Raw genomic sequence first — 68,868 nt, forward strand, 5'->3', positions numbered from 1 at the left:
TGTTGAGTCGTTTCCAAAGCGGAAAAAACAGCTGAATACATGTCAGGAACAAATTTAGTGAAGACCAGCAGATGGATATGTGAACCATAGACATATACACACGTATATATGTCTATGACGTGAACGAATGTAAAGTTTCCAGCCAAGTTACTCATAAACTTGAATCGCCAAAAAAAAAAAAAAACTTGAATCGCTGCATCTGCTTCTTCATTTCCGGGGAGTCAACGAGCGGAAATACAGACAGCGCCAATCTTGTATTGAAACCCACACTTTGGTCGGAGGTGGAATTACATCCGAGGCTCACATTGCCCTATATTGGCACTCTCAAACAGGCGGGTCTAACGTCCTCTTATCCCGCCCCTTGCTCTGCTCCTGTCCTCTCTGCTCCTGAACGCTGATGTGTTACTAACTTCAGCCATCAAGTCTGCAAAAATGTACAATTTCGGATCAAAATTGCTGCTGCTGTTCCTCCTGGCCTTCCCCTGCGGATTAATATCCATCGGTAAGTCATGTTGGTTCTGTTTGACTCGGTTTATGTTTCCGCCTGTGTAAAGTTAAAAAGTTTGAACACAGCCTAACATATTGACGTGGCATAGCCAGAGAAGTATAATTACTTAGTCTGCCGTCTGTCTTCACGGCTGCTTTGCTAACATGAATGTATAAACGTTTTCTACATTATTTATCTAGAATTATGAGGCAGACTCGATATTCTGAAGTGAATGAAAATGACCGAGTCCTTCCAGCTGCTGCCGCTTGAAAAAATAACGCAAGTTAAAGTTAACTTGAGTCAAAGAGTCTCACTTTTCTGAGGATCAGAGGGGATTTCAGGCCAAAACAAAAGTTATACATTTTGGACAAAACAGTAAGCGGCTCCCTCTGGCTGGGACACGTCACCATAGATAAGATGGTAACCCGTGTTTCACATCTGTAGGGGGGCTTCATTGTTCTGCTGACTGATTACAGTAAATGTTAATCAATAGTTACCATTAGTTTGAAAATAGGCTTTTTTTAATCTAATCATTTATTTAAAACTGAATTTGAATGGTTGTGACGAGTACTACCAGTTAAATCCAAGCATAATTATGCTTGTCTGTGCTTTTTGCATTAGTTATCTTTTAAATGATAAGTTCTGACTGACAGCAAAGAAGATTCACATCTTTACTGCTACACAACAAAAGGCTTTCTCCACAAATAACCACCTAGGGCAGGCTGATATTAATCAAATCAATACATATATTTGATTAAATGGTAAAGGTTAAGTGTAAAAATTTAAGACCAGAAAAACATATTTCATCAGCATCGTGATGTTCACAAACCTTAATTTAATCGTATAACATAATACCATTTTGAAGCTTTCAACCTCCCCCTGTTGTCTCCTCGCAGGCCATGTCTCTGCAGAACCAGACTCTGCTGAGGACACTGAACCAGATGTTGCAGTAGATGAAGAGGAGGATGAAGAAGAGGTGCTTGTTGAGGAGGATCAGATACAAAACACGGTATGTATATTTTATCATACAGCAGCACACAAAGCAAAACCGTAGATTTTATATGCAGACAGTTAAGTTACTAAGTCACGTTGTATTGATCTTCAGGAAGGAGACGACGACGACTCTGAAGCTGCTGATAAACTGATGACTTCTCACCCTGATGCCGACACAACCATCATCTTCATGACAGGAGAAGGTTGGTCTGGCTCTCTTTTGCTTTGGTTTATCAATTGTTGAGATTTTACAGCATTAACACTCATAACATTTGTTGTCAATAATTGAAGCATAAAATTGAGTGAAAGATCCTTCGACTATATTTAATATGTATTAACATCTATTATAAATTTAGAGTTCCCTGCCAATGAAATTGTGAGGTTCCTGGTGGGTTTCACCAACAAGGGGAATCTGGATTTCACCGTTCAGTCGTTGGAGGCGTCCTTCCGTTACCCCCAGGACTTCCAGTTTTACATCCAGAATGTAAGTGGGATCTAAAATAAAATCACCATCAAACATCTCTTTTCATCTGTAGCTGAATGCGTAGCAAAGTAATTTAGAAGTGCAATCATTTGTTGAATGTGTTTTGATTTTGAGATTATCAAACATTTTTCTGCACCCTGTCTCAAAATTAAGGATGTGGTCATAGAATATTATTTTTTAATGTCTTTCTGAATGATGTAGAGGCTTATAAAATGCTGATTTGTAAACTCAAACAATTGAGGCCAAATAATCCAAGGGTTTGTTACAATTTCATGTAATCTCTTGGATTTCTATCATTTTTTAAAATAGGAGCTAGGTTTGCTGTCTGTCCTGCCACCTAGCAGAATAAATACTACTGGAAAACATGAACCATGTCCTAGTTTAAAAAGTCTTATTTTTTGACAATGTATGTGTTTGTGTAGTTCACAGCTTTGCCCCTGAGCACCGTTATTCAGCCTCAGGCTCAGGCCTCCTTCGAATACTCTTTCATCCCAGCGCAGCCCATGGCTGGTCGTCCATTTGGTCTTGTTATCCTCCTGAACTATCTTGACACTGAGGTAAGAACGTTTTTCATCATTTTTGGTTGGTGCTAGTTGTCTGTTCAGGCTGACTTTTTAGAGGCAAAAACATAGTGTGATGATGTTAGACTGTGACTGTCAGGATGCACCACAGGAAGGTTTTTTGGATGATTTATGCAAATTTATACCTGCAGAGACAATTTCCTCCATGTAAGCCTTCACAGCTGTATTTTTTTCCATTTTTGTGTAATTGAGACCACTGCTGGCATCTTGCGGTCATTCAGCCTGCTGAGCTTTGACTGTTGTTTTCATGCTGTTAATGAAGGACGCGAAGACTGCTGAGTCATCTGAGCAAAGAAAGTTCTTGAAAGTTTAAGGAACTCATTTATTTAAGGTAATTACTTACTGGTTGTTTTAATGTTTTCTTTAGGGCAACGTGTTCCAGACTGCCGTTTACAACCAGACTGTCACCATCATTGAGAAAGATGAAGGACTGGACGGAGAAACGTAAGGCTTTCTACTGCTGGGTTCATGTTTTATGCTATCATGTAAATACCTGATAATAAGAATGTACTTTCAGATGGTCAGTTGCTATTTATATTACATTACTGCAGTTTTATACAGGGAAGAGTACATGTGAAAGCACCAAAATGACTAAGTCTGAACACTAACTGTGGGCAGTGGGTGGAAAGCGCGTTTAATTACACGGGTCAAAAAGTAAACCTATTTCTGCATCCGAGCTTTATTTAAATAATGTTTAAATCTCAGTATTTTCCCACATAATACCATCAGAATCCAACTTTCTCACTATGCCAGCTTCCTCAAACTACCAAGCCTGTAAACGGAGGTGTGAAATTGGCACAAAGAGATTAGTTGTCAGAATTGTGCAGCTGGTGCGAGACACAGGAACTGTCACCAGCAAATTAGTCAAGCAAGAGAAAATGTTTTCCACCCAGAAATCTCAAATCGAGGCCCAGCTTGTTTCATTAGTCTTCACGCTCAAAGTTCTTGCTAAAAATGTGCAGTTGATGAAGGGAGCTATTTGCTTGAATAGTATTTGGTGTATGATGGTTTGTTTGTGCTCCAAAATCAATCATTTGCATGCATTATTTAGTCAATTAGCTGCAGAAGAGAGGTCATAGAAGTGTTTTTATACCACTCTCCTCAACTAGTCCAGTGATGAAAACTGTTCTTTGTTGCTAGAGATGTTTAAATAAAAAGCAAATCAAAAATCAAGAAACTGTGGAACTCTTTTATTGATTTCTATCCACTGATTAAAGAATTCACTTTGATTTATCTGCAGGATGTTCATGTACGTCTTCCTGGTTGGACTGGTAGCCCTGATGCTGTTTGGAATATACCAGGTCTTGGATTCAAGGACGGTACGTGTTTATCTTCAATCGGATGTATTTGTAATCATTTAGTTTTGTTATTACCAATGCATATGTAATGGGGTATATTTTACATGTAAAATCAATAGCTTTAAACAGGATAGACTGAGATTGAGGCAGGATATTCAATTAGATAGATTAAACATGTGATTTGTTTAACTTGTGTTTTTCAGAAAAAGAGACTCTCAGTGAAAATAGAGAAAGGCACCGTCGGGATGAACGATGTGGACATCAGCTGGATCCCTCAGGAGACTCTCAATGTCATGAGTATGTTCATTTTTATCCCCGACTGTCACAAGTAATAACACAGAGAATCCTTTTCACCTCTTTGCCTCAACATCCATTTCTCTTCCGTTACATCAAAGGTGATCTTTTGCTCATATTACTGTTACACTCTGCATATAAACAACTGATCTGTACATCCTGTCTTACAGACAAGGCTTCCCCTAAAACATCTCCACGTAAACGGACCAAGAGGACAGCCGGAGTAGATCAATAAAACTGTCGGTTTCCATCCATCATCATACTGTACGTCAGGCTTTCAAAGCCCATTTCCTAACCACAGTATCCCAGTTCCCATTCACAACGGACCAACATTTCTGGAGTCTTATTTCCAGCCTGAGCAAAGTGTTTAAGATGTTTGTATGGATTTCAGCCTGCTGCTCTCTTATCACGACCACAGAGCATCCTGGACACTGCTGCTCCGATCAGAATGACCATTTAGACACTAAAACAACTGAACCGTTGTTCATTTATAAAGGGATTTTTTTGACAGTATGTTTGTGTGAAAGTTAATTAAAGATAAACCAAAGTTATTGAAATCAATATGTCGTGTAAAAACATGGGAATGTGGTACAAACTGACCTCAAAAAGGTGAGAGAGGTGAATACATCAGTTCTGCCTATATGAATGCTGTGAAGTCATAATAATTGCATTGGAGATTAAACACTTTATTTGTTATCTGCCATATTAGGATAAAATTGATTTTATGACTTAAAAGCATTCATTCTCCTCCTCCTCTGTCATGTTAATGATCCGTACCGTATGTGAGGGGCCATGCAAACACCTCCTGTTAACAAAAAATAGATGCAATCCATTAAAACGTTTCCCACTGATGACCGTATGTTTGTACCATTCAGTGACATATGGTGTGAGGTAAAGTTTTGGTTTCATTACAGTGGGGCAATGGCAGCTGCAATCATTAAATAAACATTAAAACAGTGTTCTCTGGAGGTTTCTGCAGGCTAATCCACCTGTTTTTCACCAAAGAGTCTCAGTGGAGCATTTCAGACTCTTTAATGACTGCAAATGGTGCCGTCATTTGGATTGTTTGTGATTAAAAAAAAAACACCTTTTGGGGGGAAAAAAATAAAAGGGTGAACAAAATGTGTGTATTTTGTTTGTTTTCTTGGAAATTTCATCAAATGTGCTTCATGCAGTGATGTTGTGATCTGAAATATATGACAATGAATGATGCCTCTTCAGGAAATAAGGAGAAAAACTATGATTTGAGGTTTTTCAGAGCTTTTGGTATTACTTTATTCTACAGGTATGTAAATCTCAAATCATTTTTAAAATAAAAATATAACGTATTTAACAGAAATACAGCTAATTAAAAGAGACTGTTGTAATTGGTACACCAATTAATTGATTCCAAATAAATGCTAAGCTAGTGTAACCTAGAGAGCTTTTCAGCCAGTGTACAGCAGGTCAGAATGCAAACATGTGCATTTCGACTAAGGGCAAGCATACTATGCAACATAAATGATGAATAAATGTTCACGTAGGCTTAAATGGAGCAGTTATTTGAAGAATATTCCTCTGGAAATCCACAACTGCTTTTGTGTGGAGCCCCAAAGCTGTTAAAAGGTAGTAAACACATATCAGATGAGTCAAATATAAATACCTGAAAACATCAATAAATAATGCAGTTAGTTGATGATTTAAAAAATGTGTAAAGAGAAATATAAATCTGTACACCTTTCCAATTAACCGACAGCCAGTAGTTTTCTTCTATTTATATTTCAGTTCCTTCTTTTTTTAGCAGCATTTTATTGTATGTATTTGTGTCTTGAAACACATTTAATCATTATGTTACTTTTTCCCCCATGCAATTTTTCTAGCAATTGTCCTTATGTTCATAAAAGTAACATAACTTAAAAGTCACTTCCAAAAACGTTTTGTAAATAGAAATAAGTCAGCTTGTGATTGTTCAAAGTTTTGTAACCTTTGCTTTGTGGTGTGGACAGCACTGCATCAACCTCATGAATGAGCAGGATTATGATCTATTGAGATAGAATGATGGATTAAGACACATCAAGTGCGATAAAATGACTTCCTGGGAGTGCTTCGTGTGTTGTATGAAGGTTGCAGCAGGGTTGCGTGGTGGTTCCTCCTCGGGGAGGTGAGAGCTGTCCGGTGCTGAGAGGGGGAGATGAGCTCAGCGCGCGCCGGGGGGCAGGTAACGTCAGCAGTCGGCCAGAGCAGGGAAAAAACTGAACATACACCCACCAAGTGTGTGTATGTTTCTTTCTTTTTTTAAATCGCTGCTTAATCACTGATACACACCGGCACACATTAATAATGGGCAGCTAATCAGCCCCGCGTGAGTCAGCACCGCCTTTTATTCCGCTTTACCTCGGTTGCATGATCCCGTGCGCTCCACTTGGCTTGAAATGGGATGATATGGGATTTTTCATGTCGACGAAGATCGGAGGGATTCTTGCGTTTGCCTTGGGTAAGACATCTCTCGGTCCTCCGTGCTTTGGTTTCAGGCTGCGGACCACCTGGGATGCTTTATTAACCTTTACATCGTGTTATCTACCTGCATCAGAGATGTTACAGCTATGATTGCATCTTTATTTATTCCCATCATGGTTGTTGGTGATGTTGCATGGTTAAGAGACCTGTACAGCTTGGAGTACACACATCGACGAGAGACACTGGGTGCTACAGTAAGGGGATGGAGTGCAAAGCTTTTTGACATGCAACAGAATGTACAGAATTCTGTTTAATAAACAAGTTTTACCATTGAAATTGCAAACATCTTAAACAGAGCCACTGTCGATATATATATGTAAGGGCTGCAGTGGTCAGAGCACTGTTCTCAGCTTTCCACCCACTGACATCTGGTTTAAGTGAAGTTCAGGTGGCAGGACTACAAAATCTTTATTTAGGCTTAAGACGGGTTTAGGAAATGACAGACAAATCAGAAATCGAATGCAATATAATAAGGATTGTGCAAAAGTTGCACGAGCAAAAGCAGTGTTTAAAGCTCTAAGTGTGGAGATGAAGGAAAAGAGGAGCCAGATTGCAACTACCAGATGGCCTGTAATCCTAAACAGGACTGATTCACCTTTTTTAAAACTGAAAAACCACAAAGGCATCTGATATCTTTCAAACTAACATTTGAAAGAAGCAGTTTAAAGGCCAAACATCACACACTTGTAAAGCCTGATAAAAATAAATAAATAAATATGCTGTCACCTCACCTGTGTCTTCTTGTTTATTTCAGTGTTCCTGTCCCTTACTGTGTCAGGAGACTCAGCAGATGTGAAGTGTGAGAATATTTATAAGGACTTTTCTGATTGTGTCCTGGAGCTGGGAGACAGCATGGACAACTATCAGGAGAACGTGACCAGTGAGAGGGGAGTTGCGGCCGTGTGCAGGTGATAATACCTTTATCTGTAAGAGAAAGTGTGTGAACAGCATGCAGCATCCATTGATTGTGCACACTGGACTTCTGCGTTAATACTAACATATTTTCATGAGTGGGATTTTATTTGAAAAAAATAAGAAAAAGACTACTGATTAGTTCACTTTCATCCAGAGAGTGTAAGAACTGCACACTTCAAACCTTCACTGATCTACAGCACTGTGCATGAAATCATGTTATTTGTATGAAATAGTGCATGATTGAGTAGAATAATGCAGACATATGAAGTATGAGATATGCATCAAGACAAAATACTGGAGAGGAAAAGAGCATCTGCCATAATCTCAGAGGGAGAATACAGAAATGAATGGTGCTGAGACACTGAGCTATTGTACTAAATAATTTATGACTTTGCTGCAGCAGTAATGAAATTCCGGGGACGGTTTTTGTCATTGTTACTGCACACAGTCTACAACCCCAGCACACTGTATTGAAGACAAAGATTTACACATAAGGCTTCTGTTGAAAATTGCCCATTTGCAATATCATCTGTGATATTGTTTCACTCTGATACAGTTTCCATGGTAATCAAAGCTCAGTTTGACTTACTTGAAGCCACCGTAGCCATCTGAGTGATAGATTATTGGCAGGCAAATTAATCCACGACAGCCAACGAGCACGTCGGCATACTGTAGCAGGGATGAACTCTTGAGTGAAATGGCAGAAAGGCATGTGTTGATCTGATGATCTTTTTGTTTGCCACAGCCACTGGGAAGCTTTCCACACATGTGCCCTGACGGCGCTGTCCGACTGTCAGGAGGAAGTCAGCTCCATCTGGGAGACGCTGAGGCAGGACTCCAGGAAGATGCGCTTCCAGGGAAGTCTGTTCGACCTGTGCAGCCCCAGCTCTTCTCCCAGCATAAGTTCACCTCTTGCTGCACTTAGCCTGCCACTGATAGGAATGTTGATCACGACTGGGCCCTGTTGGTCCTTAGTATAGGTGGGGACTGAAGGGGAGTGGGGGGTGTGTGAGGAGATGGGTATGGTGAGGATGGCCTCAAATTCCCCCCTGGGGTTCAGTCCTCCTGAGCACAGCTGAAACCTAAAGCCACGGATTTAAGAGGGACGAATAATTTAATAAGGATTATTTTGACACAGAGCCACAGATGTCTGTGGCAAGTCAATCAATATTTGCTGTGATGAATAATGTTTGAAAACCTCTCAAATTACTTCAGCTTGATCTTCCCTTATGTCTAGAAGCTGGCAGAGTTGGTGAGAAAATTACATTTATGCCAATTTATCAGTCCACACAGGCTAAAGCAAACAAGTATCCTAGGGATTTCAGATATAATGCGAGCATAGTCTGATCAGCAGAGTCTACAGTCAGAAAGACACCTGTGGCTCTGAGTTGCCTAGTATATAAATATACAAGGGGTGGACACAATATCACGAAACCTGTAAAATCCGCCCTGCAATAAATACTATATTTGTGAAGATTATCATGGTCTGTTTTTGTGGATGTGATTTTTAAAGCATCATTTGTGGAGTTGTTGTAGCTGCTGGTTTCATATTGAAGACAGTGAGGTGTTCCTGGTATTGTGTCCACTTTCTGCTCTAAATTAAAGAAATAGTTCAACATCTTGGGAGTTAGACAAGAAGATTGATATCACCCTCCTTCATATTTAGCGTACAGTGATGGCAAATAAGTGTCTCTCAAAATGTCAAACTATTCCTTTAATTAAGAGCTACAGTTTATGTTAGCGCCAGACAAATTTTAATCTTCAGTGAGTTTATATCAATACAGCCAAGCCATCACAATGTAATAAGCACACACATTGCAAGAAAACTTTCAAAGATGCACTTAAGAGCAATATCTCAGCAAATCTCAGTCATTAGAAAACTATTTTGTTAAATTTGAGTTATTAGGTGTCACTTATGTTAAAGTTCAAACCAGACATTAATCTGAGAGAATTAACTACACCAAAGGTTGAACCTAACCAATGTTGGCATATACAAAAAGGTGAGAAGCCCCCTTGGTTCAAAGTGTAGTAAATGTTTGTGTAAGTGACAATCAAGCCACTTGTATACAACTTTTGACCCCTTTTCCCCAAAACACTTCAGCCCACTGAGGCTGATGTTGCACGGCTGCTACAAAGACACCAAAAACAGACATCAGACATTACTCGTTTTCACTTTTCCAGCTCCACTCTCGCTCTGTCAGAGGCTCACCCCATGCTTTGGTTAACTCTCACGCTCTCGTAAAACCTCTGACCTGTTGATGTTTGTGTAAAAGAGAATCTCAAGTGTGACTTTTCATTATTGTTACGCAAATGTCAGTTACACTAATGTCAGTATTTATCACTTTAACCGCAATGGGAAATTAAACTAAGTCCAATAATATGCAGTAGAGAAAGTAACAGCTGTTGTTTGTTTAATGAAACAGCATATTTTTGAGAATACAATGGCTTTTGTATCAATTATCCTTCAATTAAAGATCTATCCCTTAATGCGTTGCATAATTATGGTGCTTAAAATACTTATTTCTTGCATTTAATTGGTTTAATTTCGGGAACCGTAGACTTGATTTTACACAAAAATCACATTGAGCAGAGAGAAGAGTGAGCCTATATTCATCTACATCAGCTCAGGAGTGCTACAGTTATTATGGTATCACCACAACTCATCTGACATGTTTAGCCAATAAATCATGTGAGATATCACTAATCGTAATAGTATTTTAAGTATAGTAATTAGGTTAAATTTAATGTAAGAATATTTGATTTTGTCAGTTACTCCAATATTCAAAATTCAAAACAAATTAAGAATTAATAAGCAATAGAGTCAATCAGATTTGCATATTTCCTTCAACACTGACTATCCTTATCCTAACAGGCATTGTCGAAACGTTGATGACTCCTGACTGCAGTCCTGAGTATTTTCAGACATCTCTTTTATCAGAAATGCATGATAAATTTTTGTGACAGTGCTAGAGAAAACAATGGCCAGTCTGTTGATTTTACCTTGCACAAAGTGTACAGTGGTATTGATCTGTGCATGAAGTTATCGGCTATTTTCCCCCGGTGTATCAGCATCCTTTCTTGCGCAGTTTCATTACCCACCCACCCTCATCCGCCTTACCCCCATTAGCATGTTTGTTGTAGTTGTTTCTATTTATTTCATGTTTCACAAGTGGTAGCATAACGTCATCCATTGTGTGTCTGGTGGTGAGAATACCAAACGTCCTCAAAGCATGAGCAATATGTATGGTCACTTCTTAAGAGAGGACTCTTATTCCTTCATATGCTGTTGAAGAAAGCATGAAAATGATTGTGTTATCATGAGCATTATACCACAAGAAATAACCACAATGACAGTTTAAACATGGAAAGAACTTCTGAATGTAAAATCAAGTTCAGTGTCCATGTGGGGTTTTTTCAGCTGACTGATAGAAAAGCACACTATTTACAAGACTGTATAAAGCAATATATGGCAAAGTAATGTGTTTGTAATAATAAAGCACCATGTTTAAAACATACAGCTCTTGTATTCATCACCTTTAGCAAAATAATAAAAAGCACAGATCTAGAAAATGAGAAGAGGTGGAACAGTGGAGCATTTAATTTAATCAATGATCCAGAAATGGTTCAGAGAAAGCAGCGAGTCCACTGCTGTACGACTCATTTGCGACCGAGTTTCTGTTTTTAGTCTTCCCTCAAGAAAAGTGTTGGTAATGAGACTCACAACTAGTGTTTTTCAACTCGTTAGTGTGCTCCCATCTGCTTCTTTCCACCTGGACACTTCCAGCAGAGGCGGGATTGGGAGAAAATGAGGGATCAAGGCCCGGGGTGGAAAACCTTCAGAGAACCGAAGACTCGTTTGTGCTGTGCCACTCATTAGAAGACCTATCTTTAACATCTGAAGCATAATGGCTAATTATTTTTTTCAACTACAATTTCCTGACTGAGATTTACATTTCAATCAATATGCACTGGAGGTGTTTTATTAAACAGCATTTGCAAGACAGTACTTATATTGTACATTAAGTCTTTCAAGCTGGTGCAAACACCCTACATTTAAATTTTCAGAGTGGAAAAAAAATACATACACCTCATGTGCAATGTTTCAGCACCAGAAACAGGTCCAAGAATTTATTCACATGAATAGGTCCAATCCCTCCATTTGTTTTTAAATCAATTTCTTATGTTATGTTACAAAGGTGACATTACATGTGAAAACCTGCAGAACAGCCACTGCTAGAAAAAGATCAAATATTAGCTCACCCTGCCTTAGGAAGAGTAGTCATGAATTTGGACATAACTTAAAGGAATAGTTTGACACTTATTTACTTCCTTCCTGAGGATTAGATGGGAAAGTTGATACCACTCTCATGTCTTTACAGTAAATATGAAGCTAAAGTCAACCGCTGGTTAGCTTAGATTAGAATAAAGACTGGAAAAAGATAACCTGGCTCTGTTCAAAGGCATAAAAAAAACACCTACCAGTACCTCTAAAACTCATTAAATAACATGTTATATCTTGTTTGTTTTGGTGGGGCGCAGTGACTTCATAGAGTCTTCATCATCAGCATGAGACAAACATAACTTATTGTTTTTACAAGTTGTTCATTCTGTACAAAAAACCCCAACAAAACCAAGATATAAGATGGTAATTACTGAGAGGTGCTGTAGTCTTTATGTTATGCTGAGCTAACCTGCTTTATTTAGTAGACAAACATAAAGTCAAGCTTCTCTTCTTACTCTCGGCAAGACAGTGAACAAGCTTATTCCCTAAAATGTCAACTATTCCTTTAAATCCCCTGTAGCAGAATGATGTACATTTTAGAAACTGAATTTTGAAACAAGACACTGCATAGTCCGCACCATCACAGCTTCAAAGGCTTAATCTGACAGTTGCTCCACAGAATGTGAAGCTGAGCAACTGTAATACTAATAATAAGAAGCTGTTATTTTAGACACGGTTTTAAAATCCATCAGGAAGCTAAAAATGTTCCAGAAACCATCAGTGCTGCACATTTTGTGACTGTTGACGTCACATCCCCACAAACAGTGATAGTGTTTTCGGGAACACAGACACACAGCCTGCTGTCAGAACACAGCTGGTGTCTGACAAACGGTCCCCAAACTGGCCACCTTGTCTGCATAATACATCATGACACAAAGAGATGGAAACGAACAGCACTAGTGGCGCAAAACGCTGTGCAAGCTTGACAGGGAAGGCTCCAGAAATGTAAAAATGACTTACTTCTGACTGATTATGTAGGATATTAGGAAACTATAATATCCCAGTTGGAACACTGAGATGCAGTCATAAGAAAAATGATTAAAAGCTTAAATAGGTAAACTTGCACACTGGTATCTCTAATTTGCAGTGACGTGTAAGTGGAAGATTTTTTACTTAACAGCTCATAATTATACCAACACAAAGACAGGCAGCAATGTCTGATGTTGGAATTTGCTCGTCCATATTTGCTCTGAAGATCTCCTTTTGGTGTAAAAAAGAACAAATATCATCCATTTTAAAATGTCTTTAAATTAAGGAAATAGGATGTTCATGCTAATGCACTTAATTTTCACACACAAAAAATGAATTACTAAAAAAAAAAAACTCATAGCTCATCAGGTTGGGAGAAGGGTGTAAACTGACATCTCCTTTGATAAGCCTTAAAATCTGTATCTTAATATGCTACACAGTTAAAACTGTCCAACATTTAAGTTATGAATAAATAGGTCGGTTCATCTGGTGTATCACTTGACATTCAATCCAACATATATATACATACATATATAAATATATATATATATGTGAATGTTGATGGCAATTCATGTTGGATTTCTTTTGCCAGCAGTGAAAAAAAACAAAACGCTTTTGAGCAAGTTCCTCAAGGCTTAAATGTCCATTGATTTTCAGTGTAGCATCAAGAAAAATTCAAAGGTTAGACTTGGGTCCACTGTTGACGGGAATGGCCCTGAGCTCAGTCCGCATGCACAGGTACTCTCCAATAACAGCCATCAACGCCATGCAGGCCACATTGACGAGCCACCAGGACAGAGCAGCTGGAAGATGAGCGTTATAGATCCAGCAGCCGATCATATGGAAGAAGTGCACGGTGACTGTGAAGTCCAAGCACTGTTTCCCTCGACGGATGAAGAACCACAGACCAAGTGCGCTGCAGGAAACATAAAAACTATGTTATCAACCATGCTGTACTCTGCTTTCAGATAAGATTCCTGTAGAAACAAAGATGCACCTTCAGAGTTGTTAAAGTTCAAGTCTTGCTACAAATCACAGCTATAGAAATTATGATAAATGATTGCAAGTTTTTTTTTAAACTTCATTTAAATAAACAACATCTAGCAGTGGAACTCTTTCACTTTTGCAGGAGTGAATAAATGTTTAAACCCATTTAAAAGTGTTGTCTAATGAGATACTTAAACATCAGTCACAGTTTCATCACTTAGGTTTGCAGAGAAAAGATTGAAGATTTCTCTTACCAGGTAAGTGAATTCAATATGAAAGCCATCATTGAGAGCCTGCCCTGTATTGTTGCAAACCCAAGGGCCTGCCAAAGCACAGCAAAGGTTTAAATAACATTTCAGGAGCACACAGATTTGGCACAAAAAACCCCCCAAAAAAAGGTTACACAGACAAAATGGATCCCATGACTTACTTCATAGTTAAAGATCTGGTCCAGTGACCGATTTGTTTGCACCAGACTGTCCACTCCTGCCAACCACAGGCCCAGGAAGCTGTAGTAGATGCACTGCATCAGCACAATCTGACTCACAATGAGGACTGGATCCCAAATGTAGCTACGGAAGTTACTGGCCATCGTGAACTGATACAACATGCAGAGGCCAAAATGATGTTAACAGCTGGCCCCTACTGTTACCAGCTGACCCATCCAGAGTGTGAGCTCAAAATCTAAAAGAAAAATAAAATAATGTTAAAATTAATGAAAGGCATTTCCATATTTTATTTCCTGGGTATAAAACCTTGGTCCTCCAGATTTATCACAGAAATATGACAAAAACTGTCAAAGCAGCTTTTTTGAAACTTGCTGTAAATAAATAAAAAACAAGATGTCCTTCAAGTAGGGGTCCAAAATTTTGGTGTATGCTGAGGTAGTAAAATATAATAACCTCTGTTAGCTCCTAATGACAGTGTGACACTTTAATATGAATGTATTTTGTTTTTTAAGTATTTTGTGAGTGAAAGACATGTGATTAGTTTAGCAGTGCAAACAGTCCTGATTTAACCCAACCCCCCACAGAGAGTAAATACAAGTCATTATCAATAGGCCAGGAATTAAATCAATACACTGTATGTTGTCCTGTTTCATATTACAGATATCAAACTAGAGCATTGAATACAGCTACAGACAGACCGTTTCAGCCATCTGGATTTTTTTTTTTAACCAGTCAGGCTGAAGATACAGAAGATTGTTAACTAAACATGATTTCTCATGATTCAACAGGTGAACAACTTTTTATCCAGATGGTTAGAAGAGTCTTTGGGTATTGTGGCAACACTTTCAGAATAGGACTGGACAATATATCAAGATGATATCATGATATGAAACAAGATATCACCATATGAAACTAGATATCATCTTAGCTTTTGTATAATATTGAGATATGATGCAAGTGTCTTTTCCTGGTTTTAAAGGATGTCCTGGACGTTTTATTGCCATGTGTCTTTACCCTCTCAAGTCAATTATGTCCACGTTATTGATGATTAGTTATCAAAAATATCATTGTGTAAATATTTTGTGAAAGTACCCAAAGACATCCTTAGATTACCATTGCAATATCGATAGAGGTATTTGGTTACAAATATCGTGATATTTGAGTTTGTCCATATTGTCCAACCATAGTTCAAAACAGATACATGACCAGCACAAACTAGGGTTAGATGAGCTGTAGCGTTAGATAAATATTGAGTCAGTTAAGTATCGGTGGGTGGCATGACGTTAAAGGGAAGGAAAGTGTCCTAAATGTGGCGCATATCTGACCCTGGTTTAACTATGTGACTTTTTTATTTACCATGAGCAGCAGGCTAATAACCGCAGCTAGTTCACTGTCCACCAACACACACTCAACGATGAACGCTGACTATATTAAACAAAACCTGCCATGACAGTCAGTAAAAGGACTAATACAAGCCAGGAAGTCTCAGACATTTAACCTAACTAATCTGCTGACAGTAACAATGAAGTATCTTGTAACGTTACCGTCTAACGGGACAACAACACAGGGTTGGTTACATCATGTTAGCTCCAACATGGCGGCTTTCTTTAGGAGTAGGACTTTCAAAAACAGACACAGACCTGAACCATGAAGTGAGGAGCCGCTCCAACAATATAATCGTCGTTTTCTTTCTGTGTTCACAACATCTACTAAACCGGGCCTTGTGTTCGACTAGCCAAACCCTGGTTAAAAACACGGAAGTCACAGCGGTGAACCCGGAGATAAATGTAACAGACAAAGGATTATTTTCAATATAAAATACCTCAGAACTGCTGATGAATTAGTTCTCATGGAGAAAATGTCTATTGCGCTATTGCATAATGTCTATATTCGTGGGATTCACGTTAAATTAAAAAATTTTCTCGTCATGAACCAAATGTGCTGGAGGTTTTTTCTTTCTAAGCGAGATCGACACTTATTTTGAAGTTGTTTATTCGTTTCCGGCGGGTGCAATAATAATCTCCTTTTCAAAATAAACTTTAATGACTTAATTAATTAAATGACAATCAAACAAACGGAAGAAGACAATATAGATGATAGTGACACAATCTTTTCACACACATTCATTGTTCTTGTACTACTAATGGCAGTCTTATGCTGTGAGAGGGTATAGCGTGTGTGAGAGACCTATTTCTAAGTCAGTTTTATTTGTATAACACTTTTCATGTAATGGCAGTTCAAGGTGCATAAAATCTGCATAAAAGCTATATATCAACATGATAAAAATCCGTTTAACCTGTTAAGCAACTGTATTCCACCCGTGGGACATTTTAGCCTTGATGGCATTATTTTCAAGATCACTTATTCTCTGTTATAACTTGTAAAATATAAATATTTACCTTTTAAATGAGACCAAAGTGATGACTGTAATGGAAAAGGGTTAAAGAACAATAATTATTTTATTCTGGGTACATTATTATAGACACTGTGCACAAAAATTGTGTGCCTGTGTCTTACTGTGTGACATGGCTATACATGTATAATCAAATAATAAAACATTGGAGCAGTTATCAGGTTATTTCCTTCCAGTTATACGTAAAAAGAAGAAGAAAGAAACAGTTTAAACAGTTTAGTAAATGAATGAATGAATCTGTCCTAACATCTCTCACACATCATCGCTGGGAGGAGCTGGGACATGAGTAAAAGAAGAGGAAAGACGCGACCCCATAATGAAAAGCAATCTTGGATTCAGCCTGACGTTTCTGTCATCCGGAATAACTTGCACTGCCAGATAGGTGTGCTGTGTGTGGTAAGTTAAACTACTTGAATGTAACTGGAACACTGTGTATTTATCAGGCGAACACAGATCTGTATACTGTAGCCTAAGCCAATTCTCTGAACCGCATGTATACTCAGACAAGCGATCCGGTTTTATGCATGTCTTTATCTGATACGATCAGAAATTCGAATTTTTTGCTGCATGTAAACGTACTGAGTTATTCTGGTCAGCCTCGTTGACGGAAAGTTTTTGTGTGTTTTTGCCTCCATAGGGTTTGTGCAGCTGACACAATAATAATGAATTAGCATTTCCAACCAAGTCTTTATTAAATTCTTTACATATCGTATCCATTAAATGCTGAAGCTGTCGAAAGTGTCGGGCCAGTGGTCAATTTTATGTTTTCAACATGTTGTGTCAGCATTGTACACAACAGTATTCCTCTTCACCTTAAATCTAACTTTCTAACATGCATGCTTTATGAAATCACAACTAGTTTGGAGCCAAACCTGAATCCTCCAGTGCACAAACACTGAAAATGGACTTTACAGTGAAGTAGGGAACATTTTGTGCCATGTTCAGTTAGAGAAACAGAATTGAGTTATGGTTAGTTTTGGTTATGATTCTAGTAGTCATCGTAAAATGTTTTTTGACTAACATAAAAAAAACTAGAAAAATCCACATTTTTCAGGACTTAACCAGTTGCTAGGCAGCATGTGTTTTCTTATGTAATTGTGAGCCAGGGAATTATGCAGGACAAAGGTCGGAGGTTCTTTTTTAACATATGAACAAATCTTAAACAGGCAAATCCTGGAAGCAGAGTGTGCAGTTCACCCCTGGATCAGTTGTAATGCTTAATATTCAACTCTGCACCTGAGTCGGCAGAGCAACCTCTTTTTACTAGATAGACATGGCACAGTGTTGTTTTATGCATGTTGGTGTTTAACCTTTACTTATTGTGATTTATAGGGCAGACAGCGACAACATAATGGTCAGTGTGCACATGAGCATGGTAACACTACGGCAGCTTATAGGCATGAAGATGATACCGTTCTTCACTCTACACAGGCGGCTGCCATGTTTGCATGGTGCAGTGGGTAAGAATATTGTTTTATGTGTTTTAAAATTGGTTGTTTGAAGAACCTGGGTTTGTCTTGAGCAGTGAACTTTGACCATGAGTTAATCTTCTCATGTAATTCTGTAGCTCTACAACTGCTGCATGAAGTTTGTAGTGTAAATGTTTGTCTGTAAATGTATTTGTGGAGTTTGCTTTGACCTATTTGATATACTGCTCCTGGCCATGCTGTAACTGAGGTGTTTGAACTTCTATCACATTTTGTTTTAGGCACTGAGCCTAATGAATGAAAGAGACTGAGTTGATGATTGTCAGTTGTTTCTAATCCTAACACGTCAGCACATGCTCATACATCGAAACTTAAGATAACTGAACCCTTACTTGACTTTTTTTCTATATTGTGTCATCATCGCAGCAAAAAGAATGGCACTACTTATATAGATCATATAATATGGAAATTAAATTTGGAGGATAGATGCATCTTAGGTTAATTGTTAAGTTTTTGTTGGATGTTTTATCTTGTTTGATGAGACAGGACCTTCCAATATGACCATCTAGGACAGATAACTATATATTTTCATTGAGGGCAGGGTGGCTGTGGTTCCAGTGGTAGAGCGGGTCATCCACTAATCAGAGTATTGGTGGTTCCATCCACAGCTCCTCCAGTCCGCATGTCAAAGTGTCCTCGGGCAAGATACTGAACCCCAAATTGCTCCACAAATTGATGAGCAGGGTGGCACTTTGCATCAGTGTATGAATGTGTTTGGAAGACTAGAGAAGCGCCATAAATGCAGTCCGTTTGTTGATTATTTTCTCAATTAATCAATTAGTTGGTTGGTCGATACAATATTAGGTAAAATGGTGAAAAATTTCAATCACTGTTTTCCATAGCCCAAGATTATGCCCTCAAATGTCTTATTTTGTCCATAACAGTCCACAACCTAAAGATATTCACTTGACTACCATAGAAGACTAAATAAACCAGGAAAATAGTCATATTTGAGAATTTGACCTTTTTTTCCCTCAAAATTGTTCAAAGTGATTAATCAATTATCACAATGGTTGGCAATTAACTTAATAATTGGTGACTAATCAATTAAACAAAAAATGGTTGCAGCTTAAATTATGGCAGTGTAAAATGTCTTGCTTTGGCACCATTTGGTAGACATATCTAGAATGACACTGTGGCAGACTGCAAAGCACGTTGATATTGAAGGATCTTTATCTTCCTTTAGACACAAAATGTGACACCTAGACTTAAGTACTTCTACAACATTGTGTCCTCTGTGAAACTTCACAGAGTTGAACATCACAAGTATATTTTCCTTCTACCTGTAGGTGCAGTTCGATGGAGGAGCAGCTATAAACAAGCCCCTGTACTAACAGCCACACCGGTTCGTACCCTCATAGATGAACCCATCAGTGTTAAAGGACATTTCTTGACACCACACTCTCCAGTTACAGTGTGTGCACAAATGCACAGTGAAGATGGGGACCTGTGGGAGGCATTTGCCCACTACAATACAAATGCAGATGGCACTGTCAACTGTGAGTCACTCTGAGTTTTGTATGACAGTAAATTCACTGCTTTATTTGAATGCTTTTGTGATCATTTAAATACCAAACATTGAATATATTAACATGTTACAATTGCTGAAAATAGTGTTTAATTGTGATTTAATTATAGTTGTAAATAATGACTAATGAAAGTTGCGAGTTTGGATTTAATCAGTTCATTGTGTAGACACCTTTTAGAAATACAATTATATTAACCAGGAGGATGTTGATTTTGTCTCTTTTCCCTCTCTTTTGTGTCCTTTTCGTCTCCAATAGTGGCCAGGGATCATTCAGTCGGGGGTTCATATTTGGGCTGTGAGCCAATGGGACTCCTCTGGGCACTGAAGCCAGCACCGGGTGCACGAGAAGGTTTGAGGCAGGTTTTTAAAAAAGGCTCATTGAGAGCTGAACAAGATGATTTTTAAACTCTCTCTCAGATATATGGCCGTTTAGCACTGATCACTATTTCTCTCTATCTCTCCAGCCTCCACCTGTAATTTGAAGACAGCATGTTTGTCAACGGGTTCATTTTGACTTAACTGTTGTGAATTCTAGGATTTGCTCATACACATTTGTCCTTGAACACCAGAGTGGAGGCACTCTGGCAAACTCATATGCTTGTCCTTGTTGCTATCAATGGTTAATGGTTGATGACTTTCCTGACACAATTGTGCTGTTTTCACACAGACTGAGGAAAAAAAACGTAGAGACTCCATACATGGTGCAGATGTCTTTACTGGAGAGCCACGTGTCACCCAGTCAGCTACAGAGCGCTGAGCTGGCTACTGTGACTACTGAGCGCTGGTATGTGGCACCAGGTGTAAAGAGAATAGACATTCGCCAAAATGGAGTTGTAGGAACTTTGTTCTTACCGCCTGGTGAGCACACAATTTTAAGCATTCTCTCAAGTTTTAATTTGCTTGAGATATGAGTGTCTCTTTCTCCGAACAGCACCTCTTGTACTGTTTCACGGCAGGTCCAGGCCCATTTCCAGCCATGCTGGACCTGTGGGGAATGGGCGGAGGACTAGTAGAGTACCGCTCTGCCCTGTTTGCATCCAAGGGCTATGCTAGCCTTTCCCTCGCCTACTTTGGGCACAAAGATTTACCTCCCCCACAGAATACCATCAACGTTGGTGATGCATATTTCAAGGTAAGAGAGGAGGCTTCATGTTATCTTATGATGTGTTCATTGTTTTCTGCATCTCTCACTGAGAAGCGTACACCAGCCATTTATTGTCCATTTATTAAAAGTTCATATTTCTGTTAATTGTTTGGTCATTCTTTTATGTCCTAATATGTTGTTTATGTTTGGACAGTCAGCATTCGAGCTGCTTCGTGATCATCATCAGGTCTGTGCCGACAGAGTTGGGATCATCGGTCTCTCCTTTGGAGTCTACGTGACTCTTCAAATTGCCACTCAGACTGGTGTCAAAGTACGTCAGAAAGTTCAGTGTCTGATCAACACATAGCCTGCAGCTTTTTATTTAGAATATGTAGACATGAAAGTTATATACCTGGATGTCTGGAAATGGAATGTTAATGGTACATTTCATGAAGTTATGTGAGTTTGACTAATATTGGATGAGGATCATTTGATTAAAATTCACAATTGATGTTCTCCTCTCCAGCCATCCTGTTTGATTTGTATCAACGGCCCAGTAGGAAGTACCATCAAGCTCCCAGACTCAAATGGAAAGAAGGAAAGCTTTGAAAGGTAAATTCTAATTTAAGATTACGTTTATTTTAGTCTAGACTCAAGCACTAATTTCAGTCTTAGAGGTTAATTGTTAGCTGATTGTTATTCTAAATGTCTTATTGTTTGAGATCTTGTAAATATAACCTGGATTTTATAAATTTGCTGAGATATAACACTGTTGAGTTGTGCATCCAGCAGGAAATGTGTATCATTGAGGTTATTGTCAATTATTTTATGGCTGGTCTTGAAAAAAATTATATGATTTTTGGTTTTTTTTCTGTTACATTATCTTTTTAGTGAAGAGAAATATTGGACTTATGATGATAAAGGCCATGTCAGTTTTAGAGATATTTCCTTGCCTGCAAACCTTCAACCTGAGAGCAAAGTGAAGGTGATGTGAAAGACTAAACAGACCACCAACACACACACACACACACACGAACATGCATAAAGAACATCATAATAATTTGCGTATGGATATCAGTGAGATGTGTGATCTGATCTATGTTTTTGCAGATTGAGAAAGTTGCCTGTCCACTAATGTACATAGTGGGTGAAGACGACCTGAGTTCCTCGAGCATTGAGAATGCAAATGTGGTAAATTGTCTTATTTTCCTTTCATTTCCAGCATTACACATCACTGATCTTAGAAAATGTTTATTGTGTAATACTGGTTAGACAAAAACACACCATGTTAGCAGGGATATACTTCGTTGCTCTTGTATGTAGTGGTTTGAGGACTTGCTGTACAGTTACAGTTGTGAAATCACAGTTTTTCTGGTCATCAGATCGAAGAGACCCTGACAGCTGCAGGTAAATCCCACCTGTTTACCCGTTTGTCTTATCCCGGTGCTGGTCACCTAATTGAACCACCTTACTCACCAAACGTAAGAACGTCGCTGTGGAGCGTCAAACCAAGAAAACGTGAGCTTTGTACCTACATTTTGAGCTTACCCAGATCCCACTTTATACTTATTACATTTTAACTGTGAGATTGATTGTAATATGAAGTATCTACTGTTGTGTAAAGAAATTATAACTAAAATGCTGCCCTGATTTGTTTTTCCTGCAGTCATCACTGTGTGGGGAGGTCACCTCGCACTCCACGCTGCTGCCCAGGAGGATGCCTGGAAGAAAATCCTGGGTTTTATGGAAAGTAATCTGAGGGGGTGAAGTCTTGTTTTATTTGAGGACTGCACATGCAGAGAACGTGCATGTTTTGTTTTTAAGATGCAGAGCATTTCCTGCAACTGGCGTGCAACTAATTCAAAAGCGGTAATGCAGCAAAAGCTGGAAGCCAACCGCCATAAAAAAAAAAGAAGAAGGACTAATTCAAAAAATCACACGCTCACTCATTCACATTTAGCAAGCTGCAGATCCTCCACAGGGTGGGGGTGTTCAGTCACTGTCAGAACATTACTTTGCCCGTTAACATACACTGCATACAGGAAGGAGAAGGCAGATCAGCTGCTGCTTAGACCCGTACATGTTATGTTGCCAGTTGCTACTGGCACGTGCAACTGTGACATTACCCGGGTAGTTTGGGCACTGTGATCATCAAGAGCTGTTTTCAGAGTGAGTCGGTGATCAGAGTTGGTCATTGTAATCCATTTTTAATGTATTTTAATTTACTGACTTACTGGTTTTAAAAGTTCTTCTGTTATTTTTATCCTTCATCATGAGGTTTGATGAAGATATAATAAGATAATAAGATATAATTGTGTTTTGTTGAACCTGTCTTTAAACTTGATTCTTTGTCCAGTAAGAGTTTTAAGTGCTAATCAACTCACAGCTGACAAGTTTTCTGCAGGTTTAGACCCAAGCGCATTGAAGATGTCAGCTGGGTCAAAACTCAGCACCTGCTCATTATGGTGTTGGGTGACATTCACTGCTGGTGTGTTGTTTAGTGTGTCAAACCGTGCAAAGTGCTTATTGAGGTCATTCAGGAATTCAGTGTTGTCATCACAGGATATGGGAGTGGTTTTATAGTCTGTGACAGACTGAATTCCCTGCCGGTCTCCTGGTGTCTTTGTGATCCTGAAAGTGATCCTGAATTCTCTGACCATGGGCTCTTTTTGCCAATCTAATTGCTTTGTTCAGATTGGCACGTGCAGTCCTGAGGGCAGCCGAATCACCAGATTTAAAGAGAGTTTCTTGCTTTCAGCAGGGCTCGAACCTCAGCAGTCATCCAGGGTTGCTCTTTACACTCTGACTGTGATTTCTTTTTTGACATCACAGAGTAGGGTCTTGTTCAATCCTTTAACACACAATGCTCCTCCGTTTTGGATATAGTGGTTCCTTGTAAAATGTGACTTGTCCCCTCCATAAATTCTCCCGCTGGTTAAATGACACAATTTGTTGTTAAGGCGTACATGTCGGCATGCAGATCGACCTTTGGAAATCCACTGAGCTTTATCGTCTTTAGTACAAAGACCTTCTTAACTGAGTTAAACAACATGGTTAAAGATACGAAGGCATCTTATTTTGCCAACTTTATTTCCACCAGTAAACACAACCCCAAAGTCCTGTTGGACATCAACAACATTGTCACTCCTGCACTTCCTGATGTGCCTGTTTTGTCAAATAAGCATTGCAATCATTTTGTCTCCGTCTTGGTAGATAAGATTAGAGATGTGAGGACTAGCAATTTCCCGTCCTCTATTCCCCTCTCTACATATGATGTTTAGCCTGTTTTAGCTGGTTTTTAATTAGATTTAATTTATTTTTCAAATCCTGAGACCTGAGTACTACATCTCGCTCACATGTCTGACATGATGACTGACAAATAAAGCATCTTGAATCTTGAATGCAGTTCAGCTATCAATTTTGGACTGTTTTCTCCCATTTCCTTGCAAGACCTCACTGATCTGGTGGGCAGTATGAAACCCTCCTCCAGTCCTGACTCACATCACACCCATTTTATAAGTTCTTTTTATTTGCTTCCCATCAGGCTTATGATTTATTTTAAGGTTATTGTTTTCACATATAGAGTCCTGCATGGACAGACACCTGAGTACCTGTGACCTTGTCCATGCCTAGGTCACTTGGTGTTTTGATCAGGACCCTCTCTCTGACCCTCACTCTCCACTGAAAACAAAAGGTGTTCATGCCTTTCGTGTGGTAGTGGCTCCAACACTATGAAACTTTCTTCTTTTAGACATGAGGTCTGCAGTCTTGTACAAGCTTTTAAAAATCAACTGAAGACCCATCTTTTCAAATTGGCCTTTGTTTCACCTTAAGTTGTGTAGCAATTGTACTTTTGTGTGTTATTATTATTTCTGTGAAAATTGCTATACTGAATAAAATTATTTATTAGTTTAAATGTCTATGGATGGGGAATATTTCACATCTGCACCATGCAGTTGCTGTTAATTTTCTCAGTGGCATCAGGCAGGAAATGTAAATCCAGAAATACAGGTCTGAGGCTGCTGGTGCTTTCACTCTGCAATATGTAAATATTGTAGTGAATGCATGATTCTTCATGTGTTGCCATGATTTATATATTTTATAGACTGTACAATCAATTTTGACGATGTGGGTCAACATTTTCTCAGCTTATATTCAGTCCGACCAAAAATAAAATACACGGTTTCTATGTTCCTCAGATCTTTAATGGGTAATAGGTACACATTCTCACTATTAATTATAGTGTTGGATTGAAGAGTTGATGGCATGCTGAGGTGACCATGGCAATGAGGGTAATGAACTCTTGGAAGTCAATCTCCAGGTCTCCGTTCTGGTCGAGGTCTGCGAAGAGCTCATCCAGGGTTTCGTTCTCGTGTATTTTCTGTTCATTCAAGAGTGAATAAGAGTTGAAACATTTACAGCTATGTAACTATAATTTAATGCAACTTACTTTTAATAAACGTCAGTGGCCACATTTGCAACAGCATGAGGTTGCAATACTCATTAAATACCAGGAAACAAAATGGTTAGATACTGATGGTGGTGTAAGACGAATGTGGTTAGTTTATCCTCTGTACATTAGCCATTTTATGATGTTGCAGACTCCACTGCTCAGCACAGAATCATCGATTAACACAACTAAGCTGTAACTTAAATATGTGTACTAAAATGTCACAAGTTAGCATCCTATTTTAGCATTAAGCCAAAAATATGATTGGCGGGTCATTAAAAGTCGATATATCTTGTCATGCATCCAGTATTGTCATGATATTTCACTCTTAAGTTATGTCAACAACCAAGAGTATAAAAGCATTAGTATAGTTTTTCTCAACATATCCAAAGATCTAATTGACAACAACACAGATTTGAACCATGGCACACTGCTGTGTCTAAGCAGAAATTTCAAAATGACACATGCTTGTTAAAAGTCCATTATCTGTAAGTTGTTTTTATGAGGCATTATACTATAAAGTGCTACCATGAACATGCCAATTTGTACACTTTCAGGTACATAACTTACCATTATAAAGTGACTCATCTCATTGTTGATAAGCTCTTTAAGCTCTGCTTTCTTCAGCTTGCATTTATGACCCGAGTATTTGTGAAACACTTGGATGATGGTAACCATGCCGTTCTCCAGGTCTGTCATATTCTCCTTTGGCATCTGAAACAAACAATTCAAATGAATTCCTACTAATGTGTGTTACTCCCTCATGAGGATATGACAGAGATATTTTCTTTCTGTATGTTTTTAAACGTAAAATACACTAACATATACATGCATTTGTAGGTTATCATATTATTATCATCCTCTATGAAAATGATCTTAGCTTGTCTTACCTCCATCTGAAGAAACTATCTGTCTTGTAAGGATCCTAAATGCAACTGGCTCACCCAGCAGTGTGCCGACTGCCTCGCCCAATTTACTGTGGACACTAAACTGTATCGATCACCCAAGTGAAGGCTTCTCATCCGCAGTGAACTGTGTAATGCACAACTAATGGATATCAGTGGTCAAAGCCTTGACTGAAATCTATTTACTCCTAAAATGCATCATTTGAACATGATCAGGTTTCACTTAGAGTATGTGTGTGTGTGTGTGTGTGTGTGTGTGTGTGTGTGTGTGTGTGTGTGTGTGTGTGTGTGTGTGTTTCATTCTCACCACTGCCACTTGTGGTCTATTTCACCACTTAAGTGGGGTCCACACATAGTGCTTTAATTTAACAGGGGATTCTTGATAAGATTCAGATTCAGATAATGACTTGCATATTCAGCGGACAATTAAAAAAAACACAATACCCACAGACTGCAACATATGCCATGGATGGATTTTCGTTAACAATGCTTTTATGAGCTCAAAAAATACCTCGAGCTTGTGAAATTATGTTCAGATATAGTTTTTAAAGTGAAAATGTAGATACAACTTTGTGTCACAACTTTGTTGTCACTGTGTGTGAGCACAAACACACATAAATTAAATAAACAAACAATTGTGATTTTTTTTTCACCTCTGATTTTAGCAGTTTCTTTCGCTTTCCTCCTGATTTTGGTTGTAAAAGCTTTCAGGTCTCGCTGTTTTTCCATGCCAAAAAATCATACAGCTTTTGCAATATTCCTCCAACATTGCAACTAGCACTTAACAGTGTATTTATAGTCTTATAGAAACAGAGACTAAGAGCTGCTAGTGCTGAGCTGTGGCTCACAGAATGTTACAGTAAAATGTGATTATATAACATAGAAACAGCCAAAGCTTGACACAATCTCAACATTAAAAAATGCCAGCCTTACAGTCTGCCCAGAGATGAGTCTGTTTCCCTTTTCTTCGCTCTTACCATTCGGAAATATGATTACTGGGACTTAATTGATTCCCTTAGTTATTGCATTTGTAGGAAATATGATTGGGAAAATCTGAAATGCAATTTCCTGACAATAAGCCACCACCATTCACATTTCTTAGAACTGCAGAGACTCTAAATTACACACAGAACAAAATGCATTCTGTACATTAATTATGCACTTGTTACTTTAACATTGGTTTCTCATTCAGAGCTTTCTGCAATTGAGACAATTGGTAACATGGCTATATGCTACTGTTTGGCTTGCCATTATTTTATTTTTGTATATATTAGTTATGTTTCCCCCAGTCCCACCTATTTTAATTGGCATGCATCAATCACATCTATAAAGCATTGTATGAAATTATTAGAAAGTGAGTTCAGAAAAGGAGAAGAGTCTCACCTCAGGTTTGTATTCTATTTCTGCCATCGCTTGTGAGATTTGGTGTACAAAGGAAGAACATCAACATGATAGCTTTAATGTGCACTAAGGGTCATAAATGCCATATGCAGAGGGGAAAATCATGTGTCAATACACACTATGCACTTAAATCAGACAATAAACAATCCCTGTGCAATAACAATGTATTACCAATACTTCAGCTACTCATATATGCAAATCACATCCAGTTTATATTGAAATTGATTGGGGGGGAAATTGTATATACACAGAATATATATTAGGCTATATGTAAAGTCCAATGTGCATATACTGTACATAACCCACTGTGCACCCAAAGTAACATATTACATTAACCACACTATTTGCACTACTGTATAACCAACTACTACTACAAATTTAAAGTGACTGTCCTGTAGTATATAGCTATACGTTGTAAATGTTGCTGTTGCTATAAAAAAATAAATAATACAAAATTATTATAATAATAATAACAATAATAATAATAATAATGGGGGTCCTACTCAAGGGGCATGTATAAGTCCAATAAAGAAAAATGTTTTTGTGCTTTGTCTGTCCATCATGTACTTTATAAACCTACGTGTCTGTACATAATCTGCTTGTTAATTCATGACGTAAATCGCGACGTTTCGCTTGTTTCCGGGTCCAAACCGGTCCAAGGCTCCCGTCTTTTTTTAGCAGTGTCTCTTCTTGTTGTTGCCGCATGTTTATGTCTGCTTATCTCTTTTAGCCTGCTGCTTTCTTCATGCAGCACAATAACAAATGTCACCAAACACGAACTACTCGTACATATACCACAGTTGGTGCATGTGAAGGTGTAAAAGGGCATGAAACATTATACAAGATGATTTATGGCTTTACCATACTAGTAAAAAATCCGTGGTTGTGACATTTCTGAGCTGGAGAGCTGCACCTGAACGCACCGCAGGGACGCTTCCTGTTGTCTTTACCTTGAACAGCCCGGTGACCGCGCGCTCTCTGGCTGCGTGCCTGTCCGTACCTTGTGTCTGTCGGCCTTGCTGTGAGAGGAGCGGCCGCCCTTCCTCCGGTAGGAAACTCGCTCTGACGTAACGAAACCAGAGCAGGCAGATATGTGTTAATGAAAATCTTTAGACTATTGTTTTATTGCACACCTGAAACTCGACGTCCTCTCACGTCCCCGTCACACTGAATTATCCGTGTTTGGTGACTGCAGGTCGGAGAGGAAAACACGGCTACACCGACAGAGACAGAGGGGAATAAGCAGTGTGTAACCTGGTTTTGGTAAGATTTCAGTCATTTCACGGCACTTTTTGCTCCCTTTACATTCCTTCCGCTGCAGTATCTTGTTAACCTCTAAAATGGGCGTTATGAGCATTGATAATGTTGACTAGAGTAAGGTTGAGTACAGCTGCAAGTCAAAAATGACTAAATTGACATTATGTAGGTTTATGCCTGTTCCACCCCTGGATATCTTATAGCTACTGCTCTGTTGCAACATTACTAACAGCCCTCATCAGTGTGTAGGCGGTACTCAGGCATCACTTTCTACACATATCATGCTTTTTCTCCTGCTGTAACTTTTTTAGAAGTTGTGCATATATTTATTTGAAATGTTGGATTACTGGTGTGTTTTTTAGGAGAATGATCTGAAAACTGTCAGTCTATCCGACGTTTGACTTAAAGCAGAGATACTGTGCTGGTGCAGAGCTGTGAAGACCACATCCTTACCTTGCAGGCTTGTCTTTTTTTCAGAAATGCCCTGTTTTCATTTCATTTGAGACTATATTTAGCTCAGTGTGTGCAAGGGTGACCTGCCTCTTTCTCTCTCTCTCTCTCTCTCACACGCACACATACACACACACACACACACATTCGTGTTTCCATCACTTCAGGGGACATTACATTGACTTACAGTTAACCAAAACCACTACATGTCTAACCCTAACCTTAACAAAGCACCAAACTTAGCTCAACTTTACACCCAGTCTTTACCCTAAATTCAATGATTATTTTAAGGGGTCTTGCTTTTTTCCCCCATAAAAGAGGCGAGTCCTTATTTACATAGACCTACATTCATTTTCTGGCCCTAACCTGAACCACTGACCCAAAAACCCGCATTTTACCACTTGAGGACACAGCTTTCATCCTCAGTTGTACAAGCTGTCCATATTTACCTGTTGTTCAGTCTGGTGTGTGTCCCTGAAAGTGACTTAAGTCATACCCACATATATACACACACACACACAGTCACACATTGATTCATTTCCTGGAGACTTATACTAACCATAACAATAACAACCACACGCCTAACCCTAACTTTAACATTACCCTAAATGTACCTACACTTTAAACCAAGTCTTCATTCTAAAATTAATTACTTGCATTACGGGGAATTGCTCGATGCCTCCATGAGGGAGACAAGTCCACCAACATGAGGAATACCTGACACACACACACACACACAGTGTTTCCATTTCTGATCTGACAAAAACCCTCTCCTCTTCCTCCCCTTTGTTCAGGCATGGCTGATCTGCTAAGGCTGCTGCTTCGGGTGGCTGAGAAAGCGGCTGATGTGGCTCGGGTCTGCAGGCAGGAGGCTGCCCTCTTTGAGCTCCTCGTTCAAGAAAAGACTGGAGATGACAAGAATAAGAAGTTTGTCCAGGACTTCAAGACGCTTGCGGATGTTGTGATCCAGGAGGTGATCCGACATGACGTTGGTGTTCAGGTACGAGGAATGAGTGACACATGTGAAATGAACTGTGAGTGGAGCGTTTTATGGTCATTTTTTTCACGTCCTATTTGTTTCTTTGTCCAGTTCCCTGAAATGGTGGGCTTCATTCATGGAGAGGAGTCCAACAAGTTTGAAAATGGGCTTGGTAATGACTTCATATTGCACTTCACACAAGAGATTCAAGAAGAGCTTTTATTGTCAAATGCACAGCATCACAGCACATGGCAACATTGAAGGCCATGAAATTTGGCTTCTTCAAGCTGTAGTTTCCATTAGAGTGAAACAATAAAATATTTAAAATCCTTAAAAAAGGTGTGAGAGAAAAGAAAGATAAGACAGAGAAATTTAAATATATACAAATATATATATTGCACATTCATGCGCAGATGCAGTATTGCATATAATTGATAAAAACTACAGTATATTTTGTTTACTTTGGATGTGAATGACTTTATGGTGAAAGATGACTTTATTCTTCATCATTTTTTGCTGAAGCCAACACTCATATGTTTGGGTTTATGTAGGATCATTTGGGCGAGTACTATAATCTAGCTTTGAGTCCCGGTGCTCCTTGTGCTCCTCCTACTTTAACTGTCTCTCTTGGAAGGCGTGTTATGCCTTTATTGGACAGCCAACATTAGGGAAAAGACAGGAAATGAGGGGGGAGAGAGAGAGATAGAGAGTGGCTGCTCATTTTTGGTTTTTAACCTTTATTTTAATCAGAGTAGTTTCACTGAGAAGACTGCTGGTTGTTTTCACACGTTTTCACCTGGAAGCTGCCTGACAACAAATTTTAGGCATTTAGAAGCAAAGATGCAGCTGATTACTCAGAGCGGTGAACTGAAATAGACAACCTGACAGTAACTAAAATAATCTGGTGACAGTTTCTATCTGTTAAAATGTTGACCACACAAGACAAACAAGTGCTTTATAATAATCAGCCCACCTTCACATAGGTACACTAAATATTAGCAGGGTTAAATATAGACTTGACCTAATGATCTGCGCTGGAACCCCACAATGGCGAGTTGTCTTTCATCCAAAATGATCAGAACTTAAAGGAAACACATCAGCGTGTCACTGCGCTAATATTTAAAGAGTGTTTCACTATGTAAATGTCATCGTCTGTGCTCTGTTGTAATCCTCACTGACTCTGTGTAACTGCAGGTGAGAGTGTGACAGTCACAGTGTGTGGCACAGAGGAGGAGACTGCCACACTGCTGGCCACTGTGCTGGACGGTAACCACACAGCAGCATCTCTCCTGGCACGTGCCATTCACCAAGACCCAGCAACGATTGATGCTCACACAGAGGGTCTGTCGGTGCCCCTCAGCCCCTCCGAGCTCGCCATCTGGATCGACCCCATAGGTGAAAGGCTCAGCATTTTCCTCACTGCTGCAATGAACTCGTTCCAGTAGCACACTGCAGAGAGCAGAGCTGTACATTAACATCTGTTTGTCTCTGTCTTCTTTCAATTTAAGATGCCACCAGCCAGTATATAGAGGGCCGAGAAGAGGCGCTGGAGGAGGGCCACCTGTCTCCTTCAGGTCTGCATTGTGCTTTGGTTCTGATTGGGGCCTACCTCCGGAGCACGGGTGAACCCGTCATGGGCGTCATCAACCAGCCGTTCAACCACAAAGATCCAGCAGGTGGAGCGTAAGTTAAACAACTGACGGACACATTTCCTCTTCTAATGAGTTTCTAGCAGAGTGTGTACTGAAACCAGCAGCCACTGCATTTATGTACATTACAGGCTCTTAAAAAATGAATGACCATCATATTATGTTATTGGACCTCCTTAATCATATATAAATGTATTTAGCTTTCCACTAGAAATGCACAATCTCACATTAGTCTTCAATTAAATGTTGCTTGTGTCATTGATCTGGATATAGTTTCATCACAATTCATAACTTCATGCTCCATTATTGTTCTACACATTTAGCGTTTCCTTTCATGCAGCTAGTCCTTCCATATTGACGCATTCTTAAATTTTTTTAAAACAACCCCTAAAGCTCATCTGAATCAAAGTATGATTATATTTTTGCAAAGATTGTCAAACTTGAAATGTGTGTACGTGTGTGATGGCATTCAGTTATTTCCTGTGCTGTCTTCGGGAAAGATGACCAGTTCTGATCTGGCAGGACCATTGTTGTGACTGTTACAAAAACAGGACTTGTGTACTCACTTAGTCATGAAACAAATATGTAAAATCACCGTCACTGGTACACTTTTGTGGCTTAGAGGTTAAGACACTGAACATGAACTGCATTGTTCTTAGTTTGAATCCAAACAGGGATCTCTTTCCCTCATCTGTCTCTACTAACGCTACATAACAAAGGCATACAAAATGGACAAAAAAACGCATGTATGCCTGAAAGGGAAGGGTCTTACACAGTATGAACTAATGTCTTTGATGGTATCTGTACTTCTCATTCTGTTTGTACTTGTCTCTGGATCTCTTTCTTGTAACCTCACATAGCCAGATATCATCATGCAAGCTAAGTTTTTGCTTTGAGATTTAAGATCTGGAAAACATTAAGTGAGAAGCATCCAGTGATGAGTCTGACCAGATACCCCACACGTCAGATCAATCATCAGACTGTGGGGACTGTTAAGATGATGAGGTGACTCGTGACCTAATGAAACTCCTGAACTTTCGTGAAACAACTACACATACAAGACATTTTGAAATTAGAAACTGATTTTACTGCAGTTGAGGAGAAATTAAACATTAATCTCCAGACATGTTTTTGCAAACATTTGTGAGGATTCATTCTTTTTTTACTTGTCTCCCCTGAAGTAAAATATTCTCACATCACCACTGATTATTTGTGTTCACAGCTGGAGGGGGAAGCATTTCTGGGGCGTGTCCTTTGGTGACGTCAATGTCTGCTCAGTGTCTCGGCCCAAAGACAGACCAGCAGGCAGGCAAGGGCTGTCGGCGGTGCTGAGCTCCAGTGAAAAGCAGGTGGTGAAGGAGACCCTGACCTCTCTGTGCGGCCCCGACAAGCTGATGTATGCCTCCGGAGCCGGCTACAAAATCCTGTGTGTCATTCAGGGCCTGGCTGACGTCTACGTCCTCTCAGAGGGAAGCACCTTCAAGTGGGACTCCTGCGCCCCTCATGCCCTGCTCCGAGCCCTCGGAGGAGGGGTTGCAGACCTGACAAAGAGTTTAAAGTCCAACTCTGCGGGACAAGATCACCAGGTAGAACTGACGTATCACCAGCCTTACACCGAGGGTAAAGGTGCAGATCGCTGGTCGAATCACGGAGGCCTGGTGGCTTACCGAGACTGTTGTCAGCTCCGCAGCATCGTCAGCGCTCTGAAAGGCAAGCTGTAGTTCAAAGCAGAGTGGATGTAATCAACACAAGCTGACACACTTATTGTTGCATATATTATCATATTCATGTTTTCTATATTAGAGCATAGGATTAAATATTCTAATTATAAATCATACTGTATTATTTTTAACCAGATATATATGCAAATGTATATATGATAAAGTAAACATCAGGCCTGAGCTAAATAAAATTTGTAAATACTGTTTGCCTTAGTCTTAAACAGTTGTTCCCAAACTGGAGGTCGGCCTCAGCGGGAGAAATGATAAACCGACCAATGATCCAGCTCTGATGCTGGTGATCAAGATTCAGGTTTGCAATATTTGTTCAGAAAGCACAACAACAGGAAAAGTGCAAGGAAAGGAAAAACATATCAAACATGTCAGTCAAATCCAAAATATGAAGAAGCATCATCTTTTTCTCAAGTTCATAGTCAACAAACCAAGAGAGATGTGCTTTTTGTGTTAAAAACACACAGAAAAAGAAGCATGCAGTTCACTTTCTCAGTATTATCAATTAATGAAACGTAATAAATTGACACGTTGGGAATTGGGGATCAAAGGGACAGAAAGTTTGGGAACATCTGGTGTCCATCTCGATTGGATGGGAGGATTTTTTTCACAGGATGGTGGGATGGAAGTTAGAAAGTTTAGACAATCATAAGAATGCTTTATAACAATCATCTGAGAGTGATCATGTTGTTGAGGTGTGATAATCCAATTTGTTGACTTCCTCCTAGAAGCTAAAACAAGCCTTATTTGTGAATTGTGTTTAACTCAGGCCTGATAAGCATTTATTAAATATTACTAAGCTTTGTAACAGTTTATCTACATAATAGAAGTTATAATAGTGAGAAAAACGACAGTGCTCACTGCTGGACAGCTGAGGAACACTTCACTGCCAGAGGAAAAGGTGATGTGGCATTAAAAGATTGCTTCTGTCCTCATGTTTTCTGGAGTTAAAGGAGTCACAATTGTCGCTATGAAAAGTGACAGATTTAATCAAATGAATTATGCCCTATTTAACTTGTAAGGTTATGAATAATTTAAGTGAGTGAATGAGGCTCAAATCAAGCTGTGTGCAGGAATCTGCATCGCTCTGATACAACTCCTTGTAAGGAGCAGGAAACACATGCCCTGCCGTCTTTCCATGGCTATAGCACCATTAGTTAACAAGGTCAGGGAGTGGAAAAGACATATGAGGTAAAACAATGACACACAGAGCCCTTTTCAGCAAGGGGGTTTACAGTAAAATGAAATATTGCGCCAGTTTGAGGGGTTGGACCTATTTGAGCTCCTGTGAGGAAAATTCTTATCAAGATGTTTGCAGTGTAGGCATGTGTAAACCCACTGTCATTGTCACTGTGTGTGTTTAAAATCGTATAACTTGGATTGTTTAGTAATTGAGAAATCATTCATGTACTGAGCACAAAACAGAGGACACCTTGTGCATATAGGAAATCATCTTTATTTTGAAAACCAGAGAAAGCAGGGGAAATAAAACCCAACAGTGAAATCTTAAAACTGTTTTGCCAGCCAGGGAACTCGCCTCATAACTCCTTCTGCATATTCTGTTAAAAACTTTCAATGAAAACACAAAAACAAACAACTGAAGTGTTGGCTCTTCCATTGACTTCTTGGACTTCGAACTGCTACCTTTTTCAAACACACAGCACTGTACATTCTCAAGTCAAGGTGGACGTGTGGAAAACAACGCGCTCTGCTTATCGTGGTTACAGCTGTGGCTCCTGTTTACGAGACACGGAGTGAAGGAAGTCTTTGACAGTATGTCATGGTACAAAAGCTGTCTAAAAATGCGGTTAAGAACAAGGCCTTAATGAGTATGTAATAAGAAAAATTGCACAAATTGAAAACAAATCTTTAATAAATGTACTAAAAAGCATTATTAATCCAAGTAATCTTTCTGGATTTATCTTATTCTGCCACCAGTAACAATCTGAATGTATCCATTCCCCCTCTGAGGAGCCCTCAAGGCTCTGGCATGGCTTTTTAATCTTCCTTTAATCTTTGCAGGGATATTTTCACTTTAATTTAGTCAATTCTTGATCCAATTTTTAATTTACAACTGCTTGATTCATGTGTGGGAAAATGGTCAAATAGATACAGGAGGGGAAAAAAGCTATTTGACACATGAAGAGAAACATGGAAAACACATTATCCTGTTTTAAATGGACAACAAAGCTACCACACAAACCCACATTATGCATCACAATGCCATATAATGTTTCTTATACTTGGGCTTTCTCCAGAGTGGTAACCGGTCATGCAATTCAAATGGTGACTTTGAAAATCTTTCACTCCTTTTTAACTTCAAATTCTACCAAAAAAACAACTTGATTTGCAAATGAGCTGTTAGCTGAGCGAGCTACACCTCCTACTCAGCTGCAGCTGGAGGAGTCTGGTTGGGGATAAATCACTGATGACTGTTCAGGAACCCTCTGGTGTTATAACTGGGGTGGGTGTGCAAATTAACACAAAAGAACAAAAAAAAAAAGTCAATATAAAAAAATAGCTGCTATCATTTGCCTTATCACACAGAATTGCTGTTTCACTACACTCTCACAATATTCACATATCAGGTGTAAACAAGAACTTCTTTTAAATTAACCTACGCTGAAAAATAAACATGTAATTTCTATGCAAGAACCACATCAAGAAACCAAACCTAATATATAACCGGTTATTAGTTTTGAGATCCTTCATGTTGTTACGTACAGCAATGCAGAGGAAAGAATGAAGTTGAATTGTTTGCCCTTAAATCGATTTTTTGTTTGTGTGATATTGACATTTTGAAAGCTTATTTCTGCCCGGGTGGAAGTTTTTCTTTAAATACAGGCAGCCATGAGCCAAAAGAGATAATTTTGAGTGTAATAACCAGGATAACTGGAAACAAATTTGATGAGCTCTACTCGGTCAGGGGAAGCACTCCTATTTAGAAAACATTTTTGTAAGGTAGATTTTTTTGTATTGAGTGTAGAAGTCTTGGCTTAACATGCCCAAAAACATCATGGCTGACATAAAATGGCACTTCACTTGAAGAACACACTTAAGACTTACTTAAAATTGTGTAAAAATGTAGACAACTAGAATACATTTTCTCAGTCTGAACAATATAATAATAGTGCTGAAAGAAAAAGAAAAAAAAGACAGCACTGTCAGTTTCAATCCAGTTCAACTCTGCTTCATTATTTGAACAACAACAATTTTTTATGTAATCTTTACATCAATTTAAGACTCGGGTGTCTCTCAGCTGTTGTAACTGTCAATCAGCTGCGACATTTTCAATAAAGCAAACATCAGAAGGCAGATGCGAGGTTAAACAGCGAATCAACAGGGGGCAGTAAAGGCCAATCCTACTGCATCTTCTTAACCCTGGTAGAGAAAAATAACATTTCAAAATGTCAAAGCGTCACTTTTCACAGCGGCTCGACTGGGGTTCAACATTAAAAGATCACCACTGAACTGATTCCTGCTGTTACATTTTCATGTCCAGATTTTACATATCGACTACATCACAAGTTCACTATCGCTTCTTCTGAGACCAGATGTTCATCACTTCTGGCCGGACTAATGAACATGTTCAATTCAAACTTCTTCTACCTGTCATGTAAAAATAAACTTCTTTTGTAGTGTGTCTCACAGTACAGATGTGATTCTCTGGTAATCACAACACAAATATAATTCTAGTATAACCAAGTCTGAATGAATAGACATGATAAGTTATTACAACAGTGTGTAATATCTTCATTCTTAGAGGTTCTGTAATATCTTAACACTGAAAATCAACCTTTTTTTTCATGAGCGCAAATTTGACATTTGTCCACTAGAGAAAAATCTATTTATTGTATTTTACATTACTGCAAAGTAGAGGGGAAAACAAATGCTAGTTGTGTCCTATTCTTAATGCTGGAGGTTGACTGTATGACATCCACTGAAGTATGTATACAGAAATATCATTTTGCCCTCTCTTGCTGTCTGTACGGCTATTACCAGAGAACCACACCACTGATCTTCCTGGGAAAACAAGCAGCTCTCAGGCCAGTTTAACAATAAAACTGTGTCAGCCATTCAAAATGTGCAGCTTTGTATACAGAAATGATTCTGCAATGTTAAAAATGGCCGCACATTTCAATAAATCTGATGTTTTTGTAAATGTAGTTAAGTTTGGCTTGGCTGGTTTGGATTTATTTCTTGGATCTGGAAACAGATCCACAAGCCACTAAACATGAGTAACAATGACACAGTGAAGCTGGCCAGATCATTATAGTCTTCATGTTGATTATGGTCAACCATAAATCTGTCACCCCAATGTCTTAAACTAACCTTACACAAAACATTAACAACAAAAGTGAAAGAACTGAAGTGATAAAATGCAGGTGAATAAATCATGCATTGCAGGATTTGGCAGGAAATTATGAAAGGAAAACGTTTTATTACAGCATCCTGATGAGGATTTCAATGCCAAGGCTACAGTTGTCTCAAAGACAGACAATACAATAAGGTGAACTGAGAGGTAAAGCACCGTCACTGCCACCTCTTAAACCCTCATCCAATACTCTGACTCAGTCAACTGGCTCCTCCTCATGATCCAGTCTCTCTCTCCTCTGACTGATCTGACCGCAGCCTTCCCGGCATGCCAACAGGCAGGCGAAAGACAAACATGGCCATTATTTATTGTGTCCCTGTGTTGCTAAGTTGACGCACGGAGAAGTCAACGGACTTCACCTCTGGAAGGGTTTTCGGACCTTCTTCCTCCTTCTGGGGGGTTTGCCACTTTCAGCCCACGTTTCGCCGGACTCTGGCCGTTGACCCCCCGGCATGAAGAAACCCGTCTGGCTCGGTGGAGGGGAGAACGGGGGCGCTCCAGCACCAGGTGGGTGATGAGGGGGCGGACCTGAGGGGAAGAAGCCCCCATTGGCAGCCATGTCATTAGGAGGTCCTCCCTTGAAGATGCGGTTGAAGAAGTCCTGCAGGTCTGCAGGGTTGGTTGGACCTGGGGCGGGCTCTGAGGGCGTCCTGAAAGTAAGCGTTGGAGAGTTCAGACATCTTTTGGGTGAGAACCTAAAGTTAAATGATACTGTTTATTGCTGCTTAATTATTAACAGTCTGCTTGTTTCGCTGGTCATGTGACAGCAGCATGAGTGCAGTAAATTAAGTATATCTCAATAAAAATGCAAAGAGTATCATTTTGTTATCATTATTCTAACAAGATAGAACACAAATGCTTCTCCTTCACCATCAAGAGCAGAAAGCTTGGAAATATACGGGGGGAGTTCCCAGAAGCCATTTATAGCACAAGAATGGGGTGTAGTTATTAGATTTGCTGATATTTGGGACTGAAGGGAAGAAGATTTGCCAGTGTGGAAGAAATCAAGGAAGAAGGCTGTGGACACAGTGACAAACAATGACTACAGTAAATGTTTCCAGCAATGAGACAAGTGTATCACACCTCAAGGGGAGGACTTTGAGAGGTATAAGACAGGTTCAACTGAAAGATTTATTATGACAATGGAAGGTGATGTTTGCTTTGCAGAGTCTTTTTTTCTGAAACATTATGTTGTTTTTCCTTATTAAAGTACTGTCCTAATTTTGTTTTGTCAACTGATATATCAAAAAAATCATCCAAGAAAATCTTCATGTCATCACATGCCCAAAAAGAAGATTCTAGTCTGCCGTTGGTCCTTGCTTCATATTTTGAAACAGGTAAATCATGACAGATGTTGTAGAAAGTCAAATTCTCCGTAACTATCAGCCAAGATCAGTTTCTGAATGAATCTGGGGCAAAATGTAGCGAGGAAGAGCTGACAGATGAGGGGATGTACCTGTTTCGTGTGGGGTTGCTGTTGTTCTTTGCACCAAAGGAGATGTGATACGGCACACGGTGTGTGTCTGGAGAAATTACTATTCTTTGACAGCCAGCCCACTCTGAAACACATAAGCATTACAACAAGTCACAGAGAGATAAGTTATGATTTTAAAAAATCATTAGAAAGTGTGCTCAGAAGTTTTTCTTTCAGCTGTGGATGCAGACATCGAGCAGGGTGGATGCTGCTAATAATTTATGAGCTTGTGTTTTGTTGTTGATAAGCAGGACAAAAGCTGACATTTACCTGTTATATCGTACACCTTGCTATCCATACAGGCAAAGTATGTGATGCGTAGGCCCAACATGCTGGACTCCGCCCACAGGTCCCCCTCCTCAGCACTATGGCAACGGTTGCATTCAGCACAGAAGCGGGCCTCAGCTGGTTCACGATCCATCTCAAACCGCCTGAACAGAGACAGGTCACAAAAGGAAACATGACTGCGGCGATAGTCGACTACACAAGACACGATACAGCTGCGTGTAATGTTTAAACTTCAGGCTGAGGAAATGTTGCATGCTGATGCTTTTGGGGGTGCAGCGACATACTTGTGCTTGCCTTCACACTTGGTACACATCATGGTGTTCATGGCTTCCTTCAGGTCATCCTGCAGTTTAGTGAGAAACTCATTCATGGACTTGGAGAGCTCAGTTGCTGCCATGCGCTTCCTGTGTGGAGATGAAACAGAACTGCTTGGTGATGTGTCAAAACACTATGCAAATCAAACCACTTTAAATCAATATTCAATTTCTGGTGAATTAACAAAAATCAACTTAAAAAACAACAAACTGAAACGATTTCTAGTAATTTATTTGTAGAATATAAAAATGATGCTATTGTGAATTAATGGAAAGTGAAGAAAACTTTAAAAGTTAAAACAACTATCATGTAAAGCCAGTTGGACCTTGAGTGTGAGGGACTCCTCAGAACAGTAGTTACAAATACAAGATAAGAAATTAATGTAGAGCTTAGAAAGAAACTCTACAAGACTAAACTGCAAAAGAACCATTGTTTCAGTGCAACTGGTAAAATACTGAAAGACTTTTTAAAAACAGGCCACTAAATAATCAAAATTTTTGTTACAATAACTAGTTAGTATGAGTATTTTGTCCTGTGATCACCATTTTCTGTGTACTCACAACTCATACTCTCGTCGTGTCTCTGGGTTACTGACAATATCCCAGGCAGCCCTCAGTACTTTGAACGCTTCTCCAGCTCGTGGGTGTTTATTCTTGTCTGGATGGACCTAAAAGAGAAAGGACAGAGAAAAAGGTTGCATGAGTAAAGGCGCCTCACATACAACTTATTAGTCATTATTGGAGGCATCCAACAGTAATATTTTAATTCTTTCACACAAGCACAGCAGACACACCTGGACAGCCAGCTGTCTGTAGGCCTTCTTCAGCTCGGTCTCTGTCGCGTGGACCTCCACGCCAAGCACCGTAAAGGGGTCGAGCTCGTCTTCTGGGACCTCAGCCAATGCAAGCAGTCTCTCTAGCTCCTGGCCTGGTTGGTTTCTCCCTGCTCTGCCTGGTGACTCAGGGGTGGACGGTTGTGTGCGGCCAACCCTCCTGAACCGGCTCTGGACTTTCTCCAGCATGAACACCACCCTGTTCCAAAACCTTGAATCCTGAAAAGCTGCCCAATAGCGTTTCCCCCTCTCTCCTCCAAGCCGGACTAACGCACCCTTTAGCCACTGGGACCCCAGAATTACCAAAGCACAGAAAAGTCTGAAACTAGATAAGGCAGCTGTCTTTGCCCACTTGGCTGACCTAACAGTTTTATCCACCAGGTCTGTTCCAGTGCATTTCGTCCATTTCAAAATTCGACCAGCGTCTGCCTTCAATCCTGGTATATCTGTGATCTTTACAAAGAGCTGCTGCCCAAATGTGTAAAGTTTCACCCCTCCAGTCTCCACGCCGACTCCACAATTATGAGTTAATGTGACAATAATCTCAATCATCATGTGGACGCAGGAGATGCACCAGAAACTGAGAGACCCTGACAGCATTTCCTTGAAAGCTAAGACTAGCTGGTTTCCCGTCCGCCGCCGGCCCCGATTCTGCTGATGGTGATGGTGGTTACGTCTGCGGGTCTGCTTGTGCCTGCCACCACTTGACACAACATTGCCTTTTTGAAAGGAGGAAGATGAAAAAGCACTGGATGAACTTTGACTGCTCTGTTCTGAAATCGATCCACTGCTCCTCAGTTTGCACCTCCGACCAGCTCCCGCGCTCCTCCAAACAGACTCCCCATTCATGTGCTGCTCCTTTGCAGCTTCATCCTCCTCTTGATTTATAACCTGCGAGCTCTCATGACTTTCGGTGCTCTCATGCTCTAATTCATCTGAAACCTCCTCAGTATCCTCTTTGGCCTCTGTCGATCCACAGTACTCTGCTTCACCGATGCCAGAGTCTTGTTGAGTGGCTGGGTTTGGGGTGTCCTGAGCGTTAGAATTGAGATAGGCTGTTTCATCCTCCGGCTCCTTGTAGTCGTCTTCAGTCTTTCTGGCCTCCCAGTGACAAGACTGAGTGGGATCACCATCAGAGATCTCCTCATCAGTGTCTGTAACGCCGTCCATCTCCCTCTCTGCTGCCTCTCTCTCCATGTTCCTCACTGATACTTGATTGAAGAGCTGTGAAAATGGATTCTCATGGAAGATGATATCCTAAATCCATAATCTGTGCCAACATTTTCCCCAGGCTCTCATAAAAAAGTGAGGCTGGGGGCTCCTGAGGGTCTTTCTCAGGTCCACCATATCAGCAGTTGCTTCAGGGTGTCAGAAGGGTTTTACACAGCTCACATTGTGGATTGGGTAAATATCTGAAAAGCAACGTTAGAGTTATGAGTTATGACAGACTGCCTGCATGCACAATTCAATTAAGCAGAAGATATGCAATACAATTACATATACTCATTATCAACCCTCCCAGATTTTACCATACTGTTTATACTATGGACACTATTCATTTAAATTCTCTAAGATTATTACACCATTGTGAGAAAAATTGAAAAATCCAGGGCGCAAGATTGATTTATAGTGATACAATCAATCATCAATCAGTGTGTGATGAATTGCTGCACTTTTTCAAGCATTGCATTTGCTGAATTTGTCAAAAACAGACATTCCCATTCGATTATTGTATCTTTAAAATGTTCAATTAAATTTGTGCTGTATGACAGAGTATATCAATATCAAGATATACATTTACAGGTAACTGTCATGGACGATTTTATCCATATTATTCACCAAAGAGCAATAGAGCTGAAACCCTTTAGTTTGTTAAAGAATGTGTCAATCTTTAATCTTTAATCAAAATGCAGGTTTTAAAACTGTTTAAATCAATTATCCAGAAAAAAGTGTCAAACACTCTCTGCTTCTTCTGATGCTTTTTCTGTTTTGTATAGTTTTACACTGAATATCTTTTGAGTTTTGTAGTACCTCACCTTGCCTAGCCTTTTTCACCACTTTCAGATGTTTTATAGACTAAACAATAAATAGAAAATGTGTCAATCTTGAAAACAATTGCTGTTTACACAAAGAGCATTTCACATATATGAAATCTACACTAAATGTTGCACAGTATGGTTTCAGTTTAAAAATTCAAAAAAGGCTCTTGAAGGCATGTTCACAAAATAATAAAGGTATACTAGGTGTGGGGACAAATAAAATACAGTTTATACTTTACACTGACCACTACAATGAACAGGAGATCAGATCTGTAGCTTGATGTTATGCCAGAGCTACAATATTAATATGAATATTCGGCTATTTTTCACAGATGAGACACACTTCAGGGTTTTAAAGTTGTTCCTCAATAAAGGATTAAACTCAAGACGACTGAAGGAAATGTCATTCATTAATGTTTAACTTACACATGCTGCAGCTACATGGCCTTAGCTGTAGAGCAGAAGTTCATTACATGAGTCTCAAATCTGCTTGAACACGTACATTACGAGGCTCAGAGGAGTTTAGTTATATAACAAATATCAAACATAGTTTTGTTGTTGGCTAAGCTAACTCAGCTAACCAAAGAGAAAGTATGTAAAAGACGGGCTGCATAAACAGACGTCTGACCTCCTTTTACCATCGATCAAAAGTGGAAACCCCGCCATCAGTGCACGGTCAATCCTCTGTATTAAACTGGCTCGGTGACACATTTCATGTTAATTTAACTCTGATAGCAACACCAGCTGTTTCAAAGGAGGCTAATGTTAGCAGACGGCCAGGCTATTAGCATGAGGAAGCAGCCAAGCCAAGGCAGGATGACAGACACAGGCTAAAATTAGCTTGCCTCTAGGTGGCTAACCAGACAACATTTTAACTGAATAAAGTCTCAGATTAAGATTAAAAACCACAACACAGCTATTAACTAACCAACCGAGCAGCTAAGTGTTAGCTGATAGCAGTACGGAGCTCATATTAAAGCCTACTTTCACCTTCCTGTGAGCTTTCACCAGCAACATAAGATATATTTTGGACACCGGACGAGTCCAGTTAGTAACTTAGACTAATCATTTCTACATCTGCATTCAGACAAACCAGACTTCACATGTACCTCTCAGATAACTGTGTAACCTTGTTTGTTCACAGACAGCCAAGTGTCCGTGTTGTTTTTCTTTTTTTAGCCACTTCTTCTTCTCCTGCTCCTTTTTCCACTTTCTTCCAGTTTCTTCTTCTTCTTCCTCCTCCCCTCCTCCTCCTACTCCTCCTCCTCCTTCCTCCTCTTTATTTTTCTGACCGTCAACAAACAACACAAGTGCACCACTGCCACCTACTGATCTGGAGCCATAGTTGATCTTTAACAACTTTGTATATTTTATTTCAATCTAATCGTCCTGTTAAATAACATACAGTAGCCATTATAATATAGTAGCGTATAGTATAGTATAGTATAGTATAGTATAGTATAGTATAGTATAGTAGGCCTATAGTATAGTATAGTATAGTATAGTATAGTATAGTATAGTATAGTATAGTATAGTATAGTATAGTATGCCTATTATATAGTATAGTACAGTATAGTAGGCCTACAGTATAATAGGCCTATAGTATAGTATAGTATAGTATAGTATAGTATAGTATAGTATAGTATAGTATGGTATAGTAGGCCTATAGTATAGTATAGTATAGTATAGTATAGTATAGTATAGTATAGTATAGTATAGTATAGTATAGTATAGTATAGTATAGTAGGCCTAGGGCTATAGTATAGCTATTATATTGATATTGTGATATTTTATAGATATCGTCTTAGATTTTGAATATCGTAATATTGTGATATGGAATAAGTGTTGTTCCAAATTACTGATGATTATTTATCAAAAATCTCATTGCGATAATATATTGTCAAAATATTGAGGTGTTTGATCAAAAATATTGTGATATTTGATTCTTCCCTTATCGCCCAGCCCTAAGTAGGCCTATAGTATAGTATGCATATAGTATAGTATAGTATAGTATAGTATAGTATAGTATAGTATAGTATAGTATAGTATAGTATAGTAGGCCTATAGTATAGTATAGTATAGTATAGTATAGTATAGTAGGCCTATATGAAAGTATAGTATAGTATAGTATAGTATAGCATAGCATAGTATAGTAAAGTATAGTGCAGTAAGGTATAGTATATAGTTGGCCTATATGAAAGTATAGTATAGTATAGTATAGTATAGTATAGTATAGTATAGTATAGTATAGTATAGTAGGTAATATAGGCCTATATGAAATTATAGTCCAATTTGAAAGTAGTAGGCCTACTAGTATATCATTTCAGTCTTAAACCCTATCTAACACATTTAGGATGAACTGGATCCACAACTGTGAACCAGGCCCCATCAGTGACAAACAACACTAATGCTTTTGTGGCTGAAAAGGAGAAAATCCCTACATCCAGGTCCCGAAATCCGGAAAGTCTCCTAACAAGAGTGATGTGTATTACAGTAGTAAAAGTGGATGTACCACTCATATTAATGCCACAATTAATCTCATATGAGTGTATTGTACTCTCATTCACTTGTTCTGCAAAGACAGCCCTGACTCTGGTTAACTGATTAATCAATCATACTATTGGTTCACATGACAAAACACACAGAAACAATACACAACATGCAATTCATAAGTATTAAAAGTATTAAATACTTTGTGCAATATGATATCTAAGTTGCATTTGAAAGCTGCAAGTGAAGCAGGTGCACAAATACGACCACATATAATTATTAGTCTGTGTGTCATTTGGTATCGTTGTAATTATAAAACAGAAGTACAGCCAGTGCTGAGAAATGGATGTACCCAGGCCAGAAAACGCATTTTGTTTATTGTTGTTAGGGATGATATATTTGGAGGAATTAGCCCTTTAAACTTGTAAAGAAATAAACATATAAATATAAAAAGTACTGGGGAAGTTTCACCTGTACTCTCCGAATAATTTATAACCACCCACCGCCTACATAAAAACAGAAACTCTGTTGAGTAAAAGCCACATCTGTATCACACACTGTGTCTATTGTTCTCTATACAATGTTGGTGTGCTGACTGCTCGTTTAAGGGGTCTTTGACATGGAAAACTGTGGGAACCCCCCCTCAAGCCTCCGCATAAAAAAATAATCTTGAAGACGTATAGGGTTAATTTCAAGCCCCCACCACCACCACCCACATCTCCAATTTGAAAGCCGCCTCTCTACCGGGAGAGGAAGGCTCTTTTTCGGTCAGATGGCGTGCTGCAGTCCGCCCCCGTCATTCTCCAGCCCACACAGACAGCAAAAAGGCAGCCAGCAACCAATACGGTGCGCCGGAGGAGGATTTCTGCCAGTGATTTCAGACGAGGTACGATACGCAAAGGGGATTTACTACGCCAATCTGAGCCGGGGAAGCTTTCGGTAATAGGTAGCAGGGTTGAGAAACAAAAAGGAAAATAACTGCGAAGTGTCTTTGAGCAGGGTGTTTTCTCTCTAACATCTGGCTCAGGAACACTTGCCTCCAGTCGATTGTTTTATCTGAACTGGAGCCAGTAACCCAACTGTTTCTGCTTCAGTTTAAATGTAACGTGTTTGGTTTTTTTAATTGATCATCCGAAATTAGTTTTTATTTCTTTTCATCAGTTTCGAGCTGTGATATCGATTGACTGGAGAAAGACCTTTGCGTCTCCCTCTCTGCACACCGTCTACCTGACCGAAGAAGGTAAGAGAGGTTTATGTACTCGTTCAATCGTAGAAAGGCTTAAATGAAAAATATGTCTGAAAAAGTGAGAATAGCTTCCATATTCAGGGGTCGCCTTCTGCTTTAAAGTGTGCATTATTTCTCTTAATAGAGACACATACTATCCAGATAGAAAAGTCTTTATCTAAATAAATAACTTGTAAAGGATTTCTCTACCTGCAGGTTCATGTCTTTCATTTCTCCTGCCTAAACTTTCCAGTGCAGTGTGCCATGTCTCTGCCACGCACACTTGGGGAGTTGCAGCTCTATCGGGTGCTGCAAAGGGCCAACCTGCTGGCCTATTATGAAACCTTCATCCAGCAGGGTGGCGACGATGTGCAGCAGCTCTGTGAGGCAGCGGAGGAGGAGTTCCTGGAGATCATGGCACTAGTTGGCATGGCCACCAAGCCACTGCATGTGCGTAGGCTGCAGAAGGCCCTCCGAGACTGGGCGGCGAACCCTGCCCTTTTCAGCCAGCCTGTCTCAAACGTTCCTCTTGGGGGCATCCCATTGTTCAAAGTTGATGGGACGGGCACAAGTGGGCCCAGGAAGTCTGTGAGCAACGGCCAGCCGGGGTCACCATGTGAAAAGGAGGATCGGGCGTGTCTTACTCCAATGCACAGTGGTAGTCCAAGAAGCCCTTGCTCCCAGGCCTCCCCACAGCCGCCAGACACACACTACAGGGAAAAACTGTCACCCATGGACCCACACTGGCTCAGCCCAGATTCTGATGGGAACTGCACTTTGGCCTCTGCATCTGGAATAGAGGAGGAGCCGCCTAGCCCTCCTCTGCTGTCAACATGTCCTCCCGGTCCCTCCACATCTCCAAGTTCCTCGGCCTCTTTTGCACCAGCAGCTCTGTCAGCCTGGCCCGGAGGACAGCTGGACGGGGAGACAGCCAGGGCGGTTGTGGAGACAGTGGATAGACTCCTCAGGACCCTGCCTAGGTCAGATCCTGCAGAGGTGAAGAGTCTCTTGAGGTTGAACAAGAAGATGGCAAAGACTGTGGGGCATATCTTCAAAATGGGATCACAGGATGTGAACAAAGAAGAAGAGATCCGAAAATACAGTCTGATTTATGGACGCTTTGACTCCAAGCGGAGAGAAGGCAAGCAGCTCACACATCATGAGGTAAAGGCATCATGTTAATATACTGTACATGTCAAGCAATCTCTTGTCTATGTGCCATTTTCACAGTTTCCATCCGTCCTTCACTCAGTGCTTTTCCCTCCTCAGTTGATCATCAATGAGGCTGCAGCTCAGTTCTGTATGCGAGACAATGCCCTTTTACTGAGACGGGTAGAGCTCTTTTCTTTGGCTCGGCAGGTGGCAAGAAAATGTGCCTACACCTCCACACTAAAGCATGCAAGGTAAGGGTGCCGCGGGTGGAGAATTTGATTGATTTGTCAACCAGCAACTGATAGCAAGCAACCAACACACTTCACACCTGCTGGGTCTTGATCATGCCTTTATCTCAAGGAAATATTCCCTTATTTTGGAGATGAGCAGTCTGGAAGTCTGGATCCTCCACAGCACACATGATGACAATGCTATCCAATCCAGAGTAGCACCATGTTATGAAAAGCCACATGTGGATGATTGTGAATGAAATCTGGGAAAAAAACCTTATGTTTAGCATATTCTACGTGTGCCAGGTGGTTTATATTAGTCATCTGCCCACCAGCGCATTGATTTTCAGACCAAACATGGTTCATATCACAGTGGGAATTAAACTACCACCTTTGCTGTGTAATGAGATAACTTTGGGGTCTGACAGGAATACACAAATCCCCACCAGTTTGTTAATGTGCACAAAATGTTTTCATATATCTTTATGAAAGTAAACATCAGCAGTGTTTCTGGACACAATGCCCCTCAACAAGAGCACAGAAATATTTTTAAAAGTACTCTTATAATCATATTATAATACTGTCAATACTATAGCATGCTACATTTAAAAAGCCCCTTTCCAAGCAAATATTTTCAAATTGTCTTAATCCTAGAGAAAGATTTTCTTAATCGTGAAGTCCTGCAAGGTAACTGGGAAATAAGTAATAGTTACAAATGACCAAATATGTGAATGCTGAGACAAAGAAAGTAGTGCAGGGGTACTCTGAAGGAGAATGCCATTCTAAAAAATGTAATAATTTGACAAGATGAATTAAAGTTGTATTCAGTTTGACTTTTTGTGTGTGCTGCAGGTCAAATGCCGATGAGAACAGCGTACTGTCCCAGAAGAGAGCGAGACATGAGGTGAGCTAAAGCTTTCCTGCAGCGTGAGTGGATTCAAAATTCACATCACTTCTCATTTGTTTTGAAGTGACTCACCTGGACTGAATTGACAATGTTTTTTAGGTTATTGTGCCCGAGAGTGTCTCATCACTTCTCGGAGTGGAGGGCTCAGAGGCCTTGACTCAGAGGGCAGATGATGACAGCTTATCTGCAGAAAGCCTGGATAGTGTATCACATGGTAAAGACATAAAACTCATTCAACATCTCTTCCTGTTTTATAAGAGCATTTGGTGAAACCAGTGTTTGAAGATGGCATTTACACCCTTATCTGTCTGTCCTTTTAGACATCGGCTCACAGTGCAACCAGTCTCCATCTCCCCGCCCTCCCACTGACACCTCCAACCCAGCCAACTGGAGTCGCCATCTCATACAGCAAACGCTAATGGACGAAGGGCTGCGATTGGCCCGGATGGTGTCACATGATCGGGCTGGCAAGCTCAGCTTAGGGTCAGAAGGAACTCACTCCACAGGTGACTTTTCAAACACAATATTATGTGCTTGATGATGGACACAGAATCTGTTTTACAGTGTTTGCCCATCGTTGTGCAGGTTAAGGCAAAAGTTCAACATTTGGGAAATACACGCAGTGTATTTGCTTTCCAGTGGTGAGTTAGATGAGAAGATCAATAACCACTCTTAAATAAGAGAAATCTTCAATCAAAATTCTCATTTAACTCTCAGAAAGAAAGCAAATAAATGTATTTCCCAAAATGTCAAAGTACTGCTTTAAGTTGGAATCAGAGAGAGATATTAAAAAACAAAAGAGGACTTGATGTTGGGGTTGAATTGAAAATGGCAGACAGAGATCCCCTAACCTTTCCTGGCAATGAATATTTTATAGCTCTACAGCTTGAACTCTAGTGAGTCACAATCTCTTTGAGGTGACGCCTCCCACTATGCACAGCTGAACTTCACCAGACTGTAAATTATAGAGGATAGAAGTTAGAAGGGGAAACAGAAGGAGGTGGAAAGAGATATACTGAGAGGAAAAGAGTGAGAGAAGGAGTGGAGAGGAGTGTTACACTGTTATCGCACTTCCTTTATACCCTGTTTCTGTTGCTTTTTTCTCATGCATCACAGCTCCTCACAAGAAAGAGGGAAAAAAAGCAAGTGATCTGGGCAAGTTAGTCGTTCTGCGCTGTGATAGCCAGTCGAAGAGATGAAGCAAAGAGGAGGAAGCCAGAAAAGACATGAGGGGGCGGGGAGGGAGGGAGGGAGGGAGAGGAGGGGATAGGAAGTACTCTGTGGGCGGCTGAATCGGACCCCCCTACCCTCCCCTCCCCTCAGCAGCGAATGACGTCAGTGTGTTAGGTGCGTGGGCTGAAGGGCGGGATGGATGGGGCGTGGGGGCGAAGGAGTGGGAGGTAATTGGAGGGGCGTTGCATTGACTCACCAAGCGACAGTGTACAAAAATAAAACCTGTGGGTTGCAAAATGGCACAGTCTTTTTTATACATCTTCTCCCTCTACCAAAAGGACTGCGGAAATAACAAAAAATGACATATGTTTCATCTCTGACGTAGATCTCCCTCACTTTGTCTTCTATCTCACTCATCCAAGTTTCCTACTTGTGTCTCTCTCATTAGTCAGAGCTTTCTTTCTCTCACTTCCTCTCAACGTCACATTACTTAACTTTCGCTGTTTATCTCGACAGGATATCATCTCTCACACATCTTAACACAATACAAAGTCATCAATCTGATAAATCTAACCGTTATGTTTTTTTTCATGTATTTTACTTTATATGTGCTATTAAATTTTTGTGTTACAAATAAGATTGTTTATATATTATTATATAATGCTGTTATATGCTGTTATAACATGAGGACACCGAGGGACTCTAAAGGAGCAAATAAATGAATGAATACTCAATAAATGAATAATACTTGACTTATGAACACAGGGGAAACACCTCACATGTTATTTATTTATTTATTTCAAACATTTAGTTCATGTTGTGATGTGAATGCTGCAGAGCCGACAGGTGAACACGAAGTAATTCACAAGTTAATTCACAGATTGTCTTTGAAAGCTAATGAACGCAACTCAGAAGTGATTGCAATACACTATAAACTTAACCTGAATCAACTTTTATTTGATTCATTTAGCCATCCTGTTCACTTGATTTCTTGACTTCACGACTGCCTTATCACCAGCCCAAAAGTCTTCATCTTTGCAATAAGACTTTCTGTTATTCAACAGCTCAGTTTGGTCATATGCACAGTGATGACTTCACTGCATGTGGGAGAGTTTTCTTGCTGAATTCCCCAAACTATTATTCAGAGGTCTTAAAAAAAGCTGGTTGCATCTTGATTACACTGACTCAAAACAAATGTTTAGCCTTTATCTCAGTGTAACTGTCTTTCCGGTCATTGTAAAGCTCTGTGTGAGTTAAAATAGCAGAAATAAGAAGCGTGCTTTAGAGAAAATAATTTGAGAAAGAGGTTTTAAAAGTAAAGATATATGTTTATTATCTTCCTTTACTTTTCCAACTAATTTAAACTCACCATGATCAACAGTTTTGATTTCAGGGCATTAAAGATGTCTAAATTGATCCACTCATGATTTCAAGAACCACTTGTGTCAGACTGCAGTTGTTGTTATATTACAAGTTAGTCCTAAATGCTTCTTAGGTACTAGTCAGTGCTTTTTTTAAACAAGTATTTACTTCAAGATGACTTTAAAGCTTTTGGGTGACTCCTACCTGCAAGCACATTTGTGTCATCTTCAACTTTCCCCTCTCTCCATAGACCATGACATCAAAGTAGAGAGGCGGAGCTCGATAGCAGTGTGCAGGAGCAGCAGCCCTTGCATCACCAAAGATGACTCCAACCAGCGGGGGAAATGAGTACGATAAGCAGCATCAGGGAACTTGTGCTCAGGCCTGCCACTGAACTCCACTCAGAGTCTGCTGCACAGGCTGTTACCGAGCAGATTTCTCCACGTGTGCTTGCATCACTGACATCAAGAGCATCTGACGTGGCGAAGGCTCTCATCAGCATCAAAGTCAATATAGTAAATGTCAGAATTTACCAGCGACTGATATTATAAACCTGCAGTGACTTACACACACTCAAGTCGTGGATCAAGCTCGAAATGTTAATATGTAGGAGAAACAACCTTTTCAGCTTTATTTCTAAAACAGGCAGACTTTTTGTCCTGCAGGTTTTAACTGACAGTGGGGAAAAAATAACTGGTTTTACCGAGAAAAACCTTTAATTTGGTTGAATTAATCTGTTTGTTGTGAGCCGTGTTGTGTGTCAGATGTGCCACCTGTTTCACATGAAATGGGCTCTACACAGCAGGGGGCACTGCAACTTTGGAAATTCACTTAACTCACTCCAGGCTGAGTAACACGCTGCAGTTATGTAGAGGAAATGTGGTTTCATAGGGAGAGTTTTATTAACGTTTTCAGCAAGCTACAATATAATAATAGTTTGATAACTATCTCTGCAGCTCATCACCCTCAGGAAACAAACAGAAGTGCTGGTTATTAAAGACAATGTGTGATATTCTTGAACATCCAAAGATAAAGAGATAAAGAAGATGGAATAGTGGGAAAAAATGAGCATGTATGGCATTTGTTGATTCAGATTTTCTCGAGCATGTTCAACCATCAAGTTCAGAGGCCTTTTCTTTTGTCCTTAACTGCATAACAAGTCCTGGTTTGGCTCATCCCCTCTCTCCCATCTTTTACATAATTTTTTGCACCAATGGCTGATACTTTAGGCTTATGTTGTCATTCTAACTTTAATTTAATGACAGTATGCGAAAATATACTCGGAACACATTTGTTCAACTCACTGGCATGAAATAAGATAACGGATGTTTTATTTATTTCCAGTGAAAACATGACTTTTTACTCTCCTCTCTACATGAAAGGTTTCAGGGTCAGATACAGAGCAGCAGGGTTCAGTGTCTTGTGTCTAATGGGTGCCGTTGTATAGTCTCCGATGAACCTGTGTTCACAATTACATTTAAAGATCAGATTTTAAAAAACAACAAACATTAACAATGGTATTTTCAGAAAATGTGGTGATTAGTGTAGATTTTTGATACAATTTTTTTTAGGTTTTAGTAGAAACCTACAGTGAGGCGGTGTGTTTTTGGGATGTATTCTGTAGTCTTAGATATCAACACAGTGAACTCTACAGCATTTCAGTTTCCCATTATAAAAATAGGCATTTTGTCCTTTGAAGCTTTATGGTAAAAAAAAAAAAAAGGTCACTTTACTTTCTCAGCTCTAGACAAGTTAAAAACAGAAAAAGAAACACAAGCAGAGGTTTACAGAAAGAAATTTCATGGTGCTTGACCTCTGACACAGCAGCTCCTACCAGTGACGTCAACATATTCGGCCCTCGTGAGGAATTGACTTTATATAATGACACGCTCATGTTGATAAGGATTTTTTGTATACTTAATCAGAGTATGTCAGTGAGGTAGTTTGCTGTGCATCAGTTACACCTGCCTGTCTCTTGAGCATTAGTAACCTCCTCAGTTTATTATGTTGCAAAACAGATTATTTATTTTGTTACATCTCAATAAATGTTATTTTATTGCTTAAAGACGCAGCGTGTTGCATTGTGTTTCCACAAAGACTCCTCTTTTTTTTTTAGTCTTGGCAGCTCTGATGTGTGGAAGAGGAGCTGCGTCACATGGCCAGCAACACCTCTGCTGTCGTCTTGTTTGACGCTCTGCACTGAGCCTCACTGCCGGCATGACTCACCTGTACCAGTGATGTCATCAGCAGGGCTCATATACACACACACACACTTTTCACACAGACACCAGAGAACATGAAGTCGTTCAATCTAATCCTCAGATAACACCATTGTATTCAGCTATAAACATTAAAAAAACACACGATTGTTAGTTTATTTGACTGCAGTTACTGCAACGTCAACACAAAATCATAAAGCGTTGGTATAAATAAATAAATGTTGAGGTTAAACATGATAGCAGTATTGAGTTATACTTCCTCCACCGTTGGACCAATTTTAAAGATGTTAATGGCGATGTTTATGAAAAAAAAAATGCCTTTGGTGATTTGATTACACAAGAGCAATTATAACCAACTTGGTTTTCCTCGAGGTGATTATGAGAGCAACAGTCGGCGTGGCAACAGATGAAGGGAGACAGCATCATCAATCAGCTGTCAGCACCAGTAATTAGGGTGTTGAATCTATTCTTAACCCATGCTCTCCCCTCATACGCCCGGAGCTGAGCAACAGACAGCTGATTAGTTTAATGCTTGATTGCAAACATTTAGAAAGTAGCAGAATGGCCATTCAAGAAGTCAGGAGTATATATAATTAGATTTTTTATTTTTTTATTTTGAGAATTAGCCACATTCAAATATCTCCATTACATTCTATATATTGAACAATATTTAACAGCAAAGACCACTACTAATTAATTAACTATATATATATATATATATATATATATATATATAGGGTGTGTGTGTGTGTTAATTGAGATATAACACATTATGCTTTTGCAGCTATTTCTGCCTCTGATGATGGTGTTCCTTAGAACACACAGGGACTAACAATGAAAATGTTGAAATCTGCATCTAAAAACAGTTACATAAAGGTTCAGTATTCACCGTTAGTAACTACTGAACCCATTTCTGCCATTTTATGGCAGGATTGCAACAACAAGATAAGAAAACAAAACAAGGTAACAAAAACATGCTAAAAAATATTGATCCAGTTTTAACAATATAGGCGATATGCTTTGTACAGACTGTGAAGCCCTTTGAAGCAAAATTTTGATTGAGTTTCAGATTGAAAAGTATAATATCTGACCAATTTGCCTCATCACAAAGTTAATCACAAATTGACCTTTTTTTCCAATTATTTTTTCACTGAGCATGAGGGTCTGGATGTTCTGAAACTACACATAAGCCCTCACAGCAAAGCTTATGTTTTTATTTGAGGCAGTAAATTCACCAAAGGAGAAAAAAATAAGTTTCTGGTGCTGAAAGCATCTGGTGAGGACGAGCATAAAATTAGGATGCATTTGGATGAAGGATGGATTATAACGTGAGAGAGAATATGAGGTGATTGCAAATTGAAACTAGAGATTATATGGATAATATGTTTTTTTTTCTTCATGAGGCACCTGCATTATATTAGTATTGTACGGTATTATAGATTTTTTCTGTGTATTTTAAGGATTTATTGTACATGGTGGTTAAACAAATGTATTAAAATGTAGTGGTAGTTACTAGTTTTGGAATAATTTTCCCTGATTATGGTCATATTGACTTGATTTTTCAAAGTAACAGGATGCTGTTTCTGCAATAAGACATCATTTTTCAATCCTATGATCATGCTATAAAATTCTTTTCACATCCATCATGTTAGATGGGGGTATAAAAACAGACAAATATCTCAAAACTTAAACTTTTAAAACCATAACTATCTAGATAAATTGACACTACAGATTTTTTTTTCTGTAATCTCTATCTTAATACTGTCACATAGCATCAGCATTTGCACAGTTAATCCATCGACAAACAGCTGACCATATGAAGAACAGGGTCCATTTCAGTGCTGTTTCCAGTGATTCGCTGAACTGAATCACAGCACATCATTTTAACCTGTGTGTAAGGAGAAAAAGAAGAATCAGTTTAGTCTAGCTGACATGAGTGTAGAGATGTCGCAAGAACTCTCCTCTGGTGGTCGTGTCTCCAGGAAAAACCGCCTGGCAGAAGTCACACACATGAGACTGCAGCGCCACATCTGACATCATCACCCCACCACATTGGTGATGATCTGCTCCAACAAGAGAGAGACCGACTGTCACAGGCACCTAACACAAAGAGAGGCGAGTTTGTGAGGAAGAACATAAAAAAATATAGAGAAGAACTGACAAACTGGGATTTTTATCCAGTTAAGACACCCACCCTTGCTGGGTGCAAAGTACTGTTTCCGCCAGGTCGCCTTGTTTGCCTTGGATTTGATGAATCCAGGGTTAATAAATGTTTTTGCTCAACTTTCCCACCGTCCTTTCTCTGATGGGTCGCATTCATGCAGAGCTTGGACATATCTTCAGCGAGGAGATCAGAAAAGATCGCTGCATTTCTAGAGAGTGGATCAACGCCACATTGTGCTGCAGGGTTGTGTGCTGTCACTGGTTTTTCATGAGGGTGTAGAAGGATTTCCTGGGTGCACTGGACAGGGATGGACGTCAGCTCATCCAACTCTCTATTAGACACAGCAGCACCTGCAGACAGACACATTTTAGATGTGTTGGAGGGCAATCATGAACTACATCTATTTATGGGTAACCTATTAGTTTTAGGTTTTATGCACACCTTGCTGTTTCTGCAGGGCTGTTGTGAGTTGATGCAACATGGCCGCCTGTCTCATGCAAAGCGACCTCAGGCGAAGAAACTCCTGGTACAGTTCAGTGTATGCTTCCTCCATCTCACCAGCTCACTGACCTGCAGCTGGGAAATATCACAGAGGAAATTACACAGTACATTTTTAAACAGGCGCAAACAGAGGAGAAGTTTGTATAAATACACTTATTCGCCTTCTTGCTGAGAGTTAGATGAAAAGATCGATACCACTCTTGTTTATGTTGGCTAAACACGAGGCTACAACATAGTAGCCGGTTAGCTTAGCTTAGCATAAAAACTGGAGACAGGCGAAATAAGCTACCCTAGCTCTGACTGCAAAACTAGCACCTCTAAGGCTCCCAAATCAAGACTTGCAAAGTGTAAAAATGATAAAGTGCTATTTTATGGGGAATTATTTGCTGCCTGGAATACAATACAGGGGGAAACGTATTTATTTCTTATTTCTGGCCTAAATGGCGTCAATATTGAACCTAAAACTACCAGAATCATCTTATGAAACAAAAACCATGTGTACGTTTTCTTAATGGAGAATGAAAAGTTTGCTTTAAAAAAAAAAAGAAAACCTCACATGACCACAGTGTCAATCCTGTGTTTTAAAATATGCAACAATCCAACTTTTTATGAAGCCTATTAAAATGCCTTAAACTTATTTATTTTGCCCTGGATCTCTGTGGTAAAATAAAACCTCCTTCTAACAGACAGGGCAGTGTCATGTCTATCAGCACTGATTTACTTACCCCTCATAAGCTGGTTGCTGCTCTGAAAATTAATTTCCTACCAGTCGGGTTCAAGGTCTTCTCCTGCAGAGCCTCCTCCATCTCAAACAGGCTTCCTGTTATTGTGAAGGAATCAGAGGCTGTCTCAGCATTTACATTCGAAGCCTGTTCACTGAGCACAACAACACATTTGTAACTGTGAAATCCGTTCTTCAGATGACACCTTAACATCCACTGTGATGACAAGGCTGTTTCGTCTTGGATGTCCTACTTGAAATTATGTTCGACTCATATAAAATAATGTACTGTGTTTGGAAATGTTCAACAAAGGAAGTCGATCTTAGAAACAGGGAAGTGAAACCTCTTCAGTACAAAAGGGAACCTCACTATCTCCCTGTTAAACTGTAACATGAGAGACTTTTCACCATTACCTCCAAAGAGTGAAAAGCTAGGCTCTGTTTTTAATGTAATACAACAGCACAGCCATGGCCTCTGGTGATGATTGTTGTCTGGTCAACTCTGATAAATCTTTGTTCCTAATTAATGCAGGAGTGTTTGCAGGGATGTCTTTAACACGTTTGACCCTGCTGTGTCAGACAGGAAAGCTACAGAAAGGCTGAAACTTTTGGAATATTGTCATTATCCGTCAGTAGGAGTTGTATTTTGGTTTTAGTTTGTTTTTTTCTCCAAGTTATTGTCTTCTGATAAGACTCGAGCTATGTCAAAGGTGTTCAGAAACAACCGAGACAAACTCTCCATGTGTTATGTTACAGTTCAGTGTGGATGTGCACTAACATGTCAGCGCTGTTAGGGTTAGCAGTTATATAATCTAATGCCTCATCATCGGTGGCAGAAGTGCTTGAGTAAATGTACAGTAGCAATAATGTAAAAGTCAAGTGAAGAAGTGAAAGTCTTGTAGTTAAAAGGATAAATTGTGAGCAAAACATATTTAATGTAATCGAAGTATTCATGTAGAAATCACGGTTTTATCATCATATATATCACCCTGTTACATTCACTATTACTTCTGTGTACAAAGCATTTAATAGAAGTCTGCTGAAGGAGATCTTTTTAACTACTTTCTATTCTATTGTGTAATTTACTTAATAATAATGCATCACACAGTATTTTACGAGTATATACATATATATTGCTCAGTTTTATTTTCAATCATTGTATTCTACGTTGGCTTGGTATTTTATGTCTTTGTACAGCACTTTGTAACAGAAGTGCTATATAAATACAGTTACTACTATCATTACCATTAATCTATTAAGTAAAAAGAAACTAGAGTTGTCAAATGAAGGTAGTTGATGCAATAGAGGAAACAGTATATTTGAGTCTGAAATGAGGAGTACATGACTTAAGTAGCATACAATTGAAATATAATGAAAAGTAAAGCGTATTTAAATTGCCAACAGCACGTTAATTTACTTGATTACCTCACCAGACTGTACTTCAAGTCTGTCCATGTATCCTGTGTGAAGTGATAGATATGCAAACATACATGTTGGTTCAGTTTGCAGTGATAGTTTACAGTCTCCCTTCACAGAAATGGTTTCATATCCCCATCCATCAGATTCTGGATAATCTCTGTCTGAGAGATCTGTGTTAAACACCTCCTTCAATAACACTCAGACTGTCACTCAATTTATTTCAGCTGCTAAAAGCTTAGCTTTCCCAGCCTTTATCCAACCTCTCATGGATCACAGCTGTGTAATCTGCGGTTATGAGGAAATGAGGAGTCACTTTAACTTGTTTGTTCAGTTTTACTGAAAACGACAAACTTAGATCGAAACCTGTTCACTTTTTTGTAGTTTGCTCGCTGTGAGGCAGCATTGTTTTGAAAAGTTTCCCCCCCTGTGAACACACACAAATCAAGTTTACTTACGCTTCAAGTGGATCGATCATTTCCCAGAAGGAAGTGCAGAGAGAGGCGTTGATGAGGATTATTTGGTGAACCCTTTCCTGTCCGGACAGATCCGCATTTGACTATCATGACGTCATTCTCCTGCGCTATTGAGTTCACCTGCGTCACAGGTAAATGTGCCACAATCAAACTTCCTGTTTGACAGGACTGACTTCAGAGTAATAACTCTGTTTTGCTGAGACATGCACAAAGTCCAAAAAAAATAACAATCTTAAATTATAATCTTACATTTTAAAACTGGTTTCATGCAAATGCAACATTGAGAACAGCTGGAAAACCAGGACAACCAGAGACAGTTTCATCAATTGTTAATTACTTGTTTGTTTTTAACACTAATATTTGAAGCCAAAGAGTCCAAAAAGTTTGACCAGACACCCAAAAGACAGTCTGCTTAAAAGTCTGGGTTTTGTTGTTGTTGTTGAAATGTTGTTTATCTTTTTTATAGGGTATACATGTCTTTTCAGAAGTCTCCTGCACACTGGTCAGAAACAAATCAGTTTGGGAAATCTTTTTTTGATGTGTTTGTGTTTGTGTAGCCAAATGGAATTCAATTTGAAATATATTGTAGGTAAAAATACAGAAATCCTCCCATAAAATCCATGTGTTAATTGTTGTAACCTTGGTGTGGTCACTGCAGCAAAACATTCTCAAATTATATATTGAATAAAAGATGGTGAAACAACTTGGTTAAGAGTTAAGAGTGGCAGATCAAAAGCTATTACCAATGATTATTATAAGAGGGTTAGTATACATCTGTCTGAAGAATTGTTAACTGTGCAACAATAATATAATTTTTTGAGCACCTTTTAACATCTAGGCATAGGTAGCAGATTAAAATGAACTTTCTGGTTTGTCATGTAAGGCCACATGCTGGAGTTGGTCTGTCATGCTGTCAAATACACAGAAATAATTACCCTGCTAAGACTGTGAACTGCACATCCAGCGTTCTTTGAACAAAGCACCCTCTTATTGTTTTTTCAGAGAATAGCTTCAGATTTTGGTCTTAAAACTTCAGCACAAAAAGCTGTAAACACAATATCAACATTTAATCACATTATAAAGTTTTTTATGGTGAGCATTTTAAACAGTTGTCTGATTACACATATGCAGCAACATTAGAATTAGTATATGGATTTACTATATATCCACCTGATGAACAAATCCAATATTTTCTCTCCTTTTAGCTTTTGTTACTATTACCTAATTACTAATCGCTAACTTTATTTGTCTGCTGTTTGGTCTTCAGCAGGTAGACTACATTGGGTTTTTGGAGCTTTTTAATGAAAAATAGCTGCCTGCTACATCTGAATATGAGGTTGATGAGAGTGGTTCTTAACCAGGAAAGACCTTCCCATATTTGATCCATTGTTATGTAATATAAAATAATAACCGAAGAGTGCCAGGTTCACTTGATCTGTACAGTGAAGATGGCAGCGAAGCTACCAAAAACAGGACTATATCATATAATCTTGTATCATGCTTAATTTTAGTGGATCATAATATATTAGGTATTGAATTAATGTGCGGATGCCACAGTTCAAGGTGAATTATCCATGGATGTCAGTTTTTGAGCCATAACAAAGGCCAAAATGGGGCCGGTCTAGTATATGCAAGATTAGCTGCAGACAGATATACATACTGACACACACGCACACACGCACGCACACACGCACACACGCACACGCACAAACCTTTAAGTAGCCATAAGCAATATATATTATCTCCACCAGGCCTCAGCCTGGAGGGGATCATGTGTTTGGTCACATGTGTGTGTGTGTGTGTGTGTGTGTGTGTGTGTGTGTGTGTGTGTGTGTGTGTGTGTGTGTGTGTGTGTGTGTGTGTGTGTGTGTGTGTGTGTGTGTGTGTGTGTGTGTGTGTGTGTGTGTGGCCTTTTGGGTGTTCAGTCATGTGTTGAATGTGGATGATATTGATTTAAAAATAGGCCCACATTAAAGCAGCACAGTCCTGTGGTTTGGAGACTACCTTTCATGCCATCCATACACTTACAAGGAGCAGCAGATTTTGTCCACCATGTCAACCCCTGACAGCTGACTTCACAGCCAGCACCTTGTGATCCTAGCAGGCTGCCAGTTCCCTCTACTTCAGACAAGTTATGTAACTCTGCGTGAGGGATAAGGGCTGCCCTCAACTCTCTGATCCTGAGGGGCTCATGTCTTTATCATGTCACTTCTCATCCAAGAGGTTCTATTTATGTTGCCTTATTTCATAGATGATGATGATGAAGTCGGAGCTGCATATATTTTCACTGTAAATAATAATACTTGTAATATCTTTCTATGTGTCATAAAAGGCCTCTTTACATGGCAGATTAAAGGAATAGTTTGGCATTTTGGGAACTTTTAAGTCTCTGCTGACAACCATATACTTGTAAGATTGTAAAACACAACTTGTAAAAACAACTTTTTTACTTTTTTAGATTAAAAAAAACAAATAGAACATGATGAATAGTATAATATTGAGGACAGCTGGTAGGTGTTTCCCTTGTTTCCATTCTTTATGCCGGCTAACTAGAGGCTAGCTCTAGCTTGATATTTACAGTAGGAGTGGTGTTAATCTCATAATTTAACTCTTAGCAACAAAATAAATTAGCTTTTGTCCCAAAAAGCTTTTTTTCTGGCTTTCTGTTATTTAAATACTGTTATGATTACAGATATCTGTGTTACACATAGTGGGGGGGAAAAAACTGAGGTTAACGTAATGATCCCTGCAAATCTTCAACCTGCTCTGAACACTTTGTTTTGATGGTTTTTCTACTTTCGGAAGAGCTGAGGTCAGCGTATCATGTGTGCCCATAAACGGGTGTCAGTTCCATAGCTTTGGTTGTTTATTTGATCTTGCGTCGTTTGCGTTTTGCACTCACATATTTCTGAAAAGATTTTGGCTCGAACATGTATGGATATATTGGAAAAGTTTACATTTCATAAGAAAACGTAGTGAAATCCTAATACTATAGTTTGTTTGATTGTTCATAGACGTAGCCTCTGCATCTCGCAGATGTCTGCTGAGAGGTAGCATCCGAGAGCTGACCAATCAGAACAGAGTGGGCCCCTCAGGAGGGACCTTAAATACAAAAACAAATCGTTCACCAAAACTCTACTCATACTCTTTCTCTGCACTGTGTGAAAGCTAATTCCTATTTTTAAAAGCTCCTCATGTTTCCAAGGACGTGTGATGCTTTATCACTTCGAAAGCTCCCTTAAGATGTTGCACATGTTCAAAGAACTTTATTTCCTATAATGGTTACAAATCCGGTGGAAATACAATAAACATTATCAGTTAAAGATGTGCGTCATGTGTATTTTTAGCCAAGTGGGTTAATTTTTGATGAATGCAGTTATTTGTATGTCTGTTTTCCCTTTGACAAACCGCCTTCGCTAGTGTGTTTGCTGGTTTGCACCATGTGTTTTCTCTGACCTTGAACCCCTCCCACCACACACACACACACACAAACCCTGTCCACCAACCCCCCTCCTCTACCGCCATCACTTTACACTTGATCCCTGTGTTGGGGCTCTCTAAGTGTGTGCATGTGCGTGTGTGTGTCGGCTTTGCTGTGAATAACTTCCAGACATGCAGCCAGGAACTCTCATCTGCCAGTGCAACACTATCCGTCCTGTCAATCTTGTTTTATAATTGTAACATTCTCATGTTCTCCGGCCTAGCAGAGAGAAGTTTCCAACATAGTGAGACAGACACACACACAGAAACACAGGATGTCTTTTTTTTGTTCAGTGTGGCTCTCTCTTCACAGCATCTTCAATTCTTCAAAGCTGTCACATTATAATAAAGCTTTTATCGTTCTTTAACCTCAATTCTCTGTTTATATTCACAAATTCAGTCTTTTCTGTCTTGCTCTACACACATTTTTGTATATCTAACAGGTTAGCAGAAGTGATGTTCATCATAATTCAACACACATAATGTGAATATATCAAACATGCTCTAATTAAGACTATATAGTACATTTTGAGGGCTCTTTTTATTACAGTGTTTACTTTTTTATGATTGATAAGCACAAATAGACGCAAAAGAAGTGCTGCTTCTGAGAATGATTCATGCAATGTTTTTTGTATGAAATAGAGACACTTTGCACTTTTATGCATAAAATATAACATAATACAGCTTTTTTCTCTTTTTTGGGGTAGTTCAAACATTTTAGACTAAGAGCTAAATTACAGACTTTACGGTTTGTCTTACGTCTTTCTTTCAAAAGACTATTATCATAATTTGAAGGTTATCAGCTGTAGCAAGATGTCACATCAGTGTTTCAAGTGCAGCCCTGAGCAGCCAATCAGTTGAGTTTCTACCCAAGGACACAACAACGACTAAATGTCCATTGGACATTAAATGTCCGCACGGTGCAAATAAGTTCTTAGCATCCCTTCCTCTCACACACTTAAGAATGATAATTCACTTATAAATTTAATCCTGCAAGGACTTAAAAGAGCTTAAGACAGTGATGTGGGGCATACAGTTATCACAGGGATGGCAGTGACGTCTGCCAACTCATTTATCACCAGATTCTCCTAGCGAGGGAGACCAGATCCAATTACAGAGGTTTCTATGGGCTCAACAATGGCCTGCTATAAATACACTCACAGAGGGTTTTCCACACTCAACAACACACCCACACACACTAAGACTGTTTCACAGATACACAGTGCAGGTACAAATGAATGTGTTTGGATACACTGTGTTCATCACATCATTATTTCTACCTGAAATGATCATAACAGCTTCCTTTAGACACCTTTAGTTTTTTCTTAATCTGAAGCATATAGAGGGATTTAACACTGTGTTGAGATGCTCTGTAAAAAAAAAAAAAAAAGATGAATGTCTATGCACCTATGTGTAGGTGTGTGTGTGTGCATAACAAGGTATATAGGAGCAGGAAGCCCCCACAAAACAACTTCACAAAGTTATTTACAGCTCATCTCATTCTCTCAATAACAGACAAATGCGAACAAACAAACAAACCTATTAACTTTCCTCTGTCTAGAACAATATCCTCTCCAACAATACACACACACACACACACACACACACACAGACACTCACACAAGGGTTCCTGTATGTGCTTCATTTATTTATCCCCATCTGTTTTCAGCAACACACTATAAACAGTGGAGGAAGGAGTACTCATTCTTTTATTGAAGTATAAGTAGCAACTTAAAATACTCCATAACAAATCCTGAATTCAAAATATTACCTGAGAATAAGTATATAAGTAATAACAGAAAAATATACTGTTAGTATCCAGTTAAAGTAGTCATTATGCATAAAAAGCCCCTTTGTCTGTTGTATACTAATTATGCAGTATAATAGTTTACTGAATTATTTTTGCTAATGCATGTGTAAGCAGCATTTAATGTTGTAGTCAGTCAATGTGGAGCTAAATTGTACTTCTTTATCATATTGGGTATTTGCCTGGAGGAAAGAGAAGGAGAAATTTGACACTCACTGCTCTTTAGTCAACTCCAAAAAACTGAGGCGAACATGGTCCCAACTAAAAAGTGTTTTAAACAAGGATGTGGCGGCCAATTAATTAAATGGCTTTTATGCAAGGTTCATAACAGCTCATTTCTTGTGCTCTACATGTATATGACTGTACAAGAATCATCATCAACCAGCATGTACTACAGAGACTGCCCTCATGCACCTGTTGCAGCAATGCCTCTGGCCTGGATGGCATCTCTGGTTTCCTGCTGAAATCATGCAGCAAAGAGATGGCAGAGGCCTAGTGTTCCATCTAATCAGGAATCTTTGGACTTACATAGTGTTCCTTCCATCTGAATATTTCCAATATTCTTAAAAAGCATACTGTAAGACTATGACTATGGAACAGTTGCTTTGACTCCTGTAGTTATGAAATGTTTTGAGAAAATCATCAACCTGAAACTAAAAGTCAAGTCAACTGTTCAGAAGATCCTTTTCAGTTTACTTACAGGTGTAATAGAGTTGTGTGGATGAGACTGTCTCAGCCTTGGTGCATTTTATTTCCAAGCACTTAAAAGATTTTGCTTCTTATGTTTGTCTTTCATTTGTAGATTTTTGTTCAGCGTTTAATACTGTACAGCTCCCTTTATTAGTTAGTTGGATGAGCCGAATGTCCTAAATCTCATTATTCGATGGTACCACTCGTTTTTGACCAACCATAAACAACAGGTCAGAGTACATGGTATTCTTTCAGTACCCTGAATATAAAAGGGTGTGTTCTTTCACCTGAGCTGCCAATCTAAGAACAAACTCTCTAAGATAATAGTCTTTGCCAGTAAAATAGTCAGTTCACCTCAAACCTCTTTGAACCAAATGTTCACTGAGAGGACGAGGAAGAAAGCGAGGAGCATTGTCGCTGACAGCTGTCATCCTCTCTCTGGCCAATTTGAGCTTTTGAGCTCTGGGAGGCGCTACAGAGTTCCTTTGGTAACCAGGAATATTTATAAGAAGTCTTTTATCCCAAGTGCAATTCATATTTGAAACACTTCCAAGTGATCAATATGCACTCAGGAACTGATTTGCACTAGCTTTATACTTCACATATTTTTATGTATGTATGTGTTTCTGTATTTTAAGAATGATTGTATGAAGTTTATGGATTCTGTGGATCTTATGTAATTTCTGTACACTGTGTGTCTGTTATTGGTGAGCCAAAGACATTCTATTCTATTCTATTCTATTCTATACATTAATGAGTTTAGAAGCAGTAACCCTAAAAACTCGTTACATTCTTAAATAATACTGTCATGTTAGGTTCAATGGAGCTTTACTGAAAGTTCAGTCAGGCTCATTGAACAGATCTTTTGCGTGTTAAGGTCTGTAGATTTTTTTTCTAAACCATCTGTCATACCCATCCTTAATGCTTGTTCACTCATAATTTCCAGGCTGTCATTACCATCGTCAATTAAGACATCAGCTGTTCACACCTAACCAATCACACGAAGACACACCTTTATTGTCAGCCTACCATATTGCAGCCATCTTCTTAAATATGTTTTTTCTCCCTTTCTGCTTTAGTGCTTTTATGGTGCCATCACCGCCCAGTCTTTGCAGATGCATCAGTGCTTCATTTCATAAACCTCATCAGCCTGATCAGTCTCAGCAGTCATCAGCTACCACCACCAGTGTCTAGACTCTATGGGGGATTTATTTTCCTGCTGCTCAGGGCTGATGTCCCTCAATTCAAAATATCCCTATAGAGTCTGAGTACCAAAGACTTTTGTCAACACTTAATCAATCATTATCATGTGTATAATAAAGAATTATTTTTGCTTCATTAACGTCTCTCCTGATTGAAATGACGACAGACAGCGACATTATTGGTATTATTTAGAAACACTAAGCCTTGTAGCATGGTGTGACAATAACCACCTGATCATGACTGTCAAAAAGACATGGAGATGGCATTTGACCCTAGAGGAGTGGGTGACCATGGCCCAGTCTTTACCTTGGTGTTTGTATTGACAGCTTGCTGACCTGGAGCACACATGGTAACAGTCTTTGTAGCAGACTTCAGAAAAACGTCTTCACTTCTTGCAGCGACTCAGAGTTCATGGTGTTGATCAGAAATGTATGGCAGTCTTTTATCATGTCTTTGACAGTCAAATTAGATATAGCATCACAGCTTGGTTTAGTCCAAACTAGCCTGACTCACGCAGAGTGCACTGAAAATAATAATAGTAAGACAGCATCCATCCCACAGTCTACTTACGATCAGGCTGTTCTGAATCTCGGGGTCCCAGCTACTGCCATCAGGAAGGAAGTTTAGAGTACCAAAATGTCGATTGAGCAGGTTTAAAAACACTTTTAGCCTTAATTCAATTTTTAAAAAATGTGATTGGTGGCAGATGAAATTAAACCAACACAATTTTTTAAACTTAACTATTGATGATTGACTATTTTCAGTTATAGCATCTTTCTGTACTTTTTTCTATGATATAGGTTTTGTATCTATTTAACATCATTGTATGTTTTCTATGTCTTTAGTACTGTACGTTTTATTTTTATGTTCTTGGAGATGTGGATGGAAGCCTGATTCAAATTTCCTCCAATGTACAACAATAAAGCGAATCTCGAATCTTGAATTTGATCTATAGATGCATCTTATTTTAGAAAGCTCATCACTGTTTTTGTGCAAAATGTGATGATGCAAAAACAGTGGAGAAAAAACAACAAAATGTGCCTCTCAATGGGAGTGAAGTAGAAAAGTCCTAAAAATTGTACTCAAGTAAATGTACTTGAAACACTTTATGAGAGAATGAATTTGTTTTGCTGTACTTTAATAATATTGCTTTCTAATAATATTCACACTGTACTACATGTTCTTTTCTTGAACAAAATGCAGACAAGCAACACCGACCAGCATGTTTGTGCCACAAATCATAATGACTAATGAGTCACAAATTACTGGTCAGAACATGATGTATCGTGTTCGGGGTGTAAGGCTACAGTTTGTTCCTGAAAGCAGAGTGTTGCGTGTCATGGCAGAGGTCAAATGTTAAGGGGCCAATGGCAGCTCCAGATGGTACCTTTCCACTTTTGGAAGAAGAAGGTGCCAGGAAACACCGCCAGATCAAACACTGACATATTGACAGGGGGAGATGTATTTTGAGTTTGGGTTGGGGCAGTGTGAAAGGGTACAGGGTCGGACCTGTCATAGGCATCTGACTATAAAGACTGAAAATCACAATGAGAGTCATAAGTTATGAAACAGTACTTGTCTGCTGTTCACATTACATCTGACTTGGGCGGCACGCTTGCCATTTCATAACATAATGAACATCTCAATGCAAGCTAGCTTTCGTGTTGCCTCCTCCTCTTTTCTACCCTTGTCCCTTTTTTCCACTACGTCTGCCAACACCAAAATCCAGATGACCGGAACGTGGTGTACAGTAGGATCAGGTGTCGAGTGGCTGAATGCAGTCGCTGCTGCAGTCTGCTGTGGCTGAGAGTGGCATGGTGTCGTCTTCCTTTGGTCAGGGGTGTCGCCATCATTAACACCATCTGTGACAAAACAAAACAGACTCAGTGAAAAGGAGATGAAGGACTTTTGTTGTCCTGTTCAATGCTGTATTCTGTAATTTGTCATCTATTCTGTACCCACAACATCTATTGCATGTAAAGCCATCCTGGGAGAGGAATCACTTCTTGGTTGCTCTTCCTGAGGTTTCTTCCACCCCCATTCCCATCTCCCATAGGGACTTTTTCCTTACTGTGCAGACTGTAAGGGAAATTTGAGATTTGTGATATTGGGCTATACAAATAAAATTGACTTGATGAACTACTTTTCATCACTTTTTATCACAGCATTAATATGTAACAAGCTGCAGCACAATATGTGCTGTAAATAAGGTTTAACCTTTGTGTCTTGCACTGCATCAGTTGCCTGGGCAACATTTTCTAGATTTCTCTTAAAGGTCCAGTAATATTCTATATTTCTAAAGAAATCCGAAAACAACAAAACATTGATTCCACACGCTTCTATAACAGGTTCTGTGAGGCTGCCTTGAGCTAAAAACATGGAACGTCAGGGGATCGCCAAGTTATTACCTTTCATTGTGAGTGTCTGTATCAAATGTCACGGCATTACAGGAAATAGTCATTGAGATATTTTAGCCTGGACCTACCAACCGACTGACTGACCAACATTGAGATCATAAGAGCCAATTAAAGCCACTGGCCTGCAGCCTCACTAGTACAATAAATCCACCAATTAAAATAGTTCCCAACAAATTCACTATTTCCTCCTGTTTGTGTAACGATTACTAAAAATGAAGTGTCCAAGACAAGGTGGCCAGCTACTCTAGGAATTACAAAAAATATAATCTCCAGACATTTGCTAAATGGACTGTACTTATATAGCACCTTTCTAGTCTTCTAGAAAGGTGCTCAAAGCACTTTAC

General features: G+C 39.3%; 9 protein-coding genes across 10 annotated transcripts; 5 read left to right on the top strand and 4 right to left on the bottom strand.

Annotated features, from left to right (window-relative positions):
- Positions 1-341: 341 nt before the first annotated feature.
- Positions 342-5,259, top strand: LOC133977811 (translocon-associated protein subunit alpha-like). The gene is made up of 9 exons (XM_062416099.1): positions 342-502; positions 1,384-1,496; positions 1,593-1,683; positions 1,837-1,964; positions 2,387-2,521; positions 2,913-2,989; positions 3,786-3,864; positions 4,047-4,140; positions 4,308-5,259. The coding sequence occupies exons 1-9, from the start codon at positions 433-435 to the stop codon at positions 4,370-4,372; spliced, it is 852 nt and encodes a 283-aa protein (XP_062272083.1). The 5' UTR covers positions 342-432; the 3' UTR covers positions 4,373-5,259.
- A 1,299-nt stretch (positions 5,260-6,558) lies between these two features.
- LOC134003652 (neuritin-like) lies at positions 6,559-8,528 on the top strand. The gene is made up of 3 exons (XM_062442916.1): positions 6,559-6,610; positions 7,388-7,541; positions 8,294-8,528. The coding sequence occupies exons 1-3, from the start codon at positions 6,559-6,561 to the stop codon at positions 8,526-8,528; spliced, it is 441 nt and encodes a 146-aa protein (XP_062298900.1).
- A 3,125-nt stretch (positions 8,529-11,653) lies between these two features.
- sys1 (SYS1 golgi trafficking protein) lies at positions 11,654-15,989 on the bottom strand. The gene is made up of 4 exons (XM_062415740.1): positions 15,876-15,989; positions 14,217-14,470; positions 14,041-14,108; positions 11,654-13,715 (listed from the first exon to the last, which is right to left on the bottom strand). The coding sequence occupies exons 2-4, from the start codon at positions 14,394-14,396 to the stop codon at positions 13,475-13,477; spliced, it is 489 nt and encodes a 162-aa protein (XP_062271724.1). The 5' UTR covers positions 14,397-14,470; positions 15,876-15,989; the 3' UTR covers positions 11,654-13,474.
- A 928-nt stretch (positions 15,990-16,917) lies between these two features.
- LOC134003249 (bile acid-CoA:amino acid N-acyltransferase-like) lies at positions 16,918-24,608 on the top strand. The gene is made up of 12 exons (XM_062442389.1): positions 16,918-17,044; positions 17,981-18,108; positions 19,425-19,634; positions 19,920-20,019; positions 20,331-20,521; positions 20,620-20,795; positions 20,962-21,078; positions 21,274-21,359; positions 21,639-21,732; positions 21,858-21,938; positions 22,130-22,265; positions 22,414-24,608. Exons 2-12 carry the CDS (start codon positions 18,000-18,002, stop codon positions 22,512-22,514), a joined length of 1,401 nt encoding a protein of 466 aa, XP_062298373.1. The 5' UTR covers positions 16,918-17,044; positions 17,981-17,999; the 3' UTR covers positions 22,515-24,608.
- Positions 24,609-24,774: 166 nt separating this feature from the next.
- On the bottom strand, positions 24,775-28,490 carry LOC134003267 (protein S100-B-like). The gene is made up of 3 exons (XM_062442411.1): positions 28,370-28,490; positions 25,768-25,911; positions 24,775-25,128 (listed from the first exon to the last, which is right to left on the bottom strand). The coding sequence occupies exons 2-3, from the start codon at positions 25,909-25,911 to the stop codon at positions 24,985-24,987; spliced, it is 288 nt and encodes a 95-aa protein (XP_062298395.1). The 5' UTR covers positions 28,370-28,490; the 3' UTR covers positions 24,775-24,984.
- A 15-nt stretch (positions 28,491-28,505) lies between these two features.
- inpp1 (inositol polyphosphate-1-phosphatase) lies at positions 28,506-34,499 on the top strand. Its single transcript, XM_062442400.1, has 6 exons — positions 28,506-28,766; positions 30,005-30,210; positions 30,301-30,361; positions 31,384-31,584; positions 31,698-31,872; positions 33,061-34,499. The coding sequence occupies exons 2-6, from the start codon at positions 30,007-30,009 to the stop codon at positions 33,557-33,559; spliced, it is 1,140 nt and encodes a 379-aa protein (XP_062298384.1). The 5' UTR covers positions 28,506-28,766; positions 30,005-30,006; the 3' UTR covers positions 33,560-34,499.
- A 623-nt stretch (positions 34,500-35,122) lies between these two features.
- dnajc14 (DnaJ (Hsp40) homolog, subfamily C, member 14) lies at positions 35,123-44,136 on the bottom strand. The gene is made up of 7 exons (XM_062442376.1): positions 44,001-44,136; positions 40,814-42,264; positions 40,581-40,687; positions 39,990-40,109; positions 39,688-39,848; positions 39,400-39,502; positions 35,123-38,593 (listed from the first exon to the last, which is right to left on the bottom strand). Exons 2-7 carry the CDS (start codon positions 42,047-42,049, stop codon positions 38,299-38,301), a joined length of 2,022 nt encoding a protein of 673 aa, XP_062298360.1. The 5' UTR covers positions 42,050-42,264; positions 44,001-44,136; the 3' UTR covers positions 35,123-38,298.
- Positions 44,137-46,870: 2,734 nt separating this feature from the next.
- Positions 46,871-51,778, top strand: nab2 (NGFI-A binding protein 2 (EGR1 binding protein 2)). Its single transcript, XM_062442424.1, has 6 exons — positions 46,871-47,770; positions 47,876-48,009; positions 48,841-48,892; positions 48,995-49,109; positions 49,216-49,401; positions 51,681-51,778. The coding sequence occupies exons 1-6, from the start codon at positions 46,871-46,873 to the stop codon at positions 51,776-51,778; spliced, it is 1,485 nt and encodes a 494-aa protein (XP_062298408.1).
- A 2,608-nt stretch (positions 51,779-54,386) lies between these two features.
- On the bottom strand, positions 54,387-58,981 carry zgc:113184 (uncharacterized protein LOC553745 homolog). Of its 2 annotated transcripts, none has more exons than XM_062416143.1 (5): positions 58,910-58,981; positions 57,040-57,134; positions 56,255-56,389; positions 55,844-56,163; positions 54,387-55,749 (listed from the first exon to the last, which is right to left on the bottom strand). In XM_062416143.1, the coding sequence occupies exons 3-5, from the start codon at positions 56,364-56,366 to the stop codon at positions 55,573-55,575; spliced, it is 609 nt and encodes a 202-aa protein (XP_062272127.1). In that variant the 5' UTR covers positions 56,367-56,389; positions 57,040-57,134; positions 58,910-58,981; the 3' UTR covers positions 54,387-55,572. The 2 variants fall into 2 exon arrangements, with proteins under 2 accessions (XP_062272127.1, XP_062272126.1); XM_062416142.1 differs by lacking the exon at positions 58,910-58,981 and adding an exon at positions 58,461-58,547.
- Positions 58,982-68,868: the final 9,887 nt, after the last annotated feature.

This window comes from Scomber scombrus, chromosome 3 (genome assembly GCF_963691925.1).
Source record: "Scomber scombrus chromosome 3, fScoSco1.1, whole genome shotgun sequence".
Taxonomy (NCBI): Eukaryota; Metazoa; Chordata; class Actinopteri; order Scombriformes; family Scombridae; genus Scomber; species Scomber scombrus.

Excerpts from the sequence above, each read along its gene's own strand:
- LOC134003267 (XM_062442411.1), bottom strand. The coding sequence starts at position 25,911 with ATGCCAAAGGAGAATATGACAGACCTGGAGAACGGCATGGTTACCATC. Across the intron at positions 25,129-25,767 it reads AGATGAGTCACTTTATAATG|AAAATACACGAGAACGAAAC; the intron begins GTAAGTTATGTA and ends TTGAATGAACAG.
- zgc:113184 (XM_062416143.1), bottom strand. The coding sequence starts at position 56,366 with ATGGAGGAAGCATACACTGAACTGTACCAGGAGTTTCTTCGCCTGAGG. Across the intron at positions 56,164-56,254 it reads AGCCCTGCAGAAACAGCAAG|GTGCTGCTGTGTCTAATAGA; the intron begins GTGTGCATAAAA and ends GTCTGTCTGCAG. Across the intron at positions 55,750-55,843 it reads GTACTTTGCACCCAGCAAGG|GTGCCTGTGACAGTCGGTCT; the intron begins GTGGGTGTCTTA and ends TCTTTGTGTTAG.
- LOC134003249 (XM_062442389.1), top strand. The coding sequence starts at position 18,000 with ATGGTCAGTGTGCACATGAGCATGGTAACACTACGGCAGCTTATAGGC. Across the intron at positions 19,635-19,919 it reads TGCAGATGGCACTGTCAACT|TGGCCAGGGATCATTCAGTC; the intron begins GTGAGTCACTCT and ends CGTCTCCAATAG. Across the intron at positions 21,939-22,129 it reads GCATTGAGAATGCAAATGTG|ATCGAAGAGACCCTGACAGC; the intron begins GTAAATTGTCTT and ends TCTGGTCATCAG.
- LOC134003652 (XM_062442916.1), top strand. The coding sequence starts at position 6,559 with ATGGGATTTTTCATGTCGACGAAGATCGGAGGGATTCTTGCGTTTGCC. Across the intron at positions 6,611-7,387 it reads GATTCTTGCGTTTGCCTTGG|TGTTCCTGTCCCTTACTGTG; the intron begins GTAAGACATCTC and ends TGTTTATTTCAG. Across the intron at positions 7,542-8,293 it reads GGAGTTGCGGCCGTGTGCAG|CCACTGGGAAGCTTTCCACA; the intron begins GTGATAATACCT and ends TGTTTGCCACAG.
- inpp1 (XM_062442400.1), top strand. The coding sequence starts at position 30,007 with ATGGCTGATCTGCTAAGGCTGCTGCTTCGGGTGGCTGAGAAAGCGGCT. Across the intron at positions 31,585-31,697 it reads CATCTGGATCGACCCCATAG|ATGCCACCAGCCAGTATATA; the intron begins GTGAAAGGCTCA and ends TTTCAATTTAAG. Across the intron at positions 31,873-33,060 it reads AAAGATCCAGCAGGTGGAGC|CTGGAGGGGGAAGCATTTCT; the intron begins GTAAGTTAAACA and ends TTGTGTTCACAG.
- dnajc14 (XM_062442376.1), bottom strand. The coding sequence starts at position 42,049 with ATGGAGAGAGAGGCAGCAGAGAGGGAGATGGACGGCGTTACAGACACT. Across the intron at positions 39,849-39,989 it reads AAGTGTGAAGGCAAGCACAA|GCGGTTTGAGATGGATCGTG; the intron begins GTATGTCGCTGC and ends GTCTCTGTTCAG. Across the intron at positions 39,503-39,687 it reads CAAGGTGTACGATATAACAG|AGTGGGCTGGCTGTCAAAGA; the intron begins GTAAATGTCAGC and ends TATGTGTTTCAG.
- sys1 (XM_062415740.1), bottom strand. The coding sequence starts at position 14,396 with ATGTTGTATCAGTTCACGATGGCCAGTAACTTCCGTAGCTACATTTGG. Across the intron at positions 14,109-14,216 it reads ACCAGATCTTTAACTATGAA|GCCCTTGGGTTTGCAACAAT; the intron begins GTAAGTCATGGG and ends GTGCTTTGGCAG. Across the intron at positions 13,716-14,040 it reads ATATTGAATTCACTTACCTG|CGCACTTGGTCTGTGGTTCT; the intron begins GTAAGAGAAATC and ends TGTTTCCTGCAG.
- nab2 (XM_062442424.1), top strand. The coding sequence starts at position 46,871 with ATGTCTCTGCCACGCACACTTGGGGAGTTGCAGCTCTATCGGGTGCTG. Across the intron at positions 47,771-47,875 it reads AGCAGCTCACACATCATGAG|TTGATCATCAATGAGGCTGC; the intron begins GTAAAGGCATCA and ends TTCCCTCCTCAG. Across the intron at positions 48,010-48,840 it reads TCCACACTAAAGCATGCAAG|GTCAAATGCCGATGAGAACA; the intron begins GTAAGGGTGCCG and ends TGTGTGCTGCAG.
- LOC133977811 (XM_062416099.1), top strand. The coding sequence starts at position 433 with ATGTACAATTTCGGATCAAAATTGCTGCTGCTGTTCCTCCTGGCCTTC. Across the intron at positions 503-1,383 it reads CTGCGGATTAATATCCATCG|GCCATGTCTCTGCAGAACCA; the intron begins GTAAGTCATGTT and ends GTCTCCTCGCAG. Across the intron at positions 2,990-3,785 it reads GAAGGACTGGACGGAGAAAC|GATGTTCATGTACGTCTTCC; the intron begins GTAAGGCTTTCT and ends ATTTATCTGCAG.